At 36.6% G+C, this 72,089-nt stretch overlaps 3 protein-coding genes across 3 annotated transcripts in view; all 3 read right to left on the minus strand.

Moving 5' to 3' along the window:
* The window catches only part of LOC137390703 (monocarboxylate transporter 12-like), a 9,087-nt gene extending 329 nt beyond the window's left edge, over positions 1 to 8,758 (minus strand). The window contains exons 1-9 of the mRNA XM_068077029.1: positions 8,425 to 8,758; positions 7,244 to 7,387; positions 6,168 to 6,350; positions 3,593 to 3,781; positions 2,740 to 2,915; positions 2,344 to 2,515; positions 1,644 to 1,802; positions 876 to 1,055; positions 1 to 93 (exon numbers count right to left, since the gene is read on the minus strand). The exon at positions 1 to 93 is cut by the window's left edge and continues 33 nt beyond it. Coding sequence (XP_067933130.1) covers positions 1 to 93; positions 876 to 1,055; positions 1,644 to 1,802; positions 2,344 to 2,515; positions 2,740 to 2,915; positions 3,593 to 3,781; positions 6,168 to 6,350; positions 7,244 to 7,387; positions 8,425 to 8,758 — 1,630 coding nt within the window. The remainder of the gene's footprint in view (positions 94 to 875; positions 1,056 to 1,643; positions 1,803 to 2,343; positions 2,516 to 2,739; positions 2,916 to 3,592; positions 3,782 to 6,167; positions 6,351 to 7,243; positions 7,388 to 8,424) is intronic.
* A 7,047-nt stretch (positions 8,759 to 15,805) lies between these two features.
* LOC137385718 (monocarboxylate transporter 5-like) lies at positions 15,806 to 55,860 on the minus strand. The gene is made up of 12 exons (XM_068072252.1): positions 55,720 to 55,860; positions 44,561 to 44,696; positions 43,725 to 44,030; positions 36,235 to 36,378; positions 34,372 to 34,584; positions 28,681 to 28,915; positions 26,399 to 26,669; positions 23,934 to 24,168; positions 18,907 to 19,095; positions 17,962 to 18,243; positions 17,476 to 17,601; positions 15,806 to 17,044 (listed from the first exon to the last, which is right to left on the minus strand). Exons 3-12 carry the CDS (start codon positions 43,984 to 43,986, stop codon positions 16,833 to 16,835), a joined length of 2,169 nt encoding a protein of 722 aa, XP_067928353.1. The 5' UTR covers positions 43,987 to 44,030; positions 44,561 to 44,696; positions 55,720 to 55,860; the 3' UTR covers positions 15,806 to 16,832.
* A 1,671-nt stretch (positions 55,861 to 57,531) lies between these two features.
* LOC137385716 (E3 ubiquitin-protein ligase Topors-like) overlaps positions 57,532 to 72,089 on the minus strand; it is a 15,099-nt gene continuing 541 nt past the window's right edge. The window contains exons 2-14 of the mRNA XM_068072250.1: positions 71,683 to 71,908; positions 71,365 to 71,562; positions 70,648 to 70,849; positions 70,349 to 70,557; positions 67,735 to 67,836; positions 66,056 to 66,256; positions 65,468 to 65,898; positions 64,127 to 64,213; positions 62,807 to 63,022; positions 62,162 to 62,237; positions 61,662 to 61,781; positions 60,328 to 60,498; positions 57,532 to 58,428 (exon numbers count right to left, since the gene is read on the minus strand). Of these exons, the coding sequence (XP_067928351.1) occupies positions 57,678 to 58,428; positions 60,328 to 60,498; positions 61,662 to 61,781; positions 62,162 to 62,237; positions 62,807 to 63,022; positions 64,127 to 64,213; positions 65,468 to 65,898; positions 66,056 to 66,256; positions 67,735 to 67,836; positions 70,349 to 70,557; positions 70,648 to 70,849; positions 71,365 to 71,562; positions 71,683 to 71,908 (2,990 nt within the window). The 3' untranslated portion in view covers positions 57,532 to 57,677. The remainder of the gene's footprint in view (positions 58,429 to 60,327; positions 60,499 to 61,661; positions 61,782 to 62,161; positions 62,238 to 62,806; positions 63,023 to 64,126; positions 64,214 to 65,467; positions 65,899 to 66,055; positions 66,257 to 67,734; positions 67,837 to 70,348; positions 70,558 to 70,647; positions 70,850 to 71,364; positions 71,563 to 71,682; positions 71,909 to 72,089) is intronic.

A 72,089-nucleotide genomic window follows, 5' to 3' on the forward strand; every position in this document is an offset into this window, starting at 1 on the left:
CTCTGCTGAGAGTTACAAGTCCATAACCGGTAGTTAGTCTGTCAAGTCCAATCAGATCGACAAGAATAATGGGGGTCAGAGCGATGTTGGCTCCTAAAATCACCATAAAACTCTATAGAATCAAGCATTTAATACTCAAATAGATAAACTTGTAACAGTTACATTTCTTACTCTAACAAAGTAATGATTGACTAACAAACAGAACGATCGTTACCATAATAAAACTGTTTGTCCATCCATAGGTATGTCCAAAGCAATATTAGAGGTTAAGATAAAAAATTTTGCATGCATCTTTTTGAAGCCACGTTTTTTGTTAGTTTGTAGATGGATATGAACTTTATTTACATAAAGCAATGCCGGTTAAAGCAAATTAGACCATAACACAAAAAACAACACAGAAAAATATTTCTTGCGAGTTATATGTATTAAAAGATAAAGGTCTTTTTGTCTACCACTGTTCTATAATGTAAATTAGCAAGATGTCTGATATAAAATGTAAGCTATTGGTTTTTTTAAAGAAACCGGAATGTTATGGATGGTCAGGAAGATTGGAGATTCCGTTTCATTATTTTAAACAGCAAATATCTAAAAACACTCATTTCACTCCTCAGCTTTCAGGGTATTTAGACGCTGGTTGTAACTGTCCATATTAAGTAGCATAACCCTAAAGCATAATTTTTGAAAGCATTCTAATTTTCTTTATTAGTTATCTTAAAAAATATTTGTTGGATACGTTTTTTACTACTTTCTATCATTTTTTCATGACCTTTTGCTTGTATCTCAATTATATAGACTATTATACACATGGTTTGACAGCGGGTAAAAGCTGCTTCGCACCAGTGTGCTATGATGACAATTAGTAGGAGTTGTCTTACCCATGAACAAGCCATAAAAGAATGCCGCTGCAGCAGTAGCAATAAACGAATAGGTAAAAGGAATAGCAGCACAACATACTCCAGCAATTAAAAGAAATACATTGTTTATGTAGATCGCCTTAATTTTAGGAATCAGGGCAATGACGTTAGAGAGGAGTCGTCCCAACATTGTGCTTATGCCTGCAAAACAATGAAACATGTGATCTAATAATAAAATTTGTAAACTCAAGTTACTTGGCAATACGTAAATACAATACCAATACACCCTACTGAAATTAAGTAATCAGAAACTAATTGAATTACCAGCATAGAGTTGAGGTTCTTACTTTTTAATTTATGATAAAACTGGTTCATTTTAATGCAGTGGTGCAATTGTGGAGAAACATATTAATTTTAGACTGTTCAATACAAAACTTAATTCAACACCTTAAGTAATTATAATTGATTTATATTAAAAATCATTTTTCTTAGACCAGCTTAAAAATGTTCAATTTTTATCAAAAGTTTAAAGTACATGTAGTTATCAGTAGGTCTCACTTAATTGTTAAAATGTCTCACCTAATTATCAGTAGGTCTCACCTAGTTATTAGAAGGTTTCACCTAGTTATCAGTAGGTTTCACTTAGTTATGAGTAGGTTTCATCTAGTTATCAATATGTCTCATCTAATTATTAATAAGTTTCACCTATTTATCAGTAGGTCTCACCTAGTTATTTGTAGGTCTCACTTAATTGCTATTAGGTTTCACCTAGTAATCAGAGGGCCTCACCTAGGATAGAAATGAGCCATTCAGACCTTGTTTCTCCCATTTGCTTTGCTCTGACGGAGCAGAAAGCGAAAGGGATGAAGTACGGAAGCATGATGAGCATTGAAAGTACAAAGAATATTATAAATGATGGTTCCTTCAGCAGGTTGAAATCTAGCATCTCTGCAAACAATTCAATATTGTGACATTTTCCTTGCAAACAAAAAATATGCTTTCGCTTAATCATCTACGTATACCAGCATATTACTTTATTAACAATAATTTCATTTTAAAAAGAAATTTTTTCAATTTATGTCCAATAACAATAATAAAACAAATAAAGAAGAAAACAAGGCGGCAGTTGCCACTAAAATGAAATAAATGGTTTGACATATTGTGCTTAAAATACCTTTCTCTGTTAAGAGAATAAACATGTGTGTGAGCCCCACTTTTTCCCAACACTAAAAGACAGATCGGAAGCTTTTGAGCCAATCTTTTTTCCCTGAGCTCCTTTTCTCTTGAACTTTCTAGTTTCTTTTTACAATTTCATTTATATTATTATACTATATATTATATTACTAATTTTAGGCTATTTTGATACCCAACTTGATATCGTATTCAATATGATAAAAATTTATTTCTTGTTGCTTATCGGAAAGTCCTGGGCAGAAATGCTACAAATCAATTAATTTACACGAGTCTTATTGATGTCAAGTGAACAAACCTGACAAGGCGTCAGCAATTTGTTGTGGAAGGCAGCGACAACTGAAGGCAGTTTTTGGGGCAGCATCAGTATGGGCTGCCGGAAAAGAGGTCGTACTAACAATGTACTCTTGCATATTATGAGCTTTTCGAAACTCAGGAAGGTGATACATACTGCCGCTGTAGAATATGTCCTAGAAATGGTCAACAAACATGTCTACAGTGTCTTGTAAAGGAAGAGTGCATTACATTGTTATATGGCTATCTATCATTTTTTTTGGGGTGTTGCAGATTTTTTAGTCTTGAATCGCAAGTCACTTTGCATAGGTTAGTATTTAATGTAATATTTAATTTAATTTAATTTATTTATTGTAGTATTTAGGCTGTGAATCTACATCACCCCTGATACAACCCTCACCTTTTTATACAATGGTCTTTTTAAATTTTCCGCTTCTTGGACTGTCAAACCAGAGGCAGATTTTGGGCTGGTAATACGATGTGTGCTGTGATAGAAATGAACAGTGCTGTTGTGAAGCCTGCTGCCATACTCATATGTGCGGAGGTCAGGATGACTCATCATACCAGCCCGAGCATCTGATAAGAGTAATCCTAAGATCATCAGTAATATTTAACCTTATAATAATATAATATATATTATATTAATATAATGTATATTATGTTAATGTATAATATATATTATATTAATATAATGTATATTATGTTAATGTATAATATATATTATATTAATATAATGTATATTATGTTAATGTATAATTTATATTATATTAATATAATATCTATTATATTAATATAATATATATTATATTAATATAATATAATATTATATAATATATAGTATATTAATATCGTATACATTACATTTATATCATATATATTATATAATTTTATGGCCTTATATAATGTTGAAGCCTTACTAGTTATTAATATATATTGTTCCGCAAGCTAGCTAGGGCTTAGCATGATCTACTGGTCAAAAGATAACCATATTATAGTTTACTCAGAGCTCTAATGGTGCATAACCAATATGCAAGCATAAACATAGTTTCATAGAGATATTCCATAATTCGTCAGTTTAACATCATACCTACGTCTAAATATTAAATCAAACTTTTGCGAAGGCTATACTCCATTTACCTTTGTCTTTTTTTAATCATAGCTATCAGGGATGCATCCTTTAACATCCTTTAAGCAAGTGCATGAGAGTCATAGCCTGTAATACAGGTACTCACCAGCATTTGTAACCTTGAGGCTTGTAGCCTTAGTGGAGAGGCTGTTTGATACTCTTGAGGCTGGATGTAACCCGTTGGCCTTCTTTTCTTCCATTTTTTTAACCGGAACTATTTGCCTCTTCTGTTTGTCAGTACGCAACTTCCTGTCATGCTTAGTGAGAACTGGTCTCATTAGAGCGGAAAAAAGTACTCCATTCATGATTACACCGGCTGAAACAAAACACTAAATCAAGATTCCCATGTTTTCGTCGAGAAATTTATTTCTGTGTGTACCTGCAGTTGCATTTTTTTATTAACATAAAGAAGTGTGTTGCTATTGTGTACCTATACAGCTGCATATGCTCTTATGAACATAGAGAATGTGCATACCTGTGAAGTGTCAGCCATCCTGACGTACAACAAGCCATCATCAAAGAGGTCTTATACAAAATACAAGTGTCTGGGAATGGTTCTCTTTTTAAGTTTTTTGACTTCTGTTTATGTTAATGTCATGGTGAGCATAGCAGTAGCTTTTACAATGCATTCTTGCGCATCACTTTACATTTTCATGTGCTATGATGAAAACAGCGTTCATGGTTTTGGTCCACAGATGTTGTAGAAGCATCAGGTCTTTTGTACCAAATATTATCATCAAAAAGAAAGAAATGAGTAATAATTAGGTAATTTATTTGAATAATTTTAAATCTGGTAGTCATTTTGGTGCATGAGTAAGACACGACACGATCTGTTTATGAAAGAGTGTAGTACAATCTACTCCATTGAAGAAGACTCCGTGTGAAACTAGTTGGTACTAACTGGAAGTTGAGGTCAATCCTAGAGGCCAATTGCTTTTACATTATAAATTAAGTACTTCTAGTAGGGCTTATCTTCGAAATAATTGCTCTAAAAGAATAACTCTATTATCTGCTCTATCTAGAGAGCATTATATACATATATATATTGTGTATATACAAACTAGTTGAATGCTCGGCGTTGCCCGGGTAATAAAAGTCTTTGCACAGAAAATTTCTTTTATATAACATATAGCAACAGTTACCATTCTAACTTTCCAACTTTGTATCATGAGAAAAGTGTCTCGTGCAGTTTAAATAAATTAGGAGAAAAGATAAAACAACCATAAGTTTTCAAACTCTGTCAAATAACTGGAACTTTCAAACTTCATATCCTGAGGAAAATGTTTTGTGCAGATCAAATAAATTAAGAAACAAAATAAAACAACTATAAAAGTGTTTAAATGTAAATGTGAAATATATAGCAAGTAATAGCTAAATTAAGTCCGTTTTTCTACAATTACAATAAAAAATGATTTGGTAATGATACAATTAATACGAACTGAGAAAACAAATAAAAACCCTGAATATGTTGAATTAATAGTAAGAATTTGTGCATAGAAGTGTATGTGGATAAAAAAGGTTGTTATTTCAGCAGAATATATCTATCAAAACTTTAAATGCGACGATATCTCTCGATACTGGTACAAATGTAAAAATGAAATATCGGAATGTCTTTGTTTGACCGAACGAAGAGAGAGAATGTAAAGGCCAATCCTACTCGAGATAATACAGTTGTCCGCATAAAAAGTATTAGCCTTTACCGATTTAGCAATTGAGCCTTACAAAAAACTGGAAATAGAAGTTCACGAAAACACGAAAAAGCATCATGTTCCATAGAGTTAATAGAGTTCATAGTTTCAGTTGGTACGTCATTTAGCATGTGAAATCGGAGAAACGGTGTATACATCATATAGTAAGAGCTATGAATTGTCTTCAGCTATGAAGAGCTATGAATTAAGCTATGAAATCTCGTGGTTTGATAATTGGATTGCAAACCTGCTGTTACAATCTTCATGAGTTCAAATCCAGCTTGATGTGAGATTTTAATTCAAAGATTTTAATAGCTATAGCCGGACAGACCAAAGGGCACAAACTTTCACATTTATATATATAGATATAACTAGCTGTGCTACCCGGCGTTGGCCAGGTATTAAAAATCAGCAAGTGGCAGCTGAGAATTGTCTGCCACTTGCTATTAGCCTGGCACATTGCCAATAAACAATTTGAGTAAGCTTACTAATAAGAGCTCTTCGTGACGTTAAGCAATCACTTTGCGTCTGGACCGAAAGCGTGGCATATTTTCTCCCGTATAGCGACATATATCACCTATCTCTATACACAATGGATTTAGCAGGCTCATGTGGTGAAGTTGGTTAGGTGTCGAACTGGGGAACAAGAAGTTCTGAGATCAAATCTTCTACTATACGGATTCTTTTTCCAATATATGAAAATTGCTACAGCTGGGCATATACAACGACGAATACACAAACTTTGAGAAATATAGGTATATATATAGTGCTTGAGATATATATATATATATATATATATATCCATATATATATACCCATATATATATACCCATATATATATACCCACATATATACACATATATATACCCATATATATACACATATATATATCTACCGTATATATATAGAACACTATCTTAATATGTCATATTTTAGAGTTGTGCCTTTGGTGTATCACATCTTACAGTGCTTGTTTTATCTCCAACCACTATTGAATTGAAGGAAACATTTTACCGAGGATATAGTGAGCTCCTTTCCAGTCATAGTGCTTAAGCAGCAGCTTGCTGATTGGAGCAAAAGCAAAAGTGCCGACACCTGTGCCACACATCGCGATGCCTAGAGCCAGTGGTCGCTTTTTCTCAAAGTACATAGAGACGCTTATAATCGTCGGCATGTACATGAATCCAAAGCCTATGCCTGTAAAGATGTGGTTAAATACAAAAGCATATATATTTGAACTTGGTTGTGTCCAAACAAAGGCTTACTTGAAAAGATGAACTTAACAAGTGATATGAAGGAAGAGAGAGCAATCTCAATATCTCTGATATCTGATCGATTGCGCAACAGTATCAATCTGTCTACATACGCAATTTATAATTTCTGTTCTGCTCATGAAACCTTTGAAGCATAATAAACAAGTGAACAAGCATAATAACAAGTGCAGATTCTTTTAAAGCTTCAGGAATCTGCAATAACCTGTCAAGTGTTTTTGACAGGTTATTGCAGGTTCTCTCTATTGCCATTTTTCTCTTACAGCAATTGGAGCTATAATAGAAACAAACTGGCATAAGTAACCCAAACCACAGCAGCAAGTATTTAGATAAATCATGCTTGTCAATGTTGCAATAAGTAAAAGACAACTCCTAAAGCAAAATTGAAATGACATGTCAAAACCTTGTAGAAATTAAATTAATTGTGAACTACTAGAATTCTTTGAAGGTTCTTAAAAAGTCATATACATGTTAAATAGTATATCAACAAATGTTTCCCATAAGGTGATGAGGTTTTGCTATTTCTATTGTTATATACATGTATTATAATATGTTTATATTTGTTTCTTTTAATTTGACGTTTTTCATATTACAGTGATTCATGACTGCTGAAGCGAATAGACTACAAGGGATTTTTAATGTTATTTATAATCTTGTTTTTGCAACTTTGCTATTCATACTGTTTATTGTTATTTTTTATTAGTTGTACAAATTGTAGTTAAGTTACTATTAATACATAGAGCAATGCACAACTACTCACTCTATTGAAGTAAGTAATATATTACGTCTTTGAACAAATTTGACGGCAGCAGAACTTACCACCGCATATACCGAAGAGAAATAACATGGCGTCGATCGAGCTTACAAAGGTACAGACAAAGAATGAAGTTGCTGCTAGGATTGAGCCAGCGATGCCAACTGGTCGACAACCAAACTTGTTTATGAGCGCGCCTGCAATTGGAGCTGCAAGAGAAAGGTCAAGGTTTGTTAGAGCAGCAGATTGATGCAGTTACGAATATGGTTTTTTGGCTGTAAATATGTATCAACCAATTAACTACTGAAAAGTTTTGAAAATTGATTTTTGAAATCTTTTTTTCAAATTTGTTCATCCATACCAGAGCTGTTTCAAAATTTTACTTTCTAGTTTGAAAACAGAATTTTATGCGTATGACACACATGTTAAGAATATAATAATAAAAAGACATATGAATACGTGTGGAAGGTTTATTTCTAGAGCACGGCAGAGAATTTGCCAGAAAACATCATTCACAACCGTTACAAGATGTAATATCTGCTAAGGGCTATCACTAAAAATTTATTTTTTACTTTTTACATTTCCAGCAATCTGTAAAGTTGTGTGCTAGCACATGCTTGTCGCTAACACATGATAACAAATGCTTCACAAATACTCCATCTGACAGAACAGGTTGATTAATTGTTTATATAAGAAGGACAGCTACTGCATTAAGAAAGCAGCTCAGAGCAAGAGATTTGACTGTCAGCTTATCATTTAAGGAAATGCAAAGGACTATTATGTACATGTACATACTCAGGCAAATAACGACATATGAACGAAGAACAATATGGGTTATTTAACTACACATACACTGCTTGAGATATTTTGAATTTGATGCAATTATTTCTCACAAATCTCAGTAGGCTTGCGAGTGCAAACTTCTCACAAATATCAAAGACAATTTACTTCACAAATCGGATTTCATTTACATAGCCAATGACCTAGGATTAATTCACACAGAGATCAGAGTGAACCATTCAAACATACTCGCTCTCAACCTTATTCCCTTTTCATGAACGTCAGCTAATCGGAAAATCTTTAAAATGCAGATATTACCTATGAACATTTAACTAATCGGATTTGACATAAAAAGATTAACCAATAAGATTTAACCTTGAAATATTTGACCAATCAGATTTTACGTAGAAAGATTTAGCCAATGAGATTTCATCTACGAACATTTGAACTATTAGATTTGACATACCAGAAAGCATGTAGCATCCCAAGAGAGTTGACATGAGAGCACTGGTTTTTGCTGCCGAACTTTTAAAATACTCAGTGTACTCCAACATGAAAGCTCCAAAAGCATAAGATATACCATCTACAATGAAATGGTTCATGAAGGAAGCCAGGACAACCACCCAGCCCCAGCCTCCATCTGGTGGAGTTGGTAAAAACTCTTCTATGCCAATATTTTCTTCAGTTGTGCCATCCGCTTCAATGGGCTGAGAGTCTTGGCAAATATCATCTTCATCCAACTCTGTCAAGGGAATCAACTCGGTTGCTCCGGTGTAGTCAGTTTTTTCATTTGGTTCCATAGTCACTCTAAGTAAACAGTAGAACCAAGGCTTGCGTCAATAAAACATAGAAAGAATAACTCCTACCGCGAATGTTTAGGTATCCTGATAGAGATGAGTGAGATGAAACATAGAAGGAATAACTCTCACACCATACGTTCAGGTATCCTGACAGGAAGGGGTGAGATAAAACATAGAAAAGATAACTCCTACCGCGAATGTTCAGGTATCCTGATAGGAATGGGTGAGATGAAACATAGAAAGGATAACTCCTATCCTGATAGGGATGGGCGAGATGAAAAATGATGCCTATATTGTCAGTCTAAAAACTTATAAAACAGTACAAAGTGCACAATGGCTGCCCATTCAAAACCGTTTAGTCATTTTTGTTACCGGCCTATTGACAGCAACTTTTACATATGACACACAAACTGAAACTAGCTAAATACAAGTAAGCACAAAAATTAGTTGAGGTTCGACAGTTCTTCCAACTAGCAGTTGTTTATAGATTGAGAGGCTCACACGTTTTTTAAGCAATCTTTGAATCGTTCAATTAAGTGCAGTACCAAGTTTTTTATGCAGTTACACAAAGTTTGTATAAGAAAGTTTTCAAAATTTGTTTTATGGCAAAAGGTTAAAATGATTGAAATAAATCAAGTAAATAATTACTAAGAAATCAGTAAAACATTGATGTATATTTACAGTTACCTTCAGAAGATGGTTTTGAATAATCCAAAACTTGGGAAAAGTATGGCCAGAGGCTATCTATTCCGAAACAGTTATGATCAAGGTAAATACGAGGCAAAGAGACAAGAAGACAAAATGTTCTAGCAAAGCTTCTTTCCCAGGCAGCAGGCATGCATTGAATGCGAAAGAAATAATCGTTTCACATGTGGCGGATGCATGACAAAAGGTCTATTACGCATTGAGAGGTTGCATATTACTTAGCCTGATACGTTAAGCAATAGCACATTGCTTAACAAGTTCAAGGTTTTCTGAAGAGATGCAATCTTCAGTCGTCAATTTTTTTTAGCATCTGCTGCAAATACTGTCAGTGAGTAATTAGTCCTCACAATGATTGGAGGGGAAAATTCTGATCACGTTGCTTTTGGCATGAAAGTTCAACTTGTTACAGTGAGTAAAAAGTTGGAGCAAAGGCTAATTCTTGTCACGCGAAGAGAGTATTACCTGCCCATTCCACATTCTCCTAGCATGCTTATAAATTTAACATCTCAACTAATCCACTACCTTACCAAGTTCAGGTGAATGTTAAGTTAGGGCAGAAGCAGAAAGATGTGAAATATGCAGTCATAATTGCCGAAGATATCAGCGGCTGCTGGGACCCATCTAGGGTCATCATATCACTCTTTGAAACCCATCAGACTGAAAAGCTGAAGTATAAATTTAAAAATTGGTTGCACAACTCATCCATTTATTTCTAATGATACGCTACTGAATTCTTTTTGGACTAGTGTGCAGATCCCTTATGACTAATTTATTTTGGTAATAGACCATATCTTTTGAAACTTTTCCTTGTTGTTCACCAAGGCATGTTTTTTTTTATTTTTGTTTTAAAAGCCACCTAACACAAATATGGATATTTCACCATATCCAATACTAATTTATAACTGCTGGTTGCACTGACATTCAAGTACATGTACTTATCGATGTTACTGATGTGTGACAAGGAGAGAAGATAATAACAAGGGTTAATAAGAAGCTCTTGACATATTTAGAATGTTAAAAGACTTTAATTTAAACCTTACAGTGTGATGATTGTTAAATTGTGTTGTACCGGGAAGGAGGAACTAGAAGAAGAGGCTGTTCCACAAATTCAAATCAAGTCATCAAAGCAAATAAACTTCTGACCTGCCAAGACTATGCTCCTAACTTACCAACAATAATATCTTCTTCTATCTATCCATTTATCTTCTATCTTCTATACATATAAATGTGAAAGTATGCGTGTCCCTCCAGCTATAGCTATTATTAAAATAGCGAAGCTGGGCAATGCTGAGGCACCGTCTTCGCCGTAGGCCTTTAGAAGCCCAGCGCTTATTAACTAACTTACTGGAATTTTCCATTGGCAGTCTGCCAGGCAAATAGCTTGAAAGCTACAGTGGTTTGACAAAGTTTTAAAACCTTTAGTTGTTTTTATTTTTCCATTAATTTACATTTGTATTTCAACTACGCAAAACACTTCTTTCATGATATGTAGTTTGAAAGGGAAATGTTGTTATATGTTAAATACATATCAATTTTCTGTCCATAGACTTTTTTATTACCCGGGCAACACCAGGTAGCACAGCTAGTACATATATATATATATATATATATATATATACGTATACGTATGTATATATATATATATATATATATATATATATATATATACGTATACGTATATATATATATATATATATAGGAATATGAGGAATATATATATATATTCCTCAAAGTTGGTATGCCTGCCATTCCAGCTGCAGCTATTAAAATCTTGGAATAAAGAATCCATACCACATAAGATTTGATCTCGGACCATCCGATGCACCAGTCAGACACCTTACCAATTCAGCTACACAAGCTTGATGAATTCATTAGGCGATATATGTTGCTATATCGGAGCAAATCCGCTACAGCTTTCGGTCACGCAAAGTGATGGTGTAATGTTATGAGAAGAATGGCTCTTATTAGTAAGCTATCCACTGGCAATGTGCCGGATTAATAGCAAGTGGCAGGCAACTCTCATTGCTTTTTATTGTTTATAAGCTGATTTTGAATACCCGGGCAACGCCTGGTAGCACAGCTAGTACATGTATTTACACTCTTACTGATGTTATAAAAATTCTACACACTGCCAGTACGTTATATATGTACTTTTGTATATACAATCTTACCAAAGTACACACTCCATCAATTTTTGTATTTCTAGCTAAGCTTTCTCCAAGGGCACAAATCAAAGAATGATGCTTTCCCTATCAGTATCTGCTTCTAGAATAACAAAAACGTTCACTCTATGATGTTATACCAAAAACCAAGTTTATATGGCCAATAATATAAAACCTGGGGGCTGTATATCATTGACATGGCAGACTAATTGTTCGTTAACTCTCTCTTTCTCTCTCTATTTGAGAACAAGCTGCATATTCATGAGCCTCCAAAAGAGTTTTTTCTGCAAAGAAATTAAAAAATAAAATAAAATAAATAAACAAAAAACGTACCATGCTTGAACGGAAACTCAGCTTTTACATGTGCATGCCTGACACTGCACTCTCGGAGATGTTATCTTTTGGTGTAAGCATTATCTCACTTGCATCAGTGGAAGATGTTAGCGATCCTTTTCATCCGCTCCAATGACTGTAGCAAGGCACGAGGCTGTCCGAATGTCTGATGCCTCTCAACCCATCCTGATGCATACCGCTGAGTTACATACATTGAACAATAACAATACTCTTCGCTAGCTATAGTTTGCTTTCTCAAAATAGAGAATAGATTATAAATCCATATTAATAATCAGAAAAAGGTTTCTTATCTTGTCTCAATTATCAGTTACCGAGCTTTGGAGCCGCTTCGTTTAGTTAAGTTTTGGAAAAAACTATAATAATGTAAGTTTAGTCAAAATCAGCTTATGAGAATATTTACGGGGAGACAGCAGAGTGGAGGAAATATTAGCTGTAGAAAATGAAATGAATGAAGAAGCGGAGGCACAAGAATACCTCAGACTAAATATTAGGTCATATATATAGGTCATAAGGAGGAAGCAAAGATTTGGCTTAGAAATATTATGTTTCTCACAAGAGCAAATATTAAATTGAGTTGATCGTTGTAACGCGAGAGTCAATAGCGTGTACTTGTCAGCTACCATAGCTGCGAACATCTTTAATCATGAACAGGATCTAGAAAACCAGTCATGAGCTGTCCAATTGAGATAACTCATGCAAGTTATAAAATCGCTTAATTCAATTTACCGTAAAACCTCCAATTGAACGCCATGGCGCTCTATTTCTCAACCCTTCCTCTATTATAATAGTAGCAGAAAATTGGAGGCAGCGTTCAAATAGAGGCTGGTGTTGTGTTTTTCAAACGACTAGTCAGAATTTTGGGAAGATAAGTTTAGCCCTATTACGGACAAAACGGATGTTGCCTATATTTTGCCTTCTTTTTCCGGTGGAGTGATATTAAACCTTTTTGATGCAATAAGTCAGCTAACTTACTTCCAACTTGTCAAAGATTTTTAATGAATATGCATCAAGAAACTGATTAATATCTCAACCAGTTGATATCTATTGCTTGCAATTGACTTGCGATGATATTATAGCCTGTGTCCTTTGCAATTTGTTTTCACTTTCAATTTCTATCTAAATTTGATGACATATTTTTATTTTATATTCATATTTAACAATGTTCCATAAAAGTTCATTGCACTCATTAATATGTTTGCTACAGTTTACAGCCAATACTGGCTTTTAATGTGCAATAGAAGTGGAGTTACGATCATCGATCCATTGTGAGCCGTGCTCAGATAGCCGCAAGGATGCTGTTGAAAAACATGCTATAAATCTACATACATGTATTTATAAGTTTTATAATGATAATCTATTAAATGATACAGATATTTATTCATGAACAAGTGAGATGAATGAACCATACTTATATTACATGCAGAAACAAAAATTAACGTTTTGTTTAAAACAAAAAGTATTCCCATCGTTTGCTCAAATAGCTGCCTTCTGATTGTTGCTTTTGACAGAACGAACATCTTCTAGTTGTCTGATACCTTCCACAATATTTTCTGGTTGCAATTCTTCACCTGCATTATTGAACTATTCGATATGAGTGTACAAACAATTATTTGACAGAGCAAAACAATTACATGCTGCATTTATCACAAATGCAATGCGTAAAGGTTTGCTCGCTAAACGTAACTTTTGGCCCAAAACTTACGTACCGTTTTTTACATGCATGTTTTTTAAGTATTAAGCCTGCTACTATTAGCCTGAGACCATTAAAGATTATTTATATAGTGTTGCTTTCAAAGTTTTAACAAATAAAAGAAGTTAAAAGCTGTTCTACTGGGCAATGAGAGAATTTATTGTTATTTATGTGAACAATTCATTATTAATACGATTTTGTAGACATTTTTCTACTGATCCTTTGATATTATGGGTTCATAAAGATCAAAAATAGTCAAAGTGGCAGTCACATGGAGGTGGCGTTCAAATAGGAAATGGCGCTCTATTTTTCAACCCTTCTTTCATAGTGGCGGTCAAATAGAGGTGGCATTTAAATAAAGGTGGCGTTCAATTAGAGGTTTTACAGTATTTGCCATTAGTAAAAACATCCTTAGTGGTGAATTTAATAAATTCAATAATTCTCATTGAGGGTATGAAGTAGGACTTGGCTTTCCATACTCTTTGTAAACGCTTTATGCTAAACAAACACTTGCGAGCAGGATCTTTCTTAACAGAGCAGATGAAAAGTCAAGATAAATTTTTTGTTGTAGTGAATGTTTTTGAAGCTATAACAAAGTAACAAGGGAAAGAAAATTCATTAAACATTAGCAATTACAAACAGTAAAAGTGAGCACTAAGAAGGATGTATAGCAGAAGGGAGTCATACTGTAGGTACTGAGGATACAGGATTGCTGTCATGAAACATACATGTATCTGACATGTATATTTTTTGCATCCCCTCTAAAAACTAGGTGCTGCAACTAAAACCTTGAGCCTCACAGCAACTCGCTATCAAAGGCCTGCGTCTTGAGAACGCTAAAAACTTGACAGAGCCTATTCTAGATGATAAACCTTATTACTTAATAGATGACAGCCAGGTTACAGCTGCTAAACTGTGTGCTTCATGAAGTTCATATTTAAAAACTAAAAATGATTCGCTTTCGGAACAAATGTTTTACCACACCTTGAATTTCTTATATAGTTGCTAGAAAGTAAATAGGGAAGGCAAAGATGCTTTGTGATAACCTTGCAAGTTTTATAATGCAAATGACATGATTTAATAGTTCTAGGTGTGTGTAGGTTATAAGGCAATGCAAGATTATTACCCACATAGATGATTATGGGCTAGTAGGGTGGTCAGTTGACATGTGGTAAGAGGTGGAGGTAATGAACAGAGCTGTCAAGTGTGAAACCATAGAAGTATTCGTAGCACCGAGCTCTAGTGTAGCATTTATCAGCTGTTGATCACACATCACTGTTCCTTTACATTCACAGGTAGATACGGAGAGTTATAGGCACCCTTTAGAGGTTACAGAGTAAACAAACTCAGTTCTAGGATGAAGTATTATATGCAGCACAATTTTTCAGTTTCCCTTAGAGCGATAGTGTAGTGACATCTACGCGTGACAAACAGTTCATGCTTTCTAGGGCCCTATAGTGGAGGGATGGTTGTGCGACGCCTTCTGTCAAGGTTGCATCTTTAAGAGGTCAAGGAGTAATACTAACATTTTGATTTACCAGATTTCTTGGCTTCTCTTGGCAGCTTATAATACTTAGATTTCATGAGCTTATTCTTTGTCTATATATATATAATATATATATTATATATATATATTATTTATATATATTAAACTTTGTCCTGCATTGCTTCGGAGTTTTATTAAAATGATCATTGGCTCGATATTTTCAAATAAAAATTTTAATTTTTCTGACTTTCATCGTTCAAGATTCTGTCAGAAACGTGCTCAATCAGGTAGTCAAGGTGCATTTCGATTGTTGGTTCATACAGACTGCTCTTCTGGCATTTTCAGTTTCAAGTTAAAACAGATAGATTAGAGTGTTTCAACAACAAAAATTTCTGCATATGAAACAACAGAAGGCAAGACAAGTGTGACGCCATTGGTCGCTAAGGCTGTTTCCATGGCACAAAGATGGCATTTCGCTTCCAAACAGCGACCCTGAATCACGACAGAATAAGAGGGATGCGGCTGTCTCCATGATAGTAATGCAGCATAACATGGGGGTGTGTCGCTACGCTACCCCTTTATGGAAAATCTGTGAATGATCAGGCCTAAATCAAAACACTGTCAAGGGTAAAGGAATCAAACTGTTCAAAAAAACAACCTTTTTCAGTTTATTGAGATTGCTGAAAGTAGAAAAGATGCAAATTCCAAGAGCTGCATAAACGTAAGGTCATCGTGAGGTCATCAACCAGCATAGGAAGTGCGAGGCGGGAAAGGATACGAAATAACAAAATAACAGTGAGTAAAATATAAGCTTCAAGCATTACAATGTGATATGAAAAATATAACAAAGTAGCAGTTAGAATATCCTATGTATACTCAAAATAAACATATAATACCAGCCTAGGGTAACAATGACTCCCTATGATGCTTGAAACTTGGAGTACTGTAACCACAGATATGCACACAAAGTTGTGGAATACAGTCTAAGAGTGAAAATGGTTTAAGTGAATGATATGCAAGCAAGCAGAAGCTAGTGAACAACATATGAACGATCAGGTTGCACGAAGATATGTAAAGAAAACATGCTATTGAGTATGCTAGTTGATTGGAGGAAAAACTACAGGTTGTAGGTCATTAAAGGAGATTTGGAGCCATTGACCACCCTGGTCTTTTTAGGCATGAGGTGCTTTACAACAGAAGATTTTTACATACAAAAATATCACCTCGCACATTATAGATAAATATGTATATAAACAAATCTCATCTGTACCCGTATCGCGTGAGTAAAAAATTAATGGTCGTATGAATATACATTATTTCAATACAGCTTACTTCAAATGACCAAATTGCGGTATTTATTTACAAGGTTGAGAAACCTTCATTCATCTGGCTCAGAATCTGTTGAGACAGATAAAAATGATGTGCTAAAAATATTGTTTTTTTCTAGACTAGATTACTCTCTCCATTCTATATCCATGTTACTAGGAGGCTTCACCATAGCCTCGAGTCATAATATTTGCTACGGGGGTAAAGCAATGACCCAACTAACCATTACAAAAGCAGGGTCATAGGCTGGACGGAGGTAAATCGCATTAGACCAAGGTCAGGTAGTCAAAAGCCTTCTCCAGTGTGAGATTATACTCTCTGAAAGCTGAGTGAGATAGTCAAGTTGTCGAGCTACAGACCGACTAACTCTCGAGGTTTGAAAGACATTCCTTTCTTTATATCATCCTCACTGGAGCCCTCTGACCTATAACTCTCGTTCTGTCGCATCTTTTCCCACTGCGCAAGTTTGCGCAGTGGCATGCTGATAAGACCTGAGGCTAACATAGCTCCTCCAGCAAAGCAGAAAGGGGCCTCATAGCCATCGTACCTTTCCAGTAAATACCCTGTAGATATGACAATAACTCTATTAACGCTATTAGAAAAAATAATGGTGCACAACCTTTTAAAAGCAAACAAAATATTATGCCTGTTATGACCATGTATAACTCAGTTGTCTTAACTTTTTAAAATGACAACAAAAAAAAACTCGGACATTACAATCACTTGTCAACTAAAAAAAATCTCAAAGCCTGTCATGCAATTTTAAGTCAACGGCAACAATGAATTGAGGAACAAGATTGAACAAGGCCCATTATACCAAAAACATACAATTACAGATTGTAGGACGGCGATATACAGAAGAGAACATATTGCCGTCCTACAATACGAAAAGAGATGATTTTAAAACTGAATTTGAAAATGTCAGTATTAAGAAAGTTATTAAACTTTGCTTGGAAAGCCATACTTATTTAGCCTGTGTGGCATATTTACTAACCTGCGAGGGAGGCCCCGACCAGCACAGCCATACCGTGGAATATCACCAGCTGACTATAACATGTGGTTAGTTTGTCCAGCCCCATCAACTCGACAACGATGACCGATCGCAATGAGCTGAATGCAGCTGCAACGAGGAAGTTGGATTTAGATTCGTTGCACACGCAGCAGGTACGCAACATATAAAACACCCAACTAGCTTACATTACAATTGAATGACAATGACCTAATGGAACATTGAAGTTCATCGCCAATCTTTCTTAGAATGGACAACAAATCGTTTTAATGGTTATCTTTCTCTGCCATTCCTTTGAGTTTGGTGAACTTACTTCATCTAGTTATTTTTGCATGAGTTATTAGTACTTACCTCCAGTACTTACCTCCAGTACTTACCTTCAGTACTTACCTTCAGTACTCTATATTATGTTACAAAAGCGCACATTTTCACACTCAAGTTATCTGATTGTTAGTGAGCGAGTTTACTAACCTACGCACAATCCAAAGACGATAGTAAAAATAACGAGAAATGTGTAGTATTTCCAGAATGGCAGCAGCATCGTGACGACTCCAGCAATGAGCAGAGAGAGGTTGTTGATGATGATGGAATCGACCCACTTTCTGGTTCCAAGTACTCCAGAGATTATTCTACCAAAGGTATTGGAGCCTCCAAGAATGGAAAGGAGAAAAGTGGCAGCCATTTTGGTGATAGGTTTCTCTCCCTCGAGAGAAACAGCGAAGGAAGGCAGCAAGATGAAAGGCACGTAATAACCTGGCAAGGAACATGTAAAACCAAGTCTCATTCGATGATGGGTAAAAGGTGAAGGACAAAATAGAAGGACAAAATGACTGTTGAGATTAAGTATTTCAGGTAAACCACAGTGCAAATATATGTTAGCAGGTCATCTGCAGGTCAACAGTAACAAACTTATCAAAAAGAAAATGAAAAATCACAAATATCAGCTCACACAGATAAACACAGTAAGATACACATACAGAGAAACACAGTAAGATACACACAGATAAACACAGTAAGATACACACAGATAAACACAGTAGGATACATATACAGATAAACACAGTAAGATACACACAAATAAACACAGTAAGATACACATACAGATAAATGCAGTAAAATGCACATACAGATGAACACAGTGAAATACACATACAGATAAACACAGTTAAATACACATACAGGTAAACACAGTTAATTACACATACAGGTAAACAGAGTAAGGTACACATATACATATAGATAAACACAGTAAGATACGCATATAGATAAACATAGAAACACAGACAGATACACGTGGTGGGATGCATAGACAAATACATGTAGTGGTATACACAGTTAGATATATGTAGTGGTACACACAGACACTTAATTTCACAAGGCTGCACAAAAACAGGCTCGTAGAACAGCTAGACTCACCGAGCATTGTAAGACTAGTAGAAACAGTGAGAAGGATGTATGTGGGACTTGCAAATGTACTTGTATCAAATACGGATCTGAGAACATCTTTAATAGATTTAGGTAGCCATTTTATGAGACGACTCCAGCGGCCCAATTCCATGGCTTCAGTACTCTGAGGTATATCAGTCATGCTGGCTCGATACTCGTCTGTAACACATAGATGATGTCTCGGATTAATAAAGTGGTTGCCTGGTAAAGACACCTTTACCTTTGAACAATGGGGAAGTAGATTTAGTAAGAGCAGAAGAGAAGAATCTAGATTAAATCTACCCTGTGATATGATATTGTACAATAACTTACAGTCCATGATTAGTATAAAGTCAAACCTCAACTTACAATCCTCTCTACCTACACATCCTGACACCCCTCGTGACACATGATGTAAAACTGGAACAAATAATTGCTTCAGCATGCAAAGTAATTTTTAAATACGAGGAATGGAATTTTTCAAAAAAATCCCTGTTTTGTACATCGGTACACGTGTACACAGTTCTTCACATAGTTTGGTTCTACATTGTTTTTGTAGTTTTAAAATTGTGGATCCTAACAAGACTAGAGTGAGTAGCAGTAGGCCATGGTAGTAGTAGTAGGCCATGGTAGTAGTAGGCCATGGTAGTAGTAGTAGGCCATGGTAGTAGTAGTAGTAATAGGCCACGGCAGTAGTAGTAGTAGTAGTGGGCCATGGTAGTAGTAGTGGGCCATGGTAGTAGTAGTATCAGCCATGGTAGTGGTAGTAGTAGTTGTAGGCCATGGTAGTAGTAGTAGGCCATGGTAGTAGTAGTATCAGCCATGGTAGTGGTAGTAGTTGTAGGCCATGGTAGTAGTTGTAGGCCATGGTAGTAGCAGTAGGCCATGGTAGTAGTAGTAGGCCATGGTAGTAGTAGTAGTAATAGGCCACGGCAGTAGTAGTAGTAGTAGTGGGCCATGGTAGTAGTAGTGGGCCATGGTAGTAGTAGTATCAGCCATGGTAGTGGTAGTAGTAGTTGTAGGCCATGGTAGTAGTAGTAGGCCATGGTAGTAGTAGTATCAGCCATGGTAGTGGTAGTAGTTGTAGGCCATGGTAGTAGTAGTAGGCCATGGTAGTAGTAGTATCAGCCATGGTAGTGGTAGTAGTTGTAGGCCATGGTAGTAGCAGTAGGCCATGGTAGTAGTTGTAGGCCATGGTAGTAGCAGTAGGCCATGGTAGTAGTAGTGGACCATGGCTTTCTGAGGTTTGAAACGAAAAACAAAACACATCAGCAGGATCTTAGGATCGATTCTTTAAGAAATGTATAAAAACACCAAGCATTTTATCATCAGGAAGAAGAACATGAACCAAAAAATGAAAGCCTGAAACAAGTAGCCATAAAAACACTGGTCACGATAATTAAGAATAGAATTTTTTTAAATATTCGGTATAACAACAAAACTATATATATATACATATACAGACATAAGTTCACTTGGTCTATGTTATATTAGATCCTTAACTCTATCAAAACCTTTACCTACACACAACCAGTATCCTGTCTCCTGTATCATTCCTACCTAGACTACACTTTAATTTGCCAGTTTTAGCATAATGGCAATAAAAAACAATAAAATATCTTTTTGTTGTTAGTTACTATGTTATTTAGTTACTTACATATAATATACTTTTAAACTTCATTCTTTGCTTCAATTTATAGCATGCTTTGGTTTTAAAAGCTTCAAATTAGCTGAAGCATTTATGAGGTATTTGAGCTGTGAAATGAATTAAATGAAGTCCAATGTAATCATATAAAGTATCTGATTCAACATACAAAGACTTCAACATATGAAACAAATATTGTAACAGATTAACTTCGTATGTCAGAGTGTGACAACGTTTATTTCAGGGTTGGCAAAAATATCGATATTTTTAAAAATATCATATCACTGATATATACCATGATATTTATTGATATTTATGATATTTTTGAAACAAATGACATTTTTGAACAAAATTTGAAGCTAGGTCGAACTTGTATGGTGTTTACATTGTGATTGATGTATTTTATAGGTTGTATGGGACCAGTTAGCAATGTTTAATAACAAATACTTAATTTATTGTAAGCCTAGTATAATAATAATATTTTTAAATATGAAAATGTTTGTCAAACATTGGATTGGAAACCATGACATGAATGCAAAGGGCAAACAAAATAGTGCAAATAGTAAATACACACTATGATAGTCCAAGCATGTTCTAATGTCCTACTCTTGTCTAGTTTAGGTATTTGTAAACAAACACCAGCTTGCCAGCCTTCACCACACCGAGACAATTTCTCAACTTGCTGTGAACCAGTCCACATGATGAAAACACACACTCAACACTAGCAGTCAGAGTTATATCATCATATTTATAGATTTTATACTGAGCCAGAATCCTTTGACGCTATTCATTACAAGATTTTTACAGAAAATTATGAGATGAGTTACTCTGTCATCTCAGTGAGTCAGTGTAATGTGCTTACAATTCTGTTTCTGGGTGTCAGATTCATTCAAAATAATGGATAATGAAGTTCAGAGGGTTTTCAGCAGGCTGGTCTTCCAATAAGGCAATAAAATATAACAGTTTAACATGAGATAATCAGGTTAGGGAGATAGAACTGGGATGAAGGAATACAATTCAGATCTGAAAAACTCTTCTCCACTCAAACACTAATCAATTGGTCTAGCCAATGTCCCCCCCAGGGCTGATACCCTGAAAAAACATCCACCTGGATAGGCCCAGACTTGGATATTGTACCCCCAATCACCTGGTTGGTCAATTTGAATTTGGATATTGTACCCCCAATCACCTGGTTGGTCAATTTGAAATACACCCCCTAAACACTGGGAGTTCCCTAGAGTTCCCAGGTTCCATGCCCCAGTAAACATCCAATATGATTCATGCATTAATAAAGCAGAAAAAAGCTACAAACACAATTCTCAATTTTATTTAAATACGTTTTTATTTCGCATTTTTCGATTGTTTAGTATTGCAAAAACGATCGTTTTTCTTCTGCAAAATGGCTTAATTTTTTGTTGCCAACAGAGACCAATATATTTTATTTTACTATTGGTAAAAACATTAAACAAGAAAAGGCAATTAGCTAACCATAAATCAATTTATAAAAACCGTTCGTATGGCGACATAATAGTCGCTCTGCCCACTAACATCAGTATCGCAAAACGACAAAATGTCGCTATGCCTGCAAAAGGGTTAATAAAACTGATTCCAAACATCAACCATCAGATCATCATTTTCATTTACAAAGGAAAACATAATGAATATCAATGAAATAAATATATTATTCATTCTGAGTATATTGCTAAAGGGTTGCTAAGATGATGCAGTGTTGACTGTCTCTTTTCCCTTCCTTTCCCGTCAGCAAGCAAGCAGCAGCAATCTGCATTAAAATGAAGACTGGAATTTTGGTGCAATTTCTTGGTATTACTTTGGCTGAATAAAACCTTAATGAGCATGGGCCCTTTTACTGGCTTGGTTGTGGAAACCCCCCCCCCCTAAAGTAGCAAATTCACTGACAGTGCCCCATGGTCTGAAAACCCCCCTAAAACGTGATTTTGGGCCGAACCTAATGGGCCTTTTAGGGTGGAGTATCTATCAGCCCTGGAATTTCACCTGGCCTTGGTCTGGCTGTCCTTGTTTGTTTGTGTTGGGTAAGCCTAATAGGCCCCTATGCAAGTATTTGATGATTTTAGGTGTTATTTAGCATTTTTAGACGTAGCAATAGTTGTAAGGTGAAAACGAAATGATAAAATGGATATTTTTCAAACATATCAATTTTTTTGACCCAAAAATATCATATCTATCGGCGATATATATTGATGATATATATCAAGTAATATATATCAAACCAACCCTGGTTTATTTATCTCGTGTTACACAGCTGAAATATATCAGCTCTAATCTTTAGTGGAATTAGTGAGTGGGCTAATGCAGGCCACTGCATGGTATAACATAAGTACAAAAATACAGTATGTAATATTCTGTAAGACATATTTCTGCAAAGGACGCCCCCCCAATTTCCGCAAGACATCAAGGGGAAAAATTTTTCTATGTATTTTAGTAGGTTATTACTGAATCTTAAAATTTAGCTAGTCACTTTGAACGATTATGGAAACTATTATGGCAAAAAAAACACAATCCATACAGAAACTTTACTATTACCCAAATTAGGAAAATAAAATAAAGAAACATACAACAGCATAATAGGCGAGTATATATGTGAACATAAAAAACTCAGTCATCAAATTTTATTAGTCTTCAAAACCAAAGAATTTGCTGTCATCATCGTCATTATTGTCCCCAGAACATAGTAACTCGCCATCTTCATCATCACGGTTTTCTTCCTTCGCTTCTCATAGTTTTTTTGCAGCGACCATGAATGTGCCACTTGCTCAGCAGGACGGCTAAAATAACTCGGACCAAACCGACATTTTTTGACAAAAGGCCTAAATTTCGGCAAATGTGAAGTTCGGCCAATAGAATTTTGGCAAAATAACCGTGAACAATTTCTTGCATCAATATTCGCAGCATAAAACCCGTTGAATAAAAGCGTTTTCAAGTTTAACGGTTTGTCTCGCCGAATGTTGGGCTAGGCTGAGACATCTGCGTAACATTTTCAGCCAAAATTCTCAAATTTGAGCCTGCATTATGTATATAGGATACGGGGAGAATTTTAGGCCATTTTTTGAATAAAAAGGTGCGTCTTATAGGACGTCAAATATGTCAAACATGACTTGATAAAAGTTTCAGAATTTTTCGCTTCTAACATGTTGGGTGTTGTTTTCTCATTGAAAAACATAAGTCTATAATTTGCATACTGTTCATCAGACTTGGAACTGCGGCACTTGTAAATGAAGAATGACTGTCAGCACATCTGACTCGTCAACTCTAGATATCAAGTGGCTGTATATTTTGATAATAAGTCATATTAATAAATTGCCCTCCCAAAGAAAGTCAAGGAAGGATAACTCACCAACATCATTGTGGTATTGAGGAAGCATCTGCACACTGCCAGTATAATAAATATCTTTTCTATACATGGGCCGATCCACATTTGGTGTGGCGCTGAGAAATTTTCTTAGAAGATATTCAGTGCTGGCTGAGCCTGGTTTCCTCCTTTCTCCATCTAAATCTCCCATCATGTCAGAGGTTTGTGAGATTTCTTGAACGGAAGAAAACTCTTTTCCTGGATCTGCCAAAGCAGTGGTCTACAAAAACATACAAACTTCACGCAACAGAAAATTTTAGTCAACTGATAAGCCCAGCAAACTATATTCTAGCAACAATAAGAAGACAACTCCATTAAAAGCACTTTAGCTACATAACTGCGAGCAGAGGATGTGTGTAGCCAACAAGATGTGGTATAAATGTCAAACCTGTGATATTCCATATGAGTATAATGTGGCTGTATGACAACCCAAATGGTTTAAGTCTTTAAGAGATGAATGACCTCAGCTACACACAAAAAGTAGACAGCTTCAGCCAATAGCAATGGAGCCTCAAGTTAACTTTGATATTATATTATTAATGAAAACCATTTTGGCCTTAATTTTTCACTAATAGTTCATTTAGTTGCTAAAAATGTAAAGGTACAAAAACAGAAAAAGGAATTGTTACTTTCCTGAGATACAAACACTTTTTAGAACACTTTTTAGAAGGGCAACTTAATGATTGACTATTGTACTGTATATATATTATTGTGTAAAGTAACTGTTACAATATCTTTTACTATCGCTGTGACGAGCCTAGTGGGCATTGCCTCACATTTCTGCGACTGCCTTGGACATTGGTATTTGCATGCTCCGCACCCGGTTACCCTGAGTGGTGACTCATGGACAGCTAGCTCTGCACTGTTTTCTGGGTGGTCTGATGATGATGACCAATGAAAGCATTGCTTTTGGGTCACCGAGTTTTGTTTGTTCCCTCTCTTTTTTTGTCTTGTTATAGTTTAGTTCTAGAGTCTCAGCGAATAAGGCTTGCCTTTGACATATTTACAGCCCAGGGAGTTCACTCTCAACTTTCATCCCCTAGGGCTCGACGAAAAAAGCACGTTTTAGGGGTGTTTTTGGTGACCTGACACTCTAGAGCAGTGGTTCCCAACTGGTAGTCCATGGACCCCTAGGGGTCCACAGGAGGTTTTGAGGGGGTTCACAGGCTGGTGCCAGTATTGTTTTTTTCTAGCTAGTTAGAGCTATTTCTGTCTTATAGTGGTTGGATCAATGATGTAAAACCCTAAAAGGATATGTGACGGCTATCGTATGGGCGGGATTTAATGATTATGCTCTGTTGGGATTGTGTTCGCCTGGGTTTCGGGGCTTATGCAATTTCCCCGGGGTGGTCACGTTGTTTTGTTAGGTTTTTGGCTCTAGACTTTTATCACGTATGTGCGTCAATCGCTGGATAGTACCTGATTTCCGGTTAGTAGTACAAGAAGTACAATCCATACCACTAACAAGCTGACTACTGAAAATTAAAAGTCAAAGAAATTTAGTATAGCAGTGCTTTATATAAGTAAATAAATAGAAACATGTCAAATCTACTGACTCTTATATTATTCTAATTTATAATGTACGCCAATTTACAACACATTGTTATAAACACCATATATTATGATGTTTATAAAGGGGGTCCATGACTTTTAGATAAGGAGCTCAGGGGTCCATGGCTCCAAGGTAGTTGGGAACCACTGCTCTAGAGTGTTTTCATAAAAAGGGTATGCTTTTAACCTTGGTACATGAATACCCCTTTCCACTGTGTGGAAAGGGGTATTCATGAGCAAAAAATGGGCAATTAGTCTGTGGTGATGAAGTGATAAGGGGTAGTTTTTCATTAATGTGTAAATCAGTGGAAAGGGTGCATTTTATAACATCTCAGACTAGCTCTTGGGGATGAATAGAAGAGAGTGAAAACCCTGGGATTTACAGCTGTTTTTACAAATAACGAATAGACTAAAGAATGTGATGCTAGTATGCTAGTAACGTGATTATGGAGGCACAAGGTTAGTGAAACAGATGTTATACATAATTTGTCATTTTTCTTGCCATTCCGTACTATTAGTCAGTTTCCCTGCATTTTATATATTTCTACACGATGCTTTATATATTCTGTTTGTTTACTTCATACATGTACTAATATTTTACCAGTTAGAGTACCTTTATCAATTTTGTAGGTTTCACGATTTACATATCTTAAAATAGACCAGTGAGCCATAACTCCAGACTTATTACACTAGTGTCAAGCAAAACTCTACAATCGCTCTTCATTCAGCAAGAATTATTGTCTTCGTTAAAGGAATAGTTTTAAACTTTGATCAACATATCAGCTCTTTTGAAGTGTCAGTTTAGTCAGAACATAACAACTAGCGGGTCCTAGACTCACCTGACAACCTCTAGCAGGTCATAAACTCATCTGACAACCTCTAGCAGGTCATAAACTCACCTGACTCTCTAATAGCATCAGACTTTTCACGCTTGTATTCTTTCTTAGTTGGTTGGAAGACTGAGATACTAGCACCTGTTTACGTAAGTCATGAGGAGACGAGCAGTCAGATCTATGCAACATCGGAGAGTGAGCAACGGAAGAGCAAGGGCTACTATTATCAGTGACAATTAGAGTGGGAGGATGTGGATGTTTGGTGGCTATCAGGGGTGTGGCAGCTCTTGACTGCGTTTCTGTGTTGAGACTACTTCTACTGAATGCAGCTTTGACACTACAATACAGAGTACAATGTCTATTTAAATTGCTTTGCTTATGACATTTGCTTGTCATCAAAATGGTAAGACAATAAACTATAATCATTGGAGTAAGTGATTTATATCTACATAAACACTGAACATTGGAGTTGTTCACCTCCGTATCAAAAATGCTCACAAACATTCATTAGCTTGAAGAAAAAGACTGCAACTAAAGTAATAAAAATGTTTCTATGTGACAGCAAAAGAGCCACAGATGAACTTGTGCATATGCTGCCTATAATATACTTTCAGATCAGCTGTGCCATGTAAATTACCTACATTGTCATTAGGCTATAATTTATATTTCGCAAATATGCACTATAGATTTGACAAAATGCTTATGCCTGACGTTAAATATCTATTTATGTACTAATATTGATCAATTTAAGTTGTTCGTTACTAACATGGATACGCTCTCAAAGTTACGCATTATTTAAACTTAATTGCATTTGGAATTAGGTCAAGAAACCTTATTGTTGAAACTCAACACAGTTGAATTTGAATTTCATTGGGGAAAAGCAAACTAAAGCACAAAGCTTATACATGTGATTGTTCACATTATGTACATTGTCATCTCACAAGTTATATGGTCAAAGTATGTCTAGTAAGGAAAATAAGGAAATAGAAAAGAAGGTAAAGAGCCGGCAACTATTGCTAAAGTCCTATAACTACAGATTTGATCCGCACTTAACCCTTTTGCTGGAGAAATGACATGTCTTTTATCATGTTGACTCCTAAATATTGTCAGCAACATATTTATCTATGATTAACGAAATCGAAATAGAGTGATTCTCTGAGTGCATTTCAATGTGCTATAAGCTAAAGAAAAATGGAAATTTGATGCACATTAAAAATGAATGGAAAAAAGAACGAGTTAGCGCACAACTTGACATTCTAAACAAAAATCTAAAAATTTCTGCTGCTTTGGTCAATGATTTTAATGATAATAATTCAGATGGTAGTGGTGTAAACACTGAAGAATTCAAATACAATTAGAACAGCGATGGTTATAGTAACTTAGACGATGATAAAGGAACAGGCATAACAACATGTGTACGGGGACTGTGGCATTGGTTTCTGCTGAAAAGAAAGTTTCAAGGCTCACCACAAATATGCAGTTGTTGTAATACGTGTGCGAACGTATGTTCTGTACAAACGAACTTGCTAATACAAATAATTTTGAGTTGAAGAGTACTGATTTTATTGAATGTTCAACAAAAACTACCCAGGTTTTGGTCATTTTTGGGAAATTTTGACACAGCAAAAGAATTAATACCGGTCCGTCAGCTTGTGTTGCTGACAGACATAGGCATTAGCTAATTGAGTACATGTCATGTATATAAGACCTCTTAACGCCTTTTCATCATACACTGACACATCTTCAAAAAGGTGTTTTTTTACATAACTTAATCGGGTGTCATGAAAAATAATTATTTCAATATGGACTTAAGGGCAGCAAGCGTTCATCCGTCAATAAAATTTGAATTTAGGGATGGGTGAGCGGGCTCCCATGACTACACTCTCAGTGTAGATATCCGCTATCCCAATCCCAGTTACACAAAACATGTTGTTGACAAATATGTTGACTAACGAAATCATGGCCATGTGGAGTGAAGGCCATGATATCCTGCTATAAAATGTTTGGCCTTTCCAAACCATTACTGATTAATGTTACTTCATTAATTTTTCATCATGGGGCCTGAAAAACCAGTGAAAACAATAGCCTTTATACAAATACCTATGCTGTTATAGGAAAAATGCAACAAATAGCGATAAACCTGTACCCTTCATCACTCACAACTAAATCAATGATGAAAATGATTTCAGCTGGAATCGTATAAAACGAAATCAGACTTCTATTCAAGAAGAATTCAAAGACAGGCGCATAAGTTGCTGGCTTTGACTTCACCGCGTTTGATACCTATTGGCAACTCGCCAGCTATGCAAATGATGTTTTCCATGTGAAGCTATTGAGGTGATGCCTACCTGCTAAATATACGATGCTTGTGGAAATCTCTTTCCCTGATCACCTGATTGTCGCTAGTGATGATGCCATTATTAAGGCTGCCGGAGGACATAGTTCTGTCCTGCTTCTTCTGTTCGATCAAACGCTGTAGAATGACACACGTTTGCACACCAAGTCTCTTGTCCTCCTCCATCCGCTTCAGGGTTAGTTTCTTTCTTCTTTGCAAGTCAGCATCTAATGGCTTGAGAAGCATCGCTGCCAAATAGACCATTTTTTAGATGAGAAATGTGAGTGCATGTAGCAGACTTACAAACTTCTTATACATTTAGTTCATATGGTACAGTCTGTGACCGCCACAACAAGCGTTTAGGTCTAGAAGCTCAGGCTAAACACAGAACGTATGACAATATTTCATAATTGTTTTTTATTAAGTGAGAAGTTTAGCGAATGGCTCTCATAGAAAGCAGCTGTATCTAGTAGGCCTCAAATCATTATTAAGACTAAATGATGGCAGATAAGGTCAAGGTTCTACTGACGCAAAGCTACTATGATTATAATGTATGATTAAAAAGACTTAGTGAACAATAGGGGGAACAGCAACTTATATCTCAGACTATAACCTGACAGGATGTAAGATGGGTACAGAACTGACCGCCAAAAAAAGAGAGTTGTGTTTACAACTACAAAAACTCAGACTACAGATAGACTTTCTACAATGTTTGGAAAACATGGAAATCTTATAAGTGCCGGGGAAGACTCGCATGGTAATAGAATGTATATTAAAGCAATACTCCGCAACTGGCCAACACCGCGATTTTGATAATCAAATATCCTGACGAGAATCATCGAAGTCGACAATGAGTTGGTCACCAGAATATGAACTGAAGAGCAATTTAAAAAAGTGAGAAATGTGTATGCATCAGCGATGAAAAGTGGAGTGAAGATTTTTGTCAATAATGATAAATTATTCAATTAAGGCCAAAAAGCGAAAAACAGCATCCTTTCGGTTATTTCCGGGTTCATTCTTGTGTGATTTCATTTCAGCAACTACACTAGGTGAATAAATAGGTAGGAATTACACAGAAGTTGCACTCGCTCATAGCATATTACCCAGCAGCGCTCGAAGTTTAGTTGTACCTGACAGAACTACAATAGGTTTAGTTGTACCTGACAGAACTAAAATAGGCTTAGTTGTACCTGACAGAACTACAATAGGTTCAGTTGTACCTGACAGAACTACAATAGGTTTAGTTGTACCTGATAGAACTACAATAGGTTTAGTTGTACCTGACAGAACTACGATATGTTTAGTTGTACCTGACAGAACTACAATAGGTTTAGTTGTACCTGTCAGAACTACAATAGATGGGCCTTAAGCTGACAGGTTTTATGTTGACTGTTGGTTGCAGCCTTTTTCCTCTAACATAGTCTGGTTTCAAAGGGTCTGTCTAGTTTCTAAGTACCATCCCTTAGTGAATAATCAGTACACAAAAGTAAAAGGAACACTGACACTAGATAAGCGAGTTATCTTCTGAAAGTGTAGCCAAAACTATCATGTGATAGAAGGAAAGATGATGCAATCGCATTTCTGAGAGCTCAAACAATTGGAGAGTAGACACTGCGTTGACTCATACGGTAGCCTCCATTTGCCTGATTGATCGCTAAGTGACTCATTGTTGGTTCAAGCGAAAACCAGAGCCGTATAGTTTCACAGAATCTCGCGACCAACAGAAGCGTATACGGGAGCTCGCTCGATTCCAAACAAATAGACCACGCCTACTATTTTTATATAAGTTATAATGGAGAAGCCGCAACATTAATCAACAAAAACTACTCCCATTAGCAGTCGCTTTAAAATTGATTGTTGTATCATGAACCATTTGAAAGAAAACAAAATTTCCTACAAAAAGCTGCTAATAACGTTTTTGTAAAAACGTAAAGTAAATGCAAAAAAGAGCGGTATTGAGAACGAGGTATGAATATTCCATTAGAGATCAGTATGTCGATCGGGTTTGTTTGGAATCGGACATTTTTGTTTCCGGTTTTGGTCTCGTGACTTTGTAAAGCTATATGACTCTGCCAGTAAAGAGCTGTATAACTTCACAGAGTTTTGCTGCTAATGGATGCGCATATCGGAGCTCGCACGGCAACAAACAAGCCGCGCCCACTATTGGTTTGTATAAGTTATAAAGGAGAGGCCGCAACACTAACCAACAAAAATTACTCCCATTGGCAGTCGCTCTGAAATTGATTGTTGTATTATACACCATTTGAAAAAGGACAAAATTTCCTACAAGAAACTACAAATGATTTTTTGTAATCAAGTAAAGTAAATGCAAAAAAGTGAGATGTTGAGAGCGAGGTAAGAATATTCCATTAGAGATCAGTATGTCGATCGGGTTTGTTTGGAATCAAGCGTTTTTGTTTCCGACTTTTGGTCACGGGACTCTGTGAAACTATACGACACTGGCGAAAACAAGGAACTAGACTAACCATAAGACTTTCCTACACAAAAGGTGTGTCGGAAATTCATAGCTGGGTATTTTCCCCATCTGATAAACTTCCATCTCGAGAAGCGTTGTTTTCTTGTTACCTATTTGACGAGTGATGCATGAAAATATATTTTAACTCTGTTATCACCTCAGCTAGTACCATAACCTCAGCTAGTACCGTAACCTCAGCTAGTACCGTAACCTCAATTAGTACCATAACCTCAGTAAGTACCATAACCTCAACTAGTACCATAACCTCAACTAGTACTATAACCTCAACTAGTACCATAACCTCAGCTAGTACCATAACCTCAGCTAGTATCTAACCTCAATTAGTACCATAACCTCAATTAGTACCATAACTTCAGCTAGTACCATAACCTCAACTAGTACCATAATCTCAGCTAGTACCATAACCCCAACTAGTACCATAACTGCAGCTAGTACTATAACCTTAGTTAGTACTATAACCTCAATTAGTACCATAACCTCAGCTAGTACCATAACCTCAGCTAGTGCCATAACCTCAACTAGTACCATAACTGCAGCTAGTACTATAACCTTAGTTAGTACTATAACCTCAATTAGTACCATAACCTCAGCTAGTGCCATAACCTTAGTTAGTACCACAACCTCAGCTAGTACCATAACCTCAACTAGTACTATAACCTCAACTAGTACCATAACCTCAGCTAGTACCATAACCTCAGCTAGTATCTAACCTCAATTAGTACCATAACCTCAATTAGTACCATAACTTCAGCTAGTACCATAACCTCAGCTAGTACTATAATCTTAGTTAGAACCATAACCTCAACTAGTACCATAACCTCAACTAGTACCATAACCTCAATTAGTACCATAACTTCAGCTAGTACCATAACCTCAGCTAGTACTATAATCTTAGTTAGTACCATAACCTCAACTAGTACCATAACCTCAATTAGTACCATAACTTCAGCTAGTACCATAACCTCAGCTAGTACTATAATCTTAGTTAGTACCATAACCTCAACTAGTACCATAACCTCAACTAGTACCATAACCTCAATTAGTACCATAACTTCAGCTAGTACCATAACCTCAGCTAGTACTATAATCTTAGTTAGTACCATAACCTCAACTAGTACCATAATCTCAGCTAGTACCATAACCTCAACTAGTACCATAACTGCAGCTAGTACTATAACCTTAGTTAGTACTATAACCTCAATTAGTACCATAACCTCAGCTAGTACCATAACCTCAGCTAGTGCCATAACCTTAGTTAGTACCACAACCTCAGCTAGTACCATAACCTCAACTAGTACTATAACCTCAACTAGTACCATAACCTCAGCTAGTACCATAACCTCAGCTAGTATCTAACCTCAATTAGTACCATAACCTCAATTAGTACCATAACTTCAGCTAGTACCATAACCTCAGCTAGTACTATAATCTTAGTTAGAACCATAACCTCAACTAGTACCATAACCTCAACTAGTACCATAACCCCAGCTAGTACCATAACTTCAGCTAGTACTATAACCTTAGTACTATAACCTTAGTACTATAACCCCAGCTAGTACCATAACCCCAGTTAGTACAATAACCCCAGCTAGTACCATAACCCCAGTTAGTACAATATCCTCAGCTAGTACCATAACCTCATAATGATTATTAGTGTATTGGTTTTGACAAGCGTTCACATTATAAAGTTCAACAAACTACAACATAATGAGTTGTCAGCACTTGCCCGATGTTAAAAATAAAAACAGGTATTACTTTAGCACTTGATAGTAATGGACAGTAACTTAGTGATATACATGTATTTGTGTTCACTGACTGCTGCCTCAGTTTTTAAAGGAGCCTTCAGCGAGGATTCGGTGATCAAGTCGGAACTCCTAATACCAATTATCGGACTAAGACATGGGTTATATCGACTGATGTTTGGTAACAGAGGCTGTACATGTGTATATACCATGTATTTTATTTCATAACACTTTATAAACCTAACAAACTTGAGACTATTTTAGTAGTCCTTTTCAAGAGTTATCAATAGTTAACAATTGTTGTCAATTGTTATTAATTTAAAAAAGTTATCATAACGACTAGCTTACCATTCTGACAACCTTTGAAAATGCAAAAACCTTGGTTGCCACTAATATAATCGGCTGAAAAGACGAGAGCAATGCAAAGGCATTCGAAGCAAAGTTTAACATGGAAACTCTTGCGCTTACTCCATAGGAAGCATGCACTGAATACATCGGTACCAGAGGGTACATCAGCACCTCAATCTATTAGTACCCGTGTCTGTACCAAACATCAGCCTGTGTACCTTATCGTGAACTATGATTTAGACACTCGAGCATTGACTCATAGATTCTACAAACTATTGAGCGATGTCGAGTCAGGTATTGTTGAAGCGTGAAAGAGTGTCAACTAGAAATACATTCATTATTTATTTAAACCTTTTGACCAAGTGAAATATTTACCCCCTGCAACTCAATGTACTACGTTGGGCACGTACAGTAAACAGCTTTCACTCACCATGAGAAATGAAATAACCATAGATGAGAACATGGAGCATAAGGGTTGAACAGGCAGGAGAAAGGTTGAACAGGCAAAAGAAGGGTTGAACAGGCAGCACTAGGAGTAAACAGGCAGCAGCGATACATGCTCCCATATACGCCGCAAGCACCGGCGACAGCACCGCAGGGCTATCAACGGTGAAATGTGAACCCGCGTGCCGAGTACTACTAGTAGTTGCCGGCGGTCAACGCAAGAGTTCAGCGTTGTTCAACTTTCGCAAAGAGCCGCAGGCAAACCTCTCCAAAATGCATTGTACAAGTGAAGGTCAGCACTTTCGAGACGGAATGGCTAGCGGCAGTTTTTATGCGATCGCCACAACGCAACTTAAAATGTGAAAATTAGCAGCTGAGCCTAGCGCCGCAAGTGTTTTGCTGTGTGAGATTAATGCTGGGGTCTCGCATTGGATATAGGAACCAGGCTTAAGGAGAGAGTGATCAGCTCCAAGGTAGAGGCAGTAATGGAGGTGAACAAAAAGCATTGAAGATAAAGGGGCAGCAATTGAGGTGAACAAAAGGTATTGAAGATAAAGGGGAGAGCGCAAGGATTACTACGCGTCATAGGAAATGAACAGGCTTCATTAGGGGTAGACAGGCAGTACTAGAAGTGAGAGAGTGGCACTAGGCAATAGAAAATTCAAGAGCTCACCTAGGACCGCTCCTTGTAATACGACACCACTGAGTATGAGAAGGGTGCCATTCCAATGAAACTGGTCGAGGAGCCAGCGAATGAGAGGAGCGAGCAGTGCCATGCCGACACTGGATCCACACATAGCAACGGTAGCAGCAGCTCCCCGATTTCTTTCAAAATAAAAGCCGACGACAACCAAAGAAGCGAGGAACATCATGCCAAAGCCAATTCCTGTTAAGAAAGTCACACAAATTTGAGAGGACGGATACAAAAGTCATTATGCGCAGTATTTAAAGACATTGTAAAAGTACATTACTAAATTACAGACATCTTTAAATTTAGTGAATTTAGTTTAAACTAGGGTGAGTTCTTGGTTTAATATGGCAAAGAGTAGGCAAGTTTTGGCTGAACAGAATCCAACAATTGGAGCACAGCTTGAATAATACAGAGTTGTCATCTCCTGTGAGATGTGTAGACATATTACTTCCTTTGCCAATACAGTAACCCCTTGCTAGTTCGCGGTTGACTTTTTGCAGCTTCAGTACTTCGCGGGGAAAAAAATATTCTTTTAAAATCAAATGTAAATAAAATCTATAAAATAAAATACAATCTCGCTCATACTCTGGTGCAATGAAATCTTTCCATGAGCAGCTTTGTGCTAGCAGCCGTCATGTCACAACGCACTATTTTCCTGTTACAATTTACAGAGTGTAAAAGTGCAACACACCTGTGACACCCTCCATCATGCCTCTTAAACACCCTCGACCCTTACCATTGTCTAATAAACATATGAGAAACAAAAAATGCTTACGATTAATAAAATGTGACTATCAGATATAATTCTATTTATTTCTATTTCACGAATTTTCACTTTTCACGTAGCAGCCAGTCCTGATTAATCATGAAAATTGAGCAATTACTCTATGTATAGCCAGAGCACATACGCGCTGATAATCTAAAACATAACTCTATGGATAGTCAGAACACATACGCGCTGATATTCTGGAACATAACTCTATGTATAGCCAGAACGCATGCGCGCTGATATTCTAGAACATAACTCTATGTATAGCCAGAGTACATACGCACTGATGTTCTCGAACATTACTCTATGGATAGCCAGAGTACATACGCACTGATATTCTGGAACATTACTCTATGGATAGCCAGAGCACATACGCACTGATATTTTGGAACATTACTCTATGGATAGCCAGAGCACATAAGCACTGATATTCTGGAACAGCACTCTATGGATAGCCAGAACACATACGCACTGATATTCTAGAACATAACTCTATGTATAGCCAGAACACATATGCACTGATATTCTGGAACATTACTCTATGAATAGCAGAGCACATACGCACTGATATTCTGGAACATCACTCTATGGATAGCCAAAGCACATATGCACTGATATTCTAGAACATAACTCTATGTATAGCCAGAACACATATGCACTGATATTCTGAAACATTACTCCATGTATAGCCAGAGGACATACGCACTGATATTCTGGAACAATTCTCAGATCTAAGCTTGAAACTCAGATATATATCTGGGTAAAACGATTTGAACCAAAATTGCTTTACGCAGATGCTGATCGTCAGCGAACAGGAAACAAATAACACTAGGGTGTAAATGTAATTCATCTTGAATTCATCTTGAATAACAATTTAGCATCAAAGTCTAAGTGAGTGAAAGTGCTGAAAGAATTTTGAGGACCTGCGGGAGTTCCCACTCAAAGGTAGAAGTACCATACATCTTCTTACAACAGGTTGAAACTATATCAATGATGGACACATTCATGAAGTAAAGCTATTAAACCGCTGTGATTGTAAAATATGAATAATGACACAATTATTAATAACGCTGTACCTGTACATAGCCCAAAGAGCACCACAAAGGCAGAACCATTGGTAGCTGTGGGACAGAGTAAAACGGACATGGTGGATATGAGACAACCCGTAAGAGCAACTTTTCTGCTCCCAAACTTGTTGCAAAGGGCGCTGGCCACAGGCCCTGTAATAGAATATAACACATGCACTATGAAGCGCATCATGCAGATATGGAGTTGTGTACAAGTTGTCTTACCCTGCGAATTAAGTGTTTCTATGGACATTCGCATGATGCAGATTGACTCCAGCGCCTTTTTGATAAAAGGTAAAGAATTGTACGTGTTAAGTTAATAATTAGCGATGCACGTGTTAGTGATGCAAACACGTGAAACTCGAGCGAGAAAGGTCGACAGATGTATTGAAAATGTTTAAAATTGAATAGCTTGTGCGGTATTTTAATGCACATCACTCGCAAGTGCTCTTTCCATTATTCGCAAACAGGATGGGTTTAATAAAGTTTTGCAAATCACAAAACGCTTAGTTTGCAGATTTATGCCATTTCCATGATGCGGTTAACTTGTGGATTGGCTCAAATTTGCGCATCATGGAAACATAGTGATGGTCTATTCGCTAGCATCAAAGTGCATTCACAAAAGCTATAGACAATGCAGTGCTCCTTGGCTCTTTGAGATTGAATCGCACAATAGATAGACAGAGAGAGATAAGGGAGGGTATTAAAAGCATTAGCGAGTTTGTCAAATGAAAATTGTGTAACTAATTATATAATGGTATTGAGTAATAAAAGCCATCGATGCACTCAGTGCTATTCCCATGTCAAATCAAAATCATACTCGGCAAATATTTCAGCTCATGATATGCAGCTAGTACCTACCGTATATAACATGTATATATATATACAACATATATATATATATATATATATATATATATATATATAAATACAGTGGGCATTTACAGTAAGTAACATCAGCAACAGAAAAACTGTATATCGAGCCAACAGGATAAAGAAAACATTTGCTGATATTTGGGGATATTAAATGCAGCTTCCTGCCTCCAAGTAGAAAGTGAAGTGATAATGCTGCTGCCAATTTTAACAGAGTGCCTAATGTTAGCAACAACTCCCTACCCCACTAGTGTGCTAGTGGGAAATAAGTATTGACTGGGTTACAGCATACATGTGATTGCTTGCAATACTTGTAACCTTAGTAATAACTTACATACTGACAATGCATTGCATTGGTACACAGTCTATAAGAATCCTTTCTATTTGCTTATTACTAATTTGTTCTCTGCCCATCATGTTATGCTGTACTTTTATTAGCGAGTGGTGTTTATAAAGTAAAATGATGATTTGTCAAACTTGGCTTGACCAACATTTCAGAACAGTTTTAACCTTGGAATCTACACATGACTACGATTGCTTTCGAGGACTTGAACATTCTTACTCCATTAACTCCTAGTAAATATACATGTAGAGTTGTGATAGGCACGGCCTACTGTACAACTGTACAATCATTAAGGCCTAGTAAAGATACATGTAGGGTTGTGATAGGCACGGGCTACTGTACAACTGTACAATCATCAAGGCCTAGTGAAGATACATGTGGAGTTGTGATAGGCACGGGCTACTGTACAACTGTACAATCATTAAGGCCTAGTAAAGATACATGTAGGGTTGTGATAGGCACGGGCTACTGTACAACTGTACAATCATCAAGGCCTAGTGAAGATACATGTGGAGTTGTGATAGGCACGGGCTACTGTACAACTGTACAAACATTAAGGCCTAGTAAAGATAAACGTGGAGTTCTGATAGGCACGGGCTACTGTACAACTGTACAAACATTAAGGCCTAGTAAAGATAAACGTGGAGTTCTGATAGGCACGGGCTACTGTACAACTGTACAAACATTAAGGCCTAGTAAAGATAAACGTGGAGTTCTGATAGGCACGGGCTACTGTACAACAAGCACTCAGAGTTACTATGAAAGCAACGAAAAGCGTCACACTGACAAAGACATTTCTCCATTTATCAAGGTTTCCATTCCTGATGTTGAAAATAAAATACTTGGTAGTGCGTAACTATTCAAGTACGTAATCTGCGCACTCGAAATGGCGCTGACCACCAGTTGTTGCCATTTTTGAACAGAAGCTATTAAAGCCTCATGAAGTAGGACAGCAGGAGACGACGCACCATTATACTTGACCCTTTGACCTTAAATAAATATCTTTACTGCGTGGATAAATATGTTAGCTAACCAAGTTAGTTTTGCTTTCTGTTTAAAAACCAATGAAAGTGTCATAGAGAATTTTATAGTGTTATGAGCGGATGTTATATAACTCGGATTTGTCAGGACTAGAAGTTTGTGAAAACACTAGGTCAAGTCCTGGCTACAAACACTGACGAAATGCATTGTCGACAGATAGTGTAGATATTGTTGTGGCTACTCGCACCGAAGCTACGTAACGACGCGTTGCGTTAAAATATATTAATCAATGAGAATTCAACTAGTTGTGTGAAGGCCATGACATCCTTGCTACATTTTCTTTATTTCTTTACATTTCCTTTATTGAAATATTAGAATATTCATTTTTTGACATGGATCATCAAAGATTTGTGAAAAAAATATTGATTACCAAAAAATTAATCTCCAATGTTTTACGAAGAACTCCAGTTTATACAAGTGACTTTCGTATATATATATATATATATATATATATATATATATATATATATATATATACACATATACAGTCAAACATGGATAACTCGAACTTCACGGGACCGAGCGAAAGTGTTTGAATTATCAGAGCATCCAAGTTATCAGAGCACTGTCACAAGTCCATGTATTTACTTATTTATTAGTAGATACATGTACATATACAAACTATAATATAAATCAAAAGCACAAATGGCTTGTTTCAAATTAAATGCTTCTAATGTAAAGTTTAAAACGTTTTTATCAAAAAGTATAGAGATTTTTCTATCACTTGAGATTGGTTCGTTGTTTGAGGTGATGTTATTGCCAGGACGTTTTTTAGATTGACATTGGCAAAACTTGATCGTTGTTGAAATGCTCAAAAGAAAAGTCATCTTTTTCTTTTGAGCGTTTTACCCACGATCAATTTTGTTGATTTTTTTTATGTTTATGCAAAGATTACCTCACTTTACCTCGCTTCCGAAGGGCGATCGCTAAGCGGATGTTTGGTATAAATCAAATTTCACCAAACCTTTAGAAAAGTCATTGACAAAAATATTTTGCCGATGGTGGTAATAACAACGCTTATGAATTACGAAAAGTTGAAGTTTACCTCTATGGCTTGAAATAAAGTGATTTTCTAAAGTGATAACAACTGTTTCGGTAGCCGTTGGGCAAAAAACAGTTCGAGTTAACAGTGTTGAGTTCGAGTTATCTATAGCAATTTATCATTACGTGGGAACGGACCAAAGAAACCGTTCGAATTAACCGTATGTTCGAGCTATCCGTGGGTGAGTTATCCATGTTTGACTGTATATATGTTACTAACAAAAATATCTTTGTGTATATATTATAAGTAGATATTTGTGTGAAACCTTGTTGTTATCGTCGTTCAAAATCTAAACTTTGATGCAATGAGCATGTCTTGAAAATAAATACGACTGAATCGAGATCAGGAGTCACCTATTTCAGCCAATCACAGATGCATTAGTTCTATCTCTACCAACATAGACCACATGTTCGTTTTAAAACGACTCATCGGCAATGAATTGTCGATGTGTTGGCTAGGAGAAGATGCATTTCGTTGGTGGGCAGCCAGGCCTTCAGACGTGAACAAGTCTGCTGAAATTAATATGTTAAACCATAACTGCCACGAACAACTTGTATCGTACTTACTAGGTAAATCAGACACGCTGATTCCGATTTTGTAATCAAAATAAAGATTAGGCCACTAACTTTCAGAGTAATGAAGGATTTTTTATAGCGTTCTAATACCGGTCTCGAAAACAACACGATCGGCATAACAAGCTCCGCCCATAAACACGTGACGTAACCTAGCTTTTTAGGAACAGAAGTTACGTAGGTATGTTTAGACCGATTTAGAATAATAGAGATGGGTGTTTTAAAATCCATTAATATCTAAATTCAGCTTTAAAAATAATATCAGTCTTTTCTGAAAGGTAGATAAGCTATTTAGCATTGCATATTTAAAAAGCGCGATAACAACGCTAGCTTGTGATAAAACCGCGCTTTTTGAGCTCATTTTTCTCGGCGTCCCGCCCATTTAAACGTCATGTAACAAGCTGCAAGCAATTTTAAATAGTTTATATCCCTTTCATAAAAAACTGAAATTATTTTACAGGCTGGATTTAGATAATAATGGGTTTTAAGACACCCATCTTTATTATTCTAAATCGGACTAAACATTCCGAACTTCCGTTTCTGAAAAAGCTAGGTTTCGTCACATATTTATGGGCGGAGCTTGTAATGCAAATTGTGTTGTTTTCGAAACGGATATTGAAACGCTTTAAAAAAGCCTAATTGACTTTGAAGATTAGTGGACTAATCTTTATTTTGAGTACAAAATCGGAATCAGTGTGTCTGATTTACTTAGTAAATACGATAAAAGTTGTTCGTGACAGTTATGGTTTAAGGAATAAAAGTTAAGTTAATAATAAGTGAAAGAAACAAACTTTAAACAAAAATTCTAAAGGTTTACTCCATACGAATATATATAATTTAAACTGTTTCTTGACCCTATGAAAATTTATTTCATTAAAAACCGGATTATCGATATTGGAATTTAGGTGTAAATTTTGTCCTCCTCAGCTGGTCTAACATCCATTTTATACAAGCCATACCACATGCCATAAAATCCATTTGACGAGGTCCTTGGGTTGCTTCAAAGAAATATTAGCATCTTATGTTTAAAATCTACTGAATGTGGTGAAACCTTTAGAAAAAAGACTTTTTAGTCAATAGTATAGTTAAATGCATCGTCAATTTTAAAAAAAGGTTTCTATATTATTAGATTATATAATATATATAGATTATATATATAGATTATATATATATATATATCTTCTTATTATTAGATTAGTTTCTATATTATGTTTCAAGTAAGATCACGCTTCATTACGCAATTGCACTATTTACCTTGACTGATTTAAGTACCCTCACCTAAAATCAACTTCAGAAGTACATGGGAATGAGTAGACGAATCCAAACCTCGAGTGAAGCTGCCTGTGGCGTAGTAATGTTAAATGAACATATTAAAAAACCATTTTCGATCCTTTTTGGTTCTAGAAGGAATTTTCTCATTACTATTATTTTTTATGGGAATAAGTTCTCAGTTGTCGACTAAATCAAAAGTCGAGCATCAGTATTGAAGCAATCAAGGTCGCCTTTCGATACACCAGTAAACGCTCCTACAACATATGCCTCCTATAACGTCAAGTCTAGATAACTTGAAAAATTTAGCAAAGTTTCTGCTTTGGACTACGTAAAAAAAGTTCATATGGTATAAAGTAGGGGCAACTTCTCAAATTCGATTTGAATGGTAACATATCTCACCACATTTGTGAGAGAAAAAACGACGTACATATAGCATTATATCTATTATATATACAACTTCCATGATATATTAATTCGTCATGATAGATCGTCAGATGTGTCGACAAAACAGAGAATAGGTAGCTGCGCAATCGTTAAAAAATACTTAAAGGCGATCGATTGGTGCAGGTGTTGCAGCGTCAGTCTACCAATATGAATGTCACAAGCTGGGAGTATCACCAAAAATTATCTCTTATTCTAACCTTGACCCCTGAATACATATAGATGACAAACGTGTTGACACCGCTCTTTTTATAGTGAAACATATTTTTGTTTTGCTTTATTATAGACTAGTTGTGCTCCCTGGCGTTGCCCGAGTAATAAAAAGTCTTTGGACAGAAAATCGATTTGTATTTAACATATAACAACATTTCCCAATCTAACTTTCAAACTACATATCATGAGAGAAGTGTGCCGTGTAGTTGAAAGAGATTAAGAGAAAAATAAAAACAACTGTAAAGGTTTTAAAACTTTGTCAAACAACTATAACTTTCAGGCTATTAGCCGGGCACATTGCCAATGGAAAAGTCCAGTAAGCTGCTTAATAAGCTAGGATTCTAATGACGGTAAGCCATGACTTTGCATCTGCATTGTTGTCCAGATACAGCTATTCTAATAATAGCTATAGCCGGAATGACAGACAGATATACGACATACGATACGACACACAGTCATACTTTGAGAAATATATATATATATATAGACATACAAAATATTTGTTATTAGTTTTACTTCCCAGAATAGACTTTGCTGTCTAGAAAAAAAACATTGAAAATGGACGTCAAATATGTGGGTTTTCCCATCGACTTATGGTAAAATAACCACAATCATAGACTATAAAACCAGTAAAATTGATTAGGAAAATGAGACAAATTGTCAATGCAAACTAATATTAGTAAAGTTACAATACAGCCGACTAATTAAAAAATCAAGTTTAGATTTTTTTGTATGGCCAAAGGGGTGAGTTTGGAAAGATCTTGAAATGGATTAGGCAATTTACATGTATTTTACTGTTCGTATAATGTAAAATCCCTATAGCGTAAACGTTCTTGGAACGGATTATTTACGTTGTAGAAGCATCTACTGCATTAATGTATACTTGAAAAATTACTAAACAGGACCTCATAGTGCAGGTTGCATCGTTTATTCCTAAAATTAGCAGAAAATTAAAAATAGGTTTGAACAAGCGCCAGTTACCGAGTCGTATTAAAAGAACTTGGTTTATTTATATCTTTGCTGCTTAGCCAGAACTGGTTGCACAACTGTCCATAAACACTCAGTGATGATGAACAGGAGCTGTACTGAACAACGCATCAGCTACTGTCACTATTGCCACACAGAAGGCACCTCCGGTAATTTTTGTCGTTGCCAGACAAAGAGCATTGCTGTTGTAATAACAACCATGTTATGATAACAGATAGGTCTACACAAACTAGCAACGAGGTTAAACAGCCATGACTGCCCCATGCTCTTACACGCTTGGATGATGAGAATTTGGAGTTGTGCTCACGTTGAGTTACAGCGTGCTAAGTGTTTCAATGGACATGGCATGTTGCGGACTATCGTGGGCTTAAACAGAATAAGAATGTCGACACCAGAGGTCATAGCTCATTTTGAACTGCTCATATTGAAATAAGAACGGCTGAAGTGTGGAAAATATTTAAAATGGAATAGCTCGCATGACATTTTTTGGGCATCATTCAGAAGTGCCGTTTCGACCTTTCGCAAACATTAAGCATTCGGTAAAATTTTGCGAGTAATAAGACTCTCTTAACTTGTGGATTATTGCGGATTAACTGCGTCATGGAAACATATGTGCGACATGTTTCGACTATGCTCATAGCTGGATATGCAGAAAGGCATCTCAGCCAAATCCCCTCACACATGAAAAACCTGGAGAGAATATGGGTCTACTCACCTGACATCATGTAGGTACCGAGAAGCAAGGCTCCACCCAGACTCACAATTGCTGTGGAGGCGTGGAGTGCTTCGGTAAGTTCAGGTAGCATCACTCCGTATGAGTAGCACACTCCATCCACAATCACATTCGTGAAAAATGATGATAAAACTATAATCCAACCCCAGCCTCCGTCTGGGGGAGTTGGCGGAGGAACAGCGTCCAAAGCCCTCCTGAACTCCTCTTCTTCTTCGGCAAACTCTCCACTTCGTTTGCTTCTCATTCTTTCCACGGTTGGTAGAAGGACAGTTGAAGGTCAGAGAATTGCTGCAGGATGAATGTGTTGTATTAGCAACGATTCCAACAAATGTCTTCGTAGTGCTGTACTTGAAGGGAGATACTAAATTACTTGAGGCATGTTCAGGACTACCAAGGGATGAAATCATGAAAAGGAGTGTCTTCTTGTCAATTGCAAAAGAAAATCGTTGCTGTTTGTAAGGTGAAATAACCCTCTAATTTTTTCTAAAAATATGACAATGGATCATTTTTGTAAATTTTTACTTATAGGAAGTAACACGAGTGCAGCGGTAAAGATACAACATTGGCAGCATTGGCAGCATTTGATCACCTTGTCACATAGAGGAAAGTTCCAATGAGGCTGACCTAAACTCAGTTTTGACTAATTAAAATATATAAGCCAGTTATTATAGAATAGTTTGTAAACCTTTCACATTTTTTTTAAACAAAAAATAACCAAAATCATTTAAAGATATAATTGAGCCATTATAAAAGTGAATATATGAATCTATGAGGACAAATAACTGGGCTATTTCTCTAGTGGTACGAGTACTAATTACCTGCAAGGATAGTTCATAAACCTTTCCTTAGACTATGTCGAGTTATGTTAGTCTTCCTGTTATCTTTAGAGGGAATCACAATATCTGTAGAGACAGATCGGTCTCATCTGTTGACATAGTGTTTCTTAGTCCTCAGCTGAAAGAAGAATACTTACAGTACATACACTTACAGTACATACACTTACAGTACACACACTTACAGTACATACACTTACAGAACATACACTTACAGTACATACAATTACAGTCTTAGGGCGACTCAGGCCAGCTCAAACCAAAAAAGCGGTGACCAATCACTGTCTTGTACTTACATGTAAAGCTGTACTGTACTGTACTTACATGTATGTAACACTGTTTTGTACTTACATATATGCAATGCTGTTCTGTACTTACACGTATCTAACAGTGTCTTGTGCTTACATGTATGTAATGCTGTACTGTACTTACTAGTATGTAACACTGCTCTGTACTTACACGTATGTAACACTGTCTTGCACTTACATGTGTATAACACTGCTTTATGCAAACATACTTGTAACACTGTTCTGTAGCTACACACATGTAACACTGTTGTATACTTTCATGCTTGTAAATCCTAGTGTACTTAAATATATAAATATATATATATACATATATACATATATATATATATATATATATATATATATATATACAGTACATATACGTGATGAATATGGCCTTAATAAACCACAACACTGGTGGGAAGCTCCTGGTAAAGTCAATGAAAATGACCGCGCTAAGATCCTCTGGGACTTCTACATCCAAACTGACAAGCATGTCCTAGCAAACCAACCAGATATAGTGGTGGTGGACAAGGAGAACAAGAGAGCTACTATAATAGATATAGCAGTACCCAATGACTACAATATAGCCAGCAAAGGAAAAGAAAAGGTAGAGAAATATCTCCCTCTTGGAGAAGAAATTGAAAAATGCTGGAATGTAAGAACAACTGTAATCCCAGTAGTCATTGGGGCACTAGGCGCAATAACACCGGGGCATAAAATGTGGCTTGCCCAAATACCAACAGCAATCAACTCAGGTGAGTTGCAGAAAAGTGCGCTATTGGGAACAGCTAAGATCTTGAGGCGAGTGCTCAAACTCCCAGGTCTCTGGTAGGAGACCCGAGTTAGAGCAGAATTTACCACCCATACGGGGTATCCGGGGTGAGGAAACAATTTTTTTTATATATATAGTTTTTACATATGGTAGAAAATTCCATACCCATTATCGCAATGATATGAAAGGAATGAGCTTACTGCCAGCTATTTCTCCAGTGCAATAGAAAGGATAGTGCTAAATAATATTTATTTTATACTTCTGTCATATTTGCCTTTTATTGTTGCTATTAGTTACAATAGTGACAGTCATTTATTTTATGGCTTGATTTTAACTTTATTTTGTTTAGAATAAACAAGTTTCAAGGAAGACATCTCTCACTCGGGACCCAATCAAAACAAGTCTCAAGTAAGATATTTCTCAATCGGGACCCAATCAAAAGAAGCAATAGAAGCCTTAATTCTCTTAAACACTAAGGTTGAAATGTTATCGAAAGTGAAAGTGCATTTGTAACCTGAGTTAATTTCCTCCGATAAAAAAGAGTCATATATCATACATCATCTATGACTGCACACGGGTGTACTAGTTACTCAACCTTGACACTTTGCTAAGCTGTTGGCACAACAAACCTGGCTTGTTTTTAGTAAATGTAGTAATCAGTAAATCAATAAATAGCATAAAACTTGTCTAGAGTACGGGTGCCTACCACTAATTCATGATATTTATTATTATATGTTTACAAAAGAAAAACTACTGCAAAGAGAAATGCGTGAGAGAAGATAAGCACTAAATTTGCTATAACCGTGGAATACATTTGAAGTTTTCTGTGTTTATACAAAATATATGCTAATCTATATAACACAATGCAAAACTTTGTCTGTGAAGTCGTCTAAAATATGTTAATCTCTTGTCAGCTTTCCAGCCACTGCAGTTTAGCTCCATTCGCTATAACATCATAAAATTATTCAACCTGGACAGCATTCCCGGAGTCAGTGCCATGTCTATGCCTAAACAGCGTGGATTAATTCTCATTCCTCTCTAGCCGTTTTACATAACTTTTATTCAAGATTTTTGAAAGTGGAGTTGTCAGCACTACTGAATAATATTTCATACATAGTGCCACTTTCCATGACAGATATTTGATAGACAAAAAGTTGATAGATTAGAGAATCGACAAAAATATAGCCCAAGGACTGACATTCCGCCAGCAAAGATAAACAAAGTTAAGCCGATAGCATCTGAGAGGTGGCATTGGTCAAAAACCAGAGATCAAGACCTCTGTACGATAATAAAAGGTCAAGGTGAGTGCTCTGTTTAGTTTGTTACACATTGTGCACCTTTTAACAACAAAAAATTAATTAAATCTTTCAATATTTGATTGTGAAGTTTATAATAAAAGATGTACAGTTTTTAATCGTATGACTGGGTTTGATTTATCATATTTAAATTTTCATTCCAACATTTAGTGGTCCTTTGTGTTACCCTCAAATTGATAAATTAAGGCAAATAGCATATCGGCATCTTTGTTATTTCGACGTGGTATGGTAAATACGTCGGAATAACAAAAACGCTTATATGCTAATCGCCAAAATCTATCTCATAGTTTGGCAGTCGGTATGCTGAATGACTGCCAAATTTGAGCATTGAGAGAAATTTTTCTTGATATTGTATGACGAAAAAAGTCATATGGTGGGACAAACCAACATCGTGTTACGTATCAGAAGGCGAAAAAACCTTTCAGCAGGGACATCGTAAACTGGGGTGTCTAATGCTCATATCTAAGCTCATACTAACTGGCTATTACAACTGTAATAGCCAGTTAGTATGAGTTTTTCACAAAGTTAGGTTCACACATCGTTAATTACTTGAAACTTTTCTGATTAAAATAGTACATTGGAAAAATTAATGACCACAAAAGATGCCTTATAATCTAAAGAGCAGTGCATCAGCAATTTTGTTTCAGCACACTTAGTGAGAGACCCACTATGGCACAATGCAGCCCTGAGAAGATATTTTATCTGCTCGCATGAGGCGCTCAGTGGTAAGCTCCACTATGGATAATTTCTGAGCGAAACTTTATCAGCGGGAGCAAAGTGGTAGCGCTATGAAATGTTGGAGCTGTACCAACTCTACTTTGCAGATCCATTACAGTTTAGTTCTCAATGTCTATGGCATCACACACAAGTAGATAGCCATGGGGAAGTAGATGCTTAGCAAAGACATCTACTAAGTTTACACATGCACACACCACAGCAACTCTACGATGGCTGAGATGCAGTTGCGAATGGATTCATTTCCATGACACATTTAATCCGAAACAGCAAAGATCCGCTAGTCAAGCAAGTTTTCCTACTCACAAATTTTTACCGCATGTTTCATGCTTGTGAAAAATAGAAACGGCTCTTGCGAATGGTGCACATGAAAATGTCGCCCAAGCTATTCCATTTTAAACATGTTCCATGTTTCCGTCGTTTCTATTTTGATTTGACGAGACAGGAATATTCCGCTATAACCTCTGGCGGAAAATTCCTTATCTTTATTTACAAAGCACCCGCATTAATCCACAACACATGAATGTCCATAGAAACACATATCACATGGTAACTCAACGTGAGCACAATTCCAAATCTGCATCCTCCACACCAAAGAAACTGTGTCTGTGAATGCAGAGACATCTTGGCTGGATTGTCATTGAATGGTCTTCAGCACATCAATTACTTATTACTGACACTCTGCAATCTGTCATAACAATTGAGTTAACACTACTTTCACTGTTGCATTGTCACTATATACAGGAGAAAAAGGCTGAAATAATGGTGAAAGTTAGCCAGCAACAAAAAAGAAGAAACTGGACCATAAAATGAACAAAACAAGGGAACAAACCTGTATTTTCACTGGTTTAATCAGCTGATGAACTATCCTTAAACGTTTCATGAGCAGATCTGTTGGCACTGAAATCTTTAACCGCTTGTAACAACTAAAAGGTGGATTATCACGCTCAGTCCAACACAGTTATACCGCAAAATTCGAGTGTCTCCAACATGTGAGAAAATCGAGATACAAGCAAAATTGTGAACAAGCTTCTTCTTTGAGATACGAGCCGGTTCTCGATGGCTACTTTATGGCCAGGTATGAGAGAAACAGCTTTCAAGAACAGCATCGCTCAATCTTTTTCATTGAATCAGTTGGAAAATTTTTTAATTTGTTTAAAATAATTGTTTTAAAAGGTTGGCTATAAGTTATAGTGAACACGAGACACAAAGCGTCAAACCGGAAACAGTTAATAAAAAATTAGGATGACAAAAATAAAGTAACTCTAGTAAAAGATTAAAACTTAGCTTTAATTGTGTGTTTAGTAAGCCAAAATCATTTGAGTTAAATTCAAAGTTTCTATTACGTAGCGTCACAAGAGTTTGGTATACCGAATGAATTGTTGTAAAGTCTCTCTCAAACTCTTGTTAACCCCTATGCCTGTCTCAAAGGGAAAAATGACAACTGTGTACATAGAAATGTTACAATTTATTGCAGATTTTAATAAATAAATAGGTATTTGTTACTTTGCTAGCGTAGGTGCCTAATTAAGGCTACAACACTCAAAAACACGTTTTCCACAGTAATATTTTGTTTTAGGTGGTTTTTCACAGTATTATAACGGATTAATTTGTATGTAGTTATTTTATACAGGAAATAGTGCCTTGATACACGAGTAAATTGATAAATGAGCTCAGGCCCAGAACGCATAAAAGCCATATGTCAATGTATGACTTTATGCCAAACTAGGCTTAGAGATTGGCAACACCAGATGACCTTGCTGGAATACCAGGTTCCAGGCATTACTAGTGATCAGTGGCCAGTGCTGGTGAGCAGTGCTAGTGATCGGCAGTCAGTACTAGTCAGTACTAGTGATCAGTAGTCAGTACTAGTCATCAGCAGTCAGTACTAGTCATCAGTAATCAGTATTAGTCATCAGCAGTCAGTACTAGTCATCAGCAGTCAGTACCAGTCAGTACTAGTGATGAGTCACACTACCAACAACATGGGTTGCAAATGTCCAATAACAGTTATTAGCGCATATCCAGAGAGCACACTCTCTATATGGCATAGAGAGCACACTCTCTATATGGCATAGAGAGCATGCTCTCTATATGGCATAGAGAGCATGACACATGGCTAATAGAGAGCATAGCAATGAACGAGGGACAACGGGCAAGCATGAACATCTCGCTCCAGCTGCACACACCAGATTGGATGCACTTTGCTAAGAAAACCTGGCTTGCAGATGCTCACGAGGCTGTTATCACGCATGTGTAAAAATTTATTTTCCTTTGAAAATAATGGCCATTATATAAGCGTTCATGATATATAGCCATTTCTCGATATAGCATCATTCAGAGCTAGAAATCAGATCTTCGACAGGTAAATCGGTGTTATCAGTCACTAGCTCATGCCTGCTGACATTTATATAATAAGGTGAAGTTTATTTATGGGCTAAACAGTTGTGAGGGCTACTCCTGCAGCATTATACATGTATATCTGACCTTAGGCTAGTATTTTATAACTGTCTTTTTTAAACTAAGGCTAGTTTCCCTCGGCAGCTGTTGAATGTGTCAGGTATTGACAGATGTAGAGCCAATAAATCATTGACCGTGCTACAAGCTGCACTGTGCAAATGAAGGGAACTCAGGCTAAAATGGTTGTTGTTTATGCCTATCAAACACTAGTATTACACGCTACAAATTTTTGTCGTATTTTATATCTTTGTAGCATGTAAATGGTTTCGAACGTCACATATGTAATTCTTCGAGGCGATTCAAACCTCCTACTCAAAGAAGTATTTTTGAAAACATCATATTACTAACAAAGTACTGCGTATGATGTAAACATCAATATTCGTATTATTGCATATATCTTTGCAATCGAAGGTTGTATTTTCATCGTCTTCATTAGTGATATACCTTACAGCATCTCTACGTAGCTCTGCTTTCAACGCATGTGTTTTATAAATATTAACTCCGAATTTGAAAGAAAAATTTCCCACAAGTTTTGACATTTGACCTTAGACGCATTTTACCAGTGTCAGCTGCGATATAAAATATAGGCTCGCTGTAGCTAAAAGCGCAACAGGCTATAATATACGAAACGCGGAATTGTGCGACAATTTCTTCGTAGCATGTAAACTCGTCAGCTACAAACAATTGGGAGTTGTGTCACCACTCCTGCGTATCGTGTAAATAAGTCCGATGACGACGATCAAAACCACCACTTCGAAGCTCAAACATTCGTAGCATGTAACACTAGTGATAGAGGGGGTGCAGTTAGGCAAACAACCGAGAGTGAATATAATAAAACTGCATGGACATGAAAAGCAAAAGGGAGTATTTTGTATGCGAGATGGGCAATGCGAGGCTACACTGGCATGGGCAGCAAATAGCATGAGCACATGACCAAACTGTGTAAATATGGTCGCGCTAAGGACAAGGATATCCTGTACTGACACTAACAGACGTGGCTAGATACTCATATTATCTTTGGTTACTTTGTGTCCCACACGCCAGTGCATTCCACACACAAGTGCATTCCTGAATATTTGAATGCCAGCGGCATCTATTCACCACAGCTGATGGCACAAGTGGCTCAATGGAGAGGTGGCTACTGCAGTAGCCAGCAACTGTCACAATTTTATTCTTATATAAGTTTGTATGCTTTCGACAACACAACTAAAAAGTGCTTGCAATGACAGCTTTAGCAGGTGCTTCTCACAAAACTGCTGAGCATAACAATAGCTGCAGCTCTTGTCACTCATCAGCCAATTTTGCGAACACCAAGCCAGCTTTTGAGTTTTCTAAAGTTACCAAAAACAAGAGGTCCGCTTTTTATCACTAATATAAGAGGATTGCTAGGAATATCCTTATTGACAAATATATTAATTTCGTTCAAGGGTTTGTGGGGAGAGATCTGGCAAGCATGCTTGATACCATAGCATGATATCCCAGTTAAACATCGGGTGTGTAGCCACCCACCATTAACAGCTATCACCTCTTAAATCTCCAGCGGGTACCTAACATTGGTTAGACAGTGCCAAATACACGACAGCAACCTTCATGTGATCAGTAATAATTTATTGAAATTCTCTTGACCCGCGTCCAAGACCACTCAATGTATCATACACGAGTCTAGGTACAACCCACCGACTTACATAGAGACATCTTTGAATAAATAGTTTCTGCATTAATTACTGGTCTTAAGGCGAACCAGTGGTGCAACAGGAAGGACAGGAGGACAAAACAACACATGCATTTCCATTAACCTATGGTCATCCTTTGCCCTACGCTTGTTGAGAAGAGAATAAATAGCAGTACAGCTGAGTAACTGGGGTAAGAGATAGGGCAGTGGCTGGGTGTTACGAGACCGAGGGCTGTAGGAATTAATAGACAGATAAAAGCAATACTGATCTAGACATAAGCTCTGCTAATATTATTTTGAAAGCAGCAGGATAAGCTAAATTCTTGGCTCAGACCATACAATGATGGAGCAGAGCTAGGATCACCTAAAATAGCATGTGATAGAAAACCTTCTCAGGAAGCTGCCGACAAGCTGGTAAACCGACTGCCACAGCATGTCAGGCCAATGACACTTTAGCGATTGTGATCTATTATTGACCTGACTAAACAGGAGTATACTTCATCCAAAAACTAAATAATGACACAGGGCGATGGTTCATCGCATACACCACACCTGAGAATGTAGGTGGAACAGAGACCAGCTATAAAGTCGATGCTAGCGACTAACCGCGCGCATCCAGGCACCGCAAAGATGCAGCTCTGCACATGCTCGGTTCTTTTGTTTCCTTTTTATTGAAGCATTGTATGACTGAATCAACAATCTTACTGACTAATAATCGCAACTAGCAGGCGAATGTCCTGCAACTACACTGTGCTATCAATGACATAACGACAGCTGCTTGTTAATCATTTCAATGATTTCATAGACATCAAGTATAACGAATAACCGGTTCTTTCTTTTTCTCTACGAACTGACATACTTGACTGTGCAGTCATACCTGGATACACTGAGATTATCGGTTTAACTTTTTGCTCAAGTCTAAACCCGCATATACTCATTATAATTCATGAATTTTGTTCAGTTTATTACTCAACTCAAAAGACATAAAGATAACCATTTCAAATAAATATGTACTGTATTAAAAAAGATACATTGCCTATATGAAACTGTGTAAACTAATATAAATTTGCTATTTTTACTTTTATAATTTTCAAATCGAACTACGTTTCAGGATTTATTTTCTTCGCTTTACTCACAGTTTTTGTACAGGTTCCTTAGAACTTTTGAAAAATTCATTTGAAGATATATATTTTGTTCATTTTGTTTTATATTTTCACGCTTTATTTTTAGAGAAAGCACTTTTTTGGGAACTTTTTTTAAAAGAAGGCAAGAAGCGCAACAGATAAGAACAACAACAACATACACAAACATCAATTCGCAAAACTGCAATATTTTGTGAAGCCTCTTTTTGCATTTGGAAATTACTTGGGATATTGAGTCAAATGCTGAAATTTTACACATACCTTGATCATAAATCAAGGTCTGACCGTATTAAGATTTTTCCACTATTACTCTTCTGTCAAGGATGAATGAGCTCACTGACAGCTCATACCATGATCGATATACCCAGTTACAAATTATGCCTATCCAACTGTTATTCCTCATGAACAGGGTATAAGGGGGTCATTCAACATGTACAGACATTTTTGACCTAAAGATACTCATTGTGTGCATTGGACATTCTATGGTAAATTTAAATTAGTGTATATCTTGGGGTTGCTTGACTTGTTTTAAATCTTTATCTAGTCCGCATCGCTGGTTTGGCAGATTAGAGCGATTAGAGTTGGATGCCTTTCTTTCACCATCAAGTGGCTTTCTCGCGAGTTGAACTTGAAACTGTTGTTCACAGGGTCATGCATTTGAGATAGCTAAGCTGCTCACAATTTCATCATCAGTCCTTTGATGCTGAATAATGCTACTTTTCAATCATTTTGAATAATTCTAAAAATTAAACTATGGTGCAATATTTAATGAAAATTATATAAAAAGATTCTTCCAAATAAAATGCAAATTCCAATAAAAACATCCACTTATTCTGTGTGACTAATCAGTCTCATGAATGTAGAAAGCATTAATTTTGCGATCAGTAAAGACGGAAACACCCCTAGATCTTTTTATTCCAGGGATCTACAGTTGCAACCAGCCTATAAACTGTGTGGTAGATGAACATACTCGAGTATAAAACGTAAAACAAATCGATAGGTTTATATAGGGTTGAGTTGTCAAACGTGCTTGATTATTTCTTAAAAGCAAAAATTTGAAAAGCCTGTGAAAATAGCAAGAAAAAATATTAAAATATATTTTATCATGGCCTTGTACCCTATGAGTGTGATGAAGACTTGCAATTTAAACCATCTTGTAACAAAAATGTTTCTACTGCAGACAATTCGCATGAACTTCCTCATCTGGAATTTTTAACTTTTTGCTTAACTCTTATACTATTGGAATACTGCGTATTGGTACCAGAAAAGAGGGATTCATTCTACCAGAACAGCTAGATGGCTTGAGTCAATCAAAGATTCCTTACCATTCCTACCTCAAATAACTAGACAATGTTTAACACATTTGGATAAACTGTTATAAATGTTATATAATGTCTAATAAATCTATAATCGAACAACTATATACCGCTGAAACAATATTCCAATAGTGTTCATTAAAAAAACAAATGGTCATTCATCATGAAAGTTTGATAGAATTTATTTGGATTTAAGACAAGAATTTAGGACAAGAGGTCAGGAACCTATTCAAAGTTGTCTCAAAAAGCTTAAGATACAATTTTGCAATATTTTAAAATATATTATATTAAAATTAATAAATTGTTTCATGTGCATTTAAAAATGGAGATATTGGTAATAGTGGTAGATAATAGTAATACTTCAACATTGACTATTTAATTTTGATTATAATGATTTTCATAAGGAAAAGAAGCGATTGAAATGTTATATATATTCACATAATGAGGGTGTCTGTGAAACATATTGAGTCTATTTGTTTGCTTTATAACAACTACCGTTGCCATTAGGAACATTTTAAATTTGCCTAAAGCCACCTGTAATTGGTACATGTCTTTGAATCTCAAATTGCTGGGTAGAACATTTTAAGTAGCACAACCAGACCATAAAAAACTTCAAAAATTCAAACAAAATTTTAAAATTGTTTAAAGGAAAATAACATAAAATTGATAACTGATCGCATTTGTCAAAGTGAGACGCACAACTATTGATATGATTGGGAGCTTCTTGGCTAGTTCAAGGCACCTAAGATATGTACTTAAGCTGCATGACAGAACAATGAAATACTAAAAAGTTTTCATGCATAAAACAGAGAACCAGGCAGTTAGGGCTGCAAGAAATTCATACAATCTGCCTTTTGCAATTTTATGTCATATGCTTATTTTCAAAGATACACCACAACGTATTACTAAATGTGTAAAATGGAGTTATTACGTAGAATCTTTGAAAAAGATACACCACAGCGTATTACTAAATGTGTAAAATGGAGTTATTATGTAGAATAAATTCGTAATTTACGTAGGTTGACACTAATATTGTTATTACGTTTTCACACAGAAAGCGATTAATTATGCCATGAGGCTAATCCACGACAACTTGACAAAATTGTCAAAAATAATCATTTGCGAAGAACGATCTAACAAGTGACGAATTTTAATTCTTGTTACGTAATGAACTAGTTTAGGTTAGTAATATTGGAGTATACTAGCAAAACAAATACGTACATCGCATCATAAAATCCGATTCTACATTGGTCAATAATAATAATAATAATAAGGAAGATTTGCGTAGCATCTTATCTAGACAACTAGTGATACAACTTTTTACTGTGAAGAAATGTGTGCTGCTGCTGACATTTACAAAAGCTACGAAATGCACAACAACGAGCTATGCAGTACCTTGGGCACAACTAATAACGATGTTACATATGTATAAAATACTTACGAATGATGTTACAGTAGGGTAATCGTATTGTGAGTAATTCAAAAACTGTCTTCTTTAAACTTTAACTTTGTGCTCAGGTTGCTTAGCATTATAAAACGAATGCATATTTCAACAAATTGCTGCAGGTGCCTGCGGGTTACAGCTGATCGAAAACCTGACATCCGATCAACAAACTTGGATTGTCCAATTGGAATAGTAATACTTTTAGAATGACCAATGGAATTGATTAGTCTGTTTTCCTAAAAAGCTTCAAGGTAATGTTTGCCAAACGTCTCGTTTCGCGGAAAAAATTTCGATAAAGGTTTCAGAGTTGTCTGTCCTACATAATTCATTACCACCCTTGTAGAATGGATAAGTCTATAGAGGACAACTCTCATACGACTGTTGCTCTTGTTTTATAATGTTAGTACTGTACACCCGCTGTACAGATTTTATATAACTGGGTTAGTACCGAATCCGGTAGTGCCAAAATGGATAAAGAACTTAGTCACAGAATTGGAACTGCCAGTGCTTCCTTTAGAATCGTTTGTGAAGGAACAACCATGTAACCATCTGAGCTATGTGTAAGGTACGCAAAGCTGTAATCCTAAAAGCTTTATTATAAGGAGCTGAGACCTAGACAGTGTACCAAATAGAAACAAAGAGACTGCATGCAGTCGTAATGAAACAACTACGCAGCATAATGATTCTCGCCTAGAAGGATAAGGTCAAAAACATCAAAATCCTAAGATGGGCTGACCTACCACTCATGGCGGACATAATGATAGAAAAAGGCCCAAGATGGCTGAGACATGTGCACAGGATGGGTTATGAGCGATAGTTGAGACAACTATTATATTCACAACTCTATGAAGGAATGAGAAATCTGAGTAGATTCCGACTGAGATACAAAAATGTAGCTAAGCGTAACATGAATTTGAGGGCACTAAACCCAAACACATGGCAAGAGAAAGCGGAACACAGAGCTGCATGAAAGTTAGTGATAATGCCTAAACCATAAGACAGCCATTGTTAAAATGACTGACTGTAAGAGAGTGAGTTGTGGAGTGATGCTACCCAAATTAGTAATAAATGTACTGCCTTCCATTTCACAAGCCATAATTGGTTGATTTATCATGATATTTATAATGTAGAAAACATTCTGAAATAATATTCTACAATGAAATAATATTCTACTATGGAATAATATTCTACAATGAAATAATATTCTACTATGGAATAATATTGTACTATGGAATAATGTTCTACTATGGATATATCATTACTAACAAATGGCTGTACATGTACCAAACTTGTTATCAAATCCCAAATTTGTTCTATCGAGCTGATTTAGATTTGCTAGGTTTGATTACTGCTATAACAAACCTTTTTGAAAATTAGCTGTAGAGTGAGACATATGCTACTATATTTTGAATATGACAGCTTCCTCCTAAATGTTTTAACTTGGAGTCTCATTAATCTTAAAATTTAATTGTAATTAAAAAAACAAGTTAAAACAAGCTTTTTCTTAGAATTTAGAAATAATTTTTTTACAGGTTGCAAATTATATGCTATGAGACTTGAGTAATCCTCATACAATTTCAGAATCCAAGGTTTATATTTTATTGCTAATATTTATGGTAACTAAATGTGTTGGTAAGAACTCACCGCTTCTATTAGTCTAGAAAAATTATTTTGGTTGGTTCAATGGCAAAGAGCTTACGAGTCTGGGCTCTTTGAAATATTCTACCAATAGATATGTATGATTAATGTTTTGATCAAAAAATTAGGAAAGGTTGTCTACAATATCATAGAAAATAATCAAAGTGAATGACAAATAATAACCGATTGTATTTATTGAAACGTATTGAACAGTAGTGTAAAATTTTATACAGAAAAAGTGAGCATGAAGAGGCTAAATAGTTGAACACGTTTAAGGACACATGCCAGTGCAATGATTAGCTATTTACATTAAAATCCTAATTTTTATGCCCTTTGTCGTGTTTCTTGTATGTTTTATCCTCATACTTTTGGGCTATTTTCGTCTTGGCAAAGTATCGTATGTGCTTTCGAATGTTTTTCAGCGCAGACGACTTCTTAGCTTTTGGTTCAGGATGCTTATAGCTGCTCTTAGAATAATCTAAAAACCAGTCATCCACTACTGCGGGGAGACCTTTACTCCTCCCCTCATCTTCTGATGACTTCATTCTTGTCATGGACGAGGCTTGACTATAGCTGTGTTCCCCGCAATGACTGCCATCTGTGGCTATATCGCTATCAACAGTGGTCACATCCAGTATGGGGGAGGATATCCAACCTGTAGACTCCTCATAACCGCTGGCTTTCGCCTTTGACCCAGATGCTCGTGGACTTGAGCATGATACACCACCTATACTGGCTGCCTTGAAAGTTTGAGAACCTGATGGTAGACTTGTAATCCCGGATGTAGGAGAGGTCAAATTGGAACTACATGCTACAGTAGAAGTCATTAATGTCTTACCGGAAGTGGTTAATTTAAATCTGGTATCTTGATCGGCTACCCTCCAACTGTTGCTTTCCCCAGAACTGTCAGCTATACTTGTACTACTAGGTGTGTTAGTACTACAAACTGTGCTCGTACTAATAACTCTGCTAGCAGCTGCTCTAGCTATACTACTGGCACTGATGTTGGCCAGAATGTGTCGATTGTGCTTGGATTCTTTGTGACGTGACTTTCGTTTCTTTGACTTCCTGCAAGAATCCAGTGTGGTTACATTAATACAAAGCGAATTAAAGTATAGAGTAATCTATAACATTCTCACCAAAAAATTGAAACAAAAGTTTGACAACAATAGAATCTACCCAATGTGAGAAAGCAACTATTGGGAAAACAACTTCATTTTAATATGGGAAAATTTCTTCATGGGATAACTATTCATTCCCAGCACAAACCAATGGTATACGTGAACTATTATCAGTTTGCTGAAAAAACTAGCTAAAACACTGATTGGCCAAAGCTAGCTGAAACACTAGGTGATTGGCCAAAGCCAGTTGAAACACTGATTGGCCAAGGCTAGCTGAAACACTGATTGGCCAAAGCTAGCTGAAACACTAGGTGATTGGCCAAAGCCAGTTGAAACACTGATTGGCCAAGGCTAGCTGAAACACTAGGTGATTGGCCAAAGCCAGTTGAAACACTGATTGGCCAAGGCTAGGTAAAACACTGATTTTAAAGTTAGCTAGAACACTATGTGATTGGCAATGTATTCACTGATACTGTACCATCTTTATATGCAAAGTTAATGCTGAACCAAAATATCAACAACAAAGGTTTTTTTAATGATATGATTGTAGATGCTCAGCTATCATACCAAATCATACTTTCTTTAATTACGCATAGTTAAAAAATAAAGTCTATTATTCCCCGTTGTCGATTAATGTAAGCCATGTTATGTTGCCACAAACATAAGATTTTTTCATCTTTTGCTGAACTGTAAAAAATACAATAGCGAGATTTTAAAAATACAGTCAAACACTGACACATGAAGTTAATCCAATCTGATATATCGTATTTTGTATGTAAAAACTGTAATACGTTGAAGCAAATACTCTTATCAGAATAAATAACATATGGTAATTTGTTTGTTCCAGAGCCCACAGTACAACAATAAACGCTTCCAGTAATTACCTACAGCATTAAAACTAATGCATTATACAAAGCTTTGTAAAACAATTTTGAATTTGAATTTAAGCTTGCAAATTTTATGCACAAACTGAAACAATAAAGTAGTAATCAATAAAAGTGGTGTGTAGTTTTACTTTACTTCAAAGGTACAGAAAAAGATTGTGTAGACTTAGTAATTCTTAGGTGTCATGGTTGAGTGAATGATAGAAATACACAGCATAACTCAGGATAGCTTACAATAAATACACTTTATATTAACTCTACTCTCTACTTGCACACATTTTATTTTGTCGGTTCCTTTACTTAATATTTCACAATATTAAGACAGGAAATTATGCGGGAAATGACTTCGCATCTCGAGACACATATTTGTTCAACCTTTACGACGCATGTCGAAAGCTTTATATGTAGAGGTAATCTGTGTTTGATTGTACACGCTTGAATAACCTACGGCATGAGCGGCTGTAAAAATGCATAGTTGTCAGCATTTGAACACAATTCTTGCAAAAAAGCTTCGCAAATAATTCGAAACTTATTTTCTCATAAAGCAAAAAATAAAAAGTACCTACGTCTTCAAGTTTCTGATACTCTCATGTCACACTTTTTTCAACCTCTGCGTGGTCAATAAAATGGTGAAAGAACAACTACATGTAGGAGTTGCGTGCTCAATAGAATGGTGAGAGGACAACTACATGTAGGAGTTGTGTGCTCAATAGAATGGTGAGAGGACAACTACATGTAGGAGTTGCGAGCTCAATAGAATGGTGAAAGGACAACTACATGTAGGAGTTGCATGCTCAATAGAATGGTGAGAGGACAACTACATGTCAGAGTTGCGTGCTCAATAGAATAGTGAGAGGACAACTACATGTAGGAGTTGAACTATACAGTTGAGTATAAGAAACCCAAATGACTGACTATCAAACCAAACAGTACACGGTAAGAGTTAATGGCTGTTAACATACTTGGTCTCTTTCTCTTTAGCACGATTCTTCATCTTTTTTTTCTTAGCAATACTTGCATCCGCTGCCACTGCCCTAGCAGGTTCTGCCTCAGACTTTCGCTTGCTGAGGCTCTTCAGCCGCGCTGCTTCAAAGGTTACTAAACAGTCCGAATCACTCGACTCCGAGACTACCCTACAGATAGTCACATTTGGCAGCTTAAAGAAGATAGTAACACAACAGAAGCCAAATATCTGAACGCACAATTCACTAAACAGAAAAACACTAAAACAGTACACTATATATTCTGCAAACTGTATATGAAACACCTTTTGAGATGCATTTGTACAGCATTGTTTTGCAGATAATCGAGTTAATAATGAGCTAATGGATTACAAATGCAATTACCAATGCTGTATGATGACGGATGATAAGTTACAGCAAGTTACTATCTATGAATATTGACCAGCTAGTACAGTAGTACTGTAATCCCTGTGTACTTTCTGGTTCAGCTTCCATGGTTTCCATCCTCCGTGGAGCCAAATTATTCATTGAAAAATAAATAGAATAAAAAGTAAAATACATAAATCTCTTTCGTGTGATCCCTCTGGCCCGTGAGATCCTTCTGGCACGTGAGATCCCTCTGGCCCGTGAGATCCTTCTGGCACGTGAGATCCCTCAGGCACGTGAGATCCTTCTGGCACGTGAGATCCCTCTGGCCCGTGAGATCCCTCTGGCACTTGAGATCCCTCTGGCACATGAGATCCTCCTAGCCCGTGAGATCCCACTGGCAGTGGGATCCATTCGCGAGCATCGTCGTGATAGCAATCGCAACAGTTCATTGTTTTTCTTGTTACGTTTTGTAAAGTGTGAAAATGCTTGTAACACGCTTCATCATGTCTCTTAGATGCCTCGCTTCGGGCTCTACGCTTTGAATAGCCATGCTACTGCGCATATGGGCCCTCATTGCACCTGAATTTTTCTATCATCTTATGTTATGATTTAATGTAAATAAAACAAACAAATATAAGAAAACGAGGAAAATATATACGATTAATAAAAAGACTTTATCATATATAATTTTATTAATTTTCTATTTCGCTGATTTTTGCTTAGCGCGGAGAAACCAGTCCCTTCGAACCCCGAAACATGAGGGATTACTGTTAATCAAACAGGAGATCCAAGTGTACGCCTTGTCAGTATCATACCAAGCTGCGGTTTCTAAGGTGCACACGGAACTGGTCATCTGTATACATACACCTTGTCCATCTCAGACCAAGCTAAGGCTGACAAGCACAAACACAAGAATGAGCAAGTGCCGAACAAAAGAATGCGGCTAACTGACTACACCAACCCACCTTATGTTAATTGCAGAAGCTTGCCTATCATCCTCCACAGATGATGAACGGCTCAAATAAGGAACTCTTAGACGGTTATGCCTCCCCGTTGACTTGCTAGCTTTGATGCTAGTTGAAGACCTAAAAGTCACGAGATGCAAGAAATACCGTAAATGAATAGTTTTCAAGTAAAACGGTAAGCCATTTACTGAAAGCACGCGTCGTGTCGCCTGCAAATCAAACTTGGCTAACAACAATATGTGAGATAGGCGAAGGTTGTTCCATGCCTGATAAGGAAAGTCTGAAAATAGCCACAGCTGGTTTAAAATTCAACTATAACCTAGCTATGTAGCAATACCTGAGCTAGCTACATGTATATAACAATATGTGCCATCATTCTGAATACATGAAGGGCTACCAAATCTATACAAAATGCAGTCACTAAATACTTGCGCACTCATTAATGAATAACGTATGAAACCTACGAACCAATATCAGACAAACAACTACGCAATGCTCACCTTTTTTCTTCTTCATCGCTGCTTGAAGAAAGATGTCTGCCTGTCAACATGCTCCTCTTATCCTCCTTCACATCTTCTACAATGCGGCGGTATATCTAACATGTTCCCACAACTCCTATATCCATACACACATATGTGTATTAGTTAACACACATAAAGTACACTTAAAATAATCGCATACACACAGACTTCCACTCAAGACATTTCTTGAGTGGAATAAACATCTTTTTATTGGATACAAACTAACAATTTGCGTACAAAATGAATTTGAGGCTTGAAGACATGCATATGTAACCACATAGATAACTGTAGACAGGTTTGACAACATAACCATAGTTTAGCAATTTTTTTTGCAATTTACGTTTTGCGACTATAGATGTCATAATCGCACTTTCGCTTGATCTGAGTGCTTTTACTTCGATTAAGTTTCGTCAATTTTATTTTTGGAACATCCTGGCAATCAGATCACCTCAAACATCAAAAACAATCGGAAATGATAAAAAATATCGATATTTTCTGTTAAAATCAACTAAACTTTTGTGCAAAATCATCTTTAATGACATTTGGGACAACTATGTAAATTTCGCTTTAAAGCCATCTGTGTTGAGATATATGATAGACTACAGCAAGGAACAAAGTACTAACCAGCCTCTGACTCTGAAGACGACAGTAGAATAGGAGTACGGGCTCTGTACGGACGCTCCTCACTGACAAGTATAACATCGGAGGAGTGTGAACTGAGCGACGGACTCCGTGTCCTCCAAGACACCTCTACGGATGAGTCAGCTGACAGAGAGCTGCTGCTAGCCGTTCTATAGAAGGGAAATATGGAACTGCTGTCGCGATCAGCTTCTGTAGATCCTAAATAAAAAAATTACATCCTTGTAAGAAACATTTCATATCTACCTACATTCTCAGAAAAACTCAAAATATTTCAAAAACATATTAAACGTGTGCATACACCTTTAAAAAACATGCAATATACCTGGTTAAAGACCTCCCATGATGGTGCGGCAATGTTTTTAACAGTATCAGATGAGATGATTGTAACAGATGTGATGTGCTCCAATAAAATTGAGTATAATGTGGATGGTGACTGCATTTTCATGTTATAGAGTGTAAAACATAGACTTATTAATATACTTATATACTATAAACTTATATACTATAGTTATATACTTATAGTGATATGGTTAATAGGACTATGGTGTAAAAGCTCAGCCTACGCAAATAATTTTAATTTTGTAATGACATAAATATAAAGTAAATGACATGTACTATATAAAACTATGTAAAAATTAAATTTAAATACCTATATTACATGTGAAAACTACATAAATAAAATAAAAAATGGTGAACAACATTTTATTGTTGCATGAACTAAAGTGGACGCTCGGTCATGGATAAGTTAGGATAAATTAGGAGATAAAAATACTTATCTTACTACAGCTTACATCTGCTATATTTATATCGACTTAATTTATACATTTCTGTGAACTTCACATGTCATATTTTGAAAATTTCAATGTATGTCAGGATGAATATTATGTCGCTTGTCAAACAGCCTGTATGCAGAGGTGATTGTATGTCGAGGTTTGACTCTGAAGTAGTTTTTAAAAACTATTTTGTTTTAAAATTTACAGAAATCTCGAAGTTAGCTGCGTGTAAGTAGCTAACATCGAGATTTCTGCCAACTTAAAAAATTTTTTTCAAAAACTACTCAAGAGTCAAATGCTGAGTTTCAATCAAGCTCTACTCAGTTCCCTCACTGTTTACCTAGTAGAATTACGGCTGGACTCAACCTGGTCCTACGTTTCTTTCATTCTACACCTACAGGGCTTGTCGACAGGTCTTATACACTTCATGCCACTAGCTATTGCCGTGTTTGTTCGAATCAGTGCCGCTTCTATATCTGACACTTGTATATCACTAGCTTCAGAAAGTAAAACAATAAGATGCACTCACCTTGGACAGAGTTGAGAGACTGAGACAGTGCTCTGCCAAAGATGTCATCTTCAGTAAATGACGACATAACTGCGGTATTAGGAGTGCCTGCAAACATATGGCATCACATAGACATCTATTTGCTAGTAAGTTGTAGCACAAATACTTGGTTCGGGTGAGTAACATAGGCCCCAAGACTGTAATGCAGCCTCATCTGACACTTCGGCCAGATACAAAGCCAGTTTAATTACATCCAACAAGTTTGAAACGAGTGCCTCAAATATTTGTGGTATCATCAGTTGACTAGACAAGTATTTACCATTCGCTTAGTTGTCATGTCACCCATGTTTTCCATTAGAGTTGTCTGACCTTGCAAGTATTGTTTTCATTTAACATAATTTATCTTTCAGATAATTGGATTAACTTGCTAGTTTTGGGTGTTTGACAGCCATAAATAGTTTACCAAATTAAGCAGAGTGGCCTGTAGCTGAATATCTACCTACAAGGTCTATCTGCATTACTTGCGCTGCAAAATTAAATAACGCTTTAAGAAAACAATTTGTTCCGACAACTTAAAATTATTTACTATCAGTAGCAGTTGACATACATAGTTAACCAATTATTTTTAGAGATTTGAATAGGTTAGTTAGAGAGAATTTCACAGGAGTGTTCACTGATACTGTAATAACACAGACAAGTTTTGTCCGCTAATGCAGCTACGGTTGTTTAATTCTACTGGTTGACTGCTTCATTTGCTTTGCTCGCAGTTCCCACAAATACAGTGTCTCAGATTTACGATTATAACTAATTATTGTATTATACCATCCTTGAAAGATACACAACCGTTACAATATTTGGCTTTTCAGCTAGTTATGAGAATGAAGAGTTTTTGCGAGTTTAAATTTGCAATTCCTAATCGATTAGTAGACAAAAAATTTCATCACGCAACAGCTTCGAATACCTAGCAAATTAGCAAATAAGCATAAGAATTATATAATTTAATGCAAAACATACAATCTTTTTCAGAGCACGACTATTCATGCTATATATTAACTATATGTTTACATGTATCAGAGATAATGGAAAGTTTTTTTCTAATTTCTGCTAACACATTTCCAAAGTTCCCATAGGTTGAAACACTCGTATGTCGAAGTATGACTGTATATGTAGATCGAATACGGTGTAAATACCTAAATTTGATAGAGGTGCATATTTAACACCTAGATATTTACATATAAAGACGACGTTAAATATACTTGGCATACCTATATGTCACCCACGTTAAACATACACTTGACATTTTACAGATTTAATGAATCACTTTAAAAGGTATCAAGGAGACATTGAGAAATTCCTACTCACCACCCTCATTTGATTCATCCTCAGCTAAGGCAAGGAAATTTCTCACCCTACCCATAATTCCTGGTACTCTAGGTGGCCTACTAAGAGCAACTTGAGTTGGCTCATGCCCGTCACTATCTTGCGTTGGAGAAAGTGAAGAAAAAATTAAAGGTGTGGTCGAGGAGAGACTAGAGCTGTTTCTAGGATGCTCTCTAACGTCTGGTATATGCCCGCCCACACCCGCCGAAGGTCTGTCTATAGATGCCGAGTCTCCATCAGTGGCTGACGAGTTTCTGTCTAAAGCAGAAAATGGTCGATCCAATGCTGAGGCTATTGGATGTGGCACCAAAGCAGAGACATCCTCTGAAACGACACCTTCCATTCGTCTAAGAGATCGCTCGAGCCTATTCAGGGCAAGTCTCTGTTGGTTGCTAAATCCTTCTCTTTGGTTACTAAAAATCAAGGAACACGCCTTTGCAATGAACAACCAGTAAACAGCAAGCGGGTAACTAAGGACTGGTTAAAAACATGATCTCACCTATTTCTTAAGAAAGCATCAAGCTCCAAGTATATGATAACAAATAGTTCAAGAGGAAACCTAAAACCAACCGGTCAAGGCCACTGCTAATAGAAGGGTGTATCCCACCGTCTGCGGAGCTCAGTACTAGACCCGAGCGCCTACGAGGAATAGCGGGCGCATCGGACGTTGACTCAACAGCATTCAGCACAAAACCTGAGCGACGTCGAGGCGCAGGGTAAATGCCTAAATGTCGTCTAGCTTGTTCCTCTGCCAACACTTGGCGATGCCATCTGCAAGCACAATGTATCAAATTGCAAGTTATCTCCAAACCAAACAAAAAGAAAAGATCGGTAAAAAACAAAACAAACAAGTATAACTTTCGATTTCCGAAAACAATACTGTTATCTGAGATCTAGCAACAGACAAGCGGAACCCAAACGATAAATGAAACCATATAATCTAAAGACTCTAAAACTAGTAAAAAAACAATATTTCCACAATCAGTATACATTATATTTGAAACTGTAAATTGTAATTGCCTCAAATATGGATGCAAGAGCAGTAACCATTTCACTGCCACAGGAATACCGTCGACCAATCAGACTGTTAGGATTATCATAAAGCCAAAAATCATAGATATGGTATGCGTAATAATGTATAAACACTAAAATATACAAATAATAACACTAACTACCTGTATAACAAACATATATGTATGATAAAGGAACTTTTCAATAAGTGTTTTAAAGGACTTCTGTTGATGTGTCGTGAATGCGCGGCACAAAAGAGAACTTTTTCCAAAAAGATGATTGCCATAGTAAGCAGCGTACTCATATACTAGCTGCAAGTGAAATCCAAGTTGATATGCTGTAAAATTACCGAATCTGGAAAAAATTATTTAAAGTTCGTTAGACAGAAATCTGAGCCACTAACAATCGCTGTGTTTCCATGCTTCAAACAGGTTCGGAGTGGCCTGCCGCCGGTGAATTCACACCCTCCTGTTTCAACGATTTCGAGTTACACTATAAATCTTTTCAAGATTTGCGATGTATCCCTCACAACAAAACTTATAAAAACAGACTCGCTTTCGGATCCCAGTTGCATTTCAATTCATGCATCGTCAATTCACACATCTAAAACAGCAATTAGCTTGTCATCCTCATACAAGCAACATATACTTGGCATATAAATAATAATATAAAGTCAAGCCCAAGCGGTTGTGTGCTAAAGCATGCTGGATTTTTTTTAACTTTCATTGGGGAGAGCTAACCCAATTATTATTATTTCAGGATCCATCAGCAGAGAGTGTTTCTATGATGTCAAATAGTACTCCCACAGCAAATGCTTTCGCACAAATTTAGTGGACCAAAATGGCGTTGAATGAGTTGAACGGTAAACTCTTTCGATTTTATGTTTCCAAGATTCGATGCGGAAGCCAGTGCAAAATTCAAAGCATTGAAACGCACTGAATATTCAGCGCAAAGTAATCTCTCCGTCTGTTCAAGCCTTCATCTCAACATTTGAAACCATCTGCGCGGTACAAAGTAAGCTGTCTGGTAAGGATACACTTGATGTGCTCAGTGAGCTGAAGAAAACTACACCCTCAGTAATCGTCCTAATTTGCTGTCATATCTGGACTGGAGGAAGCAGCTTCTCACTGAACATGATATAAAATGTATACTGTTCATACTATAGAATGGTCAGATACTACCACTACAAAACAATCCAATAAGATATTTGCCACCAGCAAGTTAAAATTAGAAATCACCTTCTATTGATTCCTCTTTCCAAAGAGGAATCAGGTGCTTCTGTTGTCCGCTGAGAGCCTTCTGCTCCATCATAGTCAAGGTTCCTATAAGCAGGTTGAGACCTAGACAAGAAAATGGATGCCTGATGGTTCACTACTCATCAAAATGATGAGCACAGCTTTGCGCAATCCTATACAATCCACGCAGTGCTTCAACAAAACAGCCAGCACAACTGAGACTTCGTTAGCAGGGTCTTCTATCTATTTCAACATGAGAACAATTCAAGAGGAGACAATATGATCGGAGGCCAGAAGTTACAGATAGCTATGGTATTGTACAATAGATCATGACTACCCTAGGACACTTATATTTCACTAGTATTTAGTTTCGTGAGTAGCATAAAGAGTAAAATTTCGCTGCAACTTAATTTCGCAGCTCTGATGAGTGCGAAAATATAGTGATGCGAAAATAAATGCAGTGGAACAAACATACAGTAATTAGATTCCTCAGGTTCGGTTCACCGGTAACAAACTTTTTTTTAATTTGGGACTAGTTTGTAATTGTAAACCGCAGGTAGAATTGTGTGGCCGAGATCGAAAAAGCAATTTGATCGCTGCTGCCATTTGTTTCTTGGACTATCAATAAACAAAGCTATTTAATTCCGTGTTTTTGCTCCTTCGTCACAACAGTTTAGTTTCGCTCATGACATTTTCGCGAGAGGATGACTCCGCGAAAATGCGAAAGTTAGATGAGGCGAATACATAAGTGTCCTAGTGCATGTCAAAAATTTGGATATATTGAACTGAGAAGAAAAGTAGTCCATGAGGTTTCATATAACCACGGGTCACTATATCATATAACCACGGGTCACTATATCATATAACCACGGGTCACTATATCATATAACCACGGGTCACTAGATCATATAACCACGGGTCACTAGATCATATAACCACGGGTCACTATATCATATAACCACGGATCACTATATCATATAACCACGGGTCACTATATCATATAACCACGGGTCACTATATCATATAACCACGGGCCACTATATCATATAACCACGGGTCACTATATCATATAACCACGGATCACTATATCATATAACCACGGGTCACTATATCATATAACCACGGGTCACTATATCATATAACCACAGGTCACTATATCATATAACCACGAGTCACTATATCATATAACCACGGGTCACTATATCATATAACCACGGGTCACTATATCATATAACCACGGGTCACTATATCATATAACCACGGGTCACTATATCATATAACCACGGGTCACTATATCATATAACCACGGGTCACTATATCATATAACCACGGGTCACTATATCATATAGCCACGGGTCACTATATCATATAACCACGGGTCACTATATCATATAACCACGGGTCACTATATCATATAACCACGGGTCACTATATCATATAACCACGGGTCACTATATCATATAACCACGGGTCACTATATCATATAACCACGGGTCACTATATCATATAGCCACGGGTCACTATATCATATAACCACGGGTCACTATATCATATAACCACGGGTCACTATATCATATAACCACGGGTCACTATATCATATAACCACGGGTCACTATATCATATAACCACGGGTCACTATATCATATAACCACGGGTCACTATATCATATAACCACGGGTCACTATATCATATAACCACGGGTCACTATATCATATAACCACGGGTCACTATATCATATAACCACGGGTCACTATATCATATAACCACGGGTCACTATATCATATAACCACGGGTCACTATATCATATAACCACGGGTCACTATATCATATAACCACGGGTCACTATATCATATAACCACGGGTCACTATATCCAAGTTTATTGTAAACAAGTCTGTATAACAGGATCCTGATAAAATGTATTATATAGTCATGCAATAGTATAAGCCATGCCATACCACATAACACCTGTTTACAATTATTCCTTTCAAATATGTTACGCATTTCATTTTGTACTTTAGGGTTCATTATGGTTCATAGGTCAATTGGCATTGCAACACGCATGTATGCAAGACAAACTTGAAATGTAAAAAACGTACATGATTAACAGAAAACATATATAGCACTATTAAAACATATGTGTTGGATGTTATGCGTTGTTGGTAGAGCTCACCAAAAATGTTTTTTACAAAGTACCAAAATTACTTAGCATATACAGTCAGTCATTATTAGTACTGAGTCAATACAGTTACTACTCTTCAGTAAATACAGTCATTATTAGTCTTGAGACAATACAGTTATTAGTAGTTCTATACATAGTATTGCTAGTAGTTGAGCATCAGCATGGTTAATGCTTTAGCATAGTAAATACAGTCTCAGTTTGTAATCCAGTTTGTAATCCAGTTCTTAGTTTGTAGAATACAACACCCGTTATATACAGCAAACAATCCACAGGCCATATGATCAGCTAACACTTGTGATGTACATGTAAAACACGAGTGAGTCTGACAAAGAGGATTTACCAGTGACCTCTCAGCTGCATAATTGTAAATAATATGTGCGACTGAACATTTAAACCAGTTCATTGCATGAGACAAGTATGTAGTGTGCATACTTTACCTATCAGGGTGCAAGTTGATGGGACCGCTAGCAGCTCCCCTAGATAAGCGAGGCCTGATTGGATACTTGGCAAACGTATCGAATTCCTCCATGCTGAGTGGACTCATCGCATACATATGAAACTCGTGAATGAACTGATCAGTATACTGGAGGGTAAATCGCCGGATGGAGTTTTTGAATGCCAGCGATCTCATATCTATCCTCTTTATCTGCACAGTACACAACCAACAACAACCATTTATTTCTCAAACAACCAAATAGGCGAGCAAGCGAAAGCGTTGTCCAAGAAAGAGTCCTACCTCTGATAGAATATGGCTCTGAACAAAGTCGACATTATCTGGGCTAGGTAGGATAGCCACGAGCTCTCTGTTCAGCCAAGGCACCAACCTATGCATCATTGCAGGATTAGTTCTATAAAACTCAGGAGTTGTCCTCCTATACCTACGCGCACCTCCAGGGGTCAGTGCACCTTCGCAGTACAATTGGTGCTGATAAAGAAATCTGAAAACAAACATAAAACCTGAAGCTATCACTAATGATGTAAGAATTTGGTGTCGGTACTAAAGACAGGATGCACTTATTGGTTTTATGATTAGTTCGCTCATCTACTATTATCAAACCCATGACCCATAACATATAGCAAATGCCACACAAAATCGGGTACTAAACACTCGGAAAAATATATTAGCTATATCGGGGCAGGGAGATTCGTGACTACATGATGTTGATAATAATAATGATGGATAGAATCAAAATGAATGTTTAATGTTGTAATAAATAGTTATGGTAAAATCCATATTTTATTGGGAAGTGTGCATTGCAATCAAATTAAGGAACTAATGCTGAATACTAGATTCGTGTTCGCTTTCCAAACTGTGATATTTTAATCGCAATATGAGTCTTGACTGCGCATACACACTTAAAGCTTAAATTACTATCTGCCAGAACTACGCTATCAGACAGCATCATCTGTTATTATATGTTGCTGCCGTTAATAATCCATTGATGGAGATTACCTTCTTCTTTCCGTAGTATGTGGTCTCATAGGGTTCCTTGGTCCAAGAGCTGTAAGCCGAGCTGTCCCACTTCGCACCCTATCCAGGTGCCTATTCCGGTGCTGAATGAACTGCCGCCTCATCTGACTCATCCAGTCGACGGAGATGAGAGGAGTTATATTCACACTGGTGGTTGGGAAGGGCGGAGGCAGCCGATAGCTACACAAACGAAACAATGCAAGTGCTGTAGTACGAATGTTTCTGTAGCAGATTAATTTGAGAAACTCATGAAATAAGTAAGCATGATTTCACTAATAGCTTACATGCAAATCAACTTACACTTCATTGCCGCCATTATCCTTAAACTTGTGTATGATGGAAACAAATGGTTTCTTGCAGAGAGGACACTCCCTCTTGTTCTTTGACCATTCAAGTAAGCACTCAAAACAGAAAATGTGGTAGCAGTTGTTGCTGTAGGCACGATCCGTTGTTGCATGAAACTCATCCAAACATATTGGACAAGTTTCGGGAGATGAGGCACGGGCCATCTTCTCTTTGCCACGTTCTAAAGTCACAGGGAATGTTTTTAGCTGTCTACTAACAAGGATTGTTAGAAGACTCGATGGTTGGCACAACTGAAAGCTTAACAGCTCTCTATAGCACCCAAAATAATAGGGCGTTTTCATAGTAAAAGGAGACAATCTCTTAAGCCATGAAGGGTCTGTATTCAGGACGAGTCACGCACT

The sequence above is a fragment of the Watersipora subatra genome, chromosome 1 (assembly GCF_963576615.1).
Source record: "Watersipora subatra chromosome 1, tzWatSuba1.1, whole genome shotgun sequence".
NCBI classification, from domain to species: Eukaryota; Metazoa; Bryozoa; class Gymnolaemata; order Cheilostomatida; family Watersiporidae; genus Watersipora; species Watersipora subatra.

What these genes read in the sequence shown, in the direction of transcription:
- LOC137385718 (XM_068072252.1), bottom strand. Translation starts at nt 43,986, where the DNA reads ATGAGAAGCAAACGAAGTGGAGAGTTTGCCGAAGAAGAAGAGGAGTTC. An exon ending in GCTCTTTGGGCTATGTACAG is followed by an intron (nt 34,585 to 36,234) that starts GTACAGCGTTAT and finishes CTTTCTTAACAG; the next exon opens with GAATTGGCTTTGGCATGATG. An exon ending in TACTAGTCTTACAATGCTCG is followed by an intron (nt 18,244 to 18,906) that starts GTGAGTCTAGCT and finishes GTTCCTTGCCAG; the next exon opens with GTTATTACGTGCCTTTCATC.